This window comes from Pipra filicauda, unplaced genomic scaffold, assembly GCF_003945595.2.
Source record: "Pipra filicauda isolate LSUMZ 115617 unplaced genomic scaffold, ASM394559v2 scaffold21_size4447388_pilon, whole genome shotgun sequence".
Classification (NCBI taxonomy): domain Eukaryota; kingdom Metazoa; phylum Chordata; class Aves; order Passeriformes; family Pipridae; genus Pipra; species Pipra filicauda.
Window position 1 is genome coordinate 4,140,021 of NW_024104332.1, and position 67,204 is coordinate 4,207,224.

The 67,204-nt window shown below is 44.3% G+C and overlaps 3 protein-coding genes and 1 long non-coding RNA gene across 4 annotated transcripts; all 4 read right to left on the bottom strand.

The window, feature by feature from the left end:
* Positions 1-21,526: 21,526 nt before the first annotated feature.
* On the bottom strand, positions 21,527-25,823 carry LOC114004199 (maestro heat-like repeat-containing protein family member 6). Its single transcript, XM_027751930.2, has 12 exons — positions 25,746-25,823; positions 25,365-25,512; positions 24,932-25,119; positions 24,707-24,844; positions 24,313-24,427; positions 23,751-23,888; positions 23,365-23,541; positions 23,081-23,236; positions 22,821-22,922; positions 22,469-22,571; positions 22,146-22,202; positions 21,527-21,836 (listed from the first exon to the last, which is right to left on the bottom strand). Exons 2-12 carry the CDS (start codon positions 25,497-25,499, stop codon positions 21,637-21,639), a joined length of 1,509 nt encoding a protein of 502 aa, XP_027607731.2. The 5' UTR covers positions 25,500-25,512; positions 25,746-25,823; the 3' UTR covers positions 21,527-21,636.
* A 9-nt stretch (positions 25,824-25,832) lies between these two features.
* Positions 25,833-26,400, bottom strand: LOC120323256. The gene is made up of 3 exons (XR_005563561.1): positions 26,338-26,400; positions 26,079-26,228; positions 25,833-25,894 (listed from the first exon to the last, which is right to left on the bottom strand). It is a non-coding gene; the product is annotated as an uncharacterized LOC120323256 (long non-coding RNA).
* A 99-nt stretch (positions 26,401-26,499) lies between these two features.
* Positions 26,500-28,535, bottom strand: LOC120323253 (skin secretory protein xP2-like). The gene is made up of 4 exons (XM_039381393.1): positions 27,698-28,535; positions 27,393-27,457; positions 27,066-27,278; positions 26,500-26,790 (listed from the first exon to the last, which is right to left on the bottom strand). Exons 1-4 carry the CDS (start codon positions 27,816-27,818, stop codon positions 26,527-26,529), a joined length of 663 nt encoding a protein of 220 aa, XP_039237327.1. The 5' UTR covers positions 27,819-28,535; the 3' UTR covers positions 26,500-26,526.
* Positions 28,536-30,703: 2,168 nt separating this feature from the next.
* Positions 30,704-36,166, bottom strand: LOC113997900 (maestro heat-like repeat-containing protein family member 6). The gene is made up of 15 exons (XM_027740099.2): positions 35,823-36,166; positions 35,515-35,579; positions 35,256-35,405; positions 34,923-35,071; positions 34,542-34,689; positions 34,109-34,296; positions 33,884-34,021; positions 33,490-33,604; positions 32,928-33,065; positions 32,542-32,718; positions 32,258-32,413; positions 31,998-32,099; positions 31,646-31,748; positions 31,323-31,379; positions 30,704-31,013 (listed from the first exon to the last, which is right to left on the bottom strand). The coding sequence occupies exons 1-15, from the start codon at positions 35,962-35,964 to the stop codon at positions 30,814-30,816; spliced, it is 2,028 nt and encodes a 675-aa protein (XP_027595900.2). The 5' UTR covers positions 35,965-36,166; the 3' UTR covers positions 30,704-30,813.
* Between the last annotated feature and the right edge of the window lie 31,038 nt (positions 36,167-67,204).

Sequence of the window (67,204 nt, forward strand, 5' to 3'; positions counted from 1 at the left end):
CCTCTAGATTTCTGATATCCTCTAGAAGATTTTGTAATTTTTTACCACGTGGTCCAGTCCTAACATTTAAGTAGAAATTCCACAAAAACTGTAGAATCTTTCAGAAAAGCTCTAAATGGTTATTTCAAAAAAAGATAAAAAGGTTTTAGCAATTTCCGTTACCACACTAGTTCATATCTATCAATCTACTTTTTCTTTCTGGAAAATCTATGCGGATATGGTTTGAAAGTGCAGATTCCAATTCTGCACCAAATAAACTCTGTGAAGGCAAACATCACAAAACTTTGGTTAACGTGCAGGTGTTGGATTTTGATTTCTTGGGGGTTTTGTTTGGGTTTTTTGTTTTGTTTTTAAGGCAAGCAAAGTACTTAAGCAGTGAAGCTAGTTTAATTCCTTCTCAGGAACACAAGAAGTCAACACCTCTACTTGGCAGTTACTTCATTTTGTTCTTTTCTTTAACACGTTGTACATTCAGAATTCCAGGTCAGGGACAGCATATTCAAGGATTACCCCCTCAAGCTTTTTGTGAAGGCTACAATTCACCTACCGTGAAACTCCAGTTACTGCAGGAAGTTTCTCCCTTCTAACTGCTTGGAGAAGAACTCCTGCAGAGCCTGGCACACCTTTTCAACTCTACCTAATCCCACCTGGTTTGTGAACTAACCTCTTAACAACCTGGATGATTCACAGCAGCCATTAAGATTTCTTTTTGCTAACAAGTGAGCACCCATTTCTTGGCTACTGCACAAAATAATCACAGAAGTGTAATCAGCTGCAGATGTAAAGACAGCTTTTTAATTAACATTGTGCTGTAAAGGGTTGCTGTACCTTTGTAAAGCTTTCTTTTCTTAGCATTGTTAGTTATTTTTAGGAAGACACACCATTCAAGCACAGGTTTGCTAAGAAATTACCCTATTAGAAAAAAAATTCTCAAGTAACCTCTAGTGTTTAAAAAAAGGGTAAATCTTAAAAGGGGGGATTTAGCACAGAAAGCCTCATTTAATAGTGGAATTTATGAAATTCAGTGCTGGCTGTGATAATGAAATGCAACTTTTTAGTTTTAATATAATGTTCAGATCTTTATTTTTAAGAACTTTTGAGAGCTGTTTTTGTTTAACAGTGCTCCAGATCAGTGACTCTTCTCTTTCATCCACCATCTGGAAATGAAAGGCAGAAGAATGAAGTAGGTACCGTAAATACAGAAAGGCATCAGTGCCCTTGGATTCATCTCAGTGAAGTTATAGAGCAACAATTTGTTAAATGTGTTAAAGTATTTAATTTTAACTGGAAAAGGGGGGGGGGGGAAAGCACCAAATTAATTTTAACCATGTAAGACAGGCAACCCTTTACAGAAATTCAGTTCTAGCCATTCCAAAAGTTGGCAGTATCAGGCATTAGTAACTCGGCCTCTATAAAAGCATTTCTATTGCACACTCTGATGGAGTCTTAAAAATTTTAAGAATAAGATAAGAATCACATGACATGTCTGCTACTTACTGCATACAATTTCTCCTTCAGAATAAAAACTCCCTCAGATTTGGTCTTTTGTCAAAATAGTTCTTTCTTGCCAAGTTGATCAAACCTGCTGATAAAAATAAAATTTAGCAGTTACAACATTACATTTTAAAAATTACACATTTTGTTTTCAAACAACTGAGGTTTGTAATGAGTGTTGCATGGACATGTTTATGCACAGAGGAAGACTTTGAGAGTTTGGATGGAGAGACTTGCTCCATTTATACCCCACAATAAACCCATCATTGTAATAGCAGCAGTCACACTGTGTTCAAAACCAGAGCAAAATTAAAATTAACATCTCTCATATCATGAACTCTTTCAGAGGAGGGGGAAAAAAAAGTATTCAAACAACAGGATTTTGTTTCTGTCTAAATGTCTTTAAGATCTACCCTTAGGCATCATACATGAATCTTAGGATAAATACCTTTAATAACCGGGATTTAAGCATCCTATGATTCTAAATCTCAGCTAATTACCTTGTTTATTTTCCTGCCAAAGTATGGAAGCTATGATAAATTACAAAAATCAGAAAATTACAAATAAAATTACAAATTTTCATAAATTATGAAATACAAAATTACTCAGTTTTACTTTTTACAAGAAATCATGTTCTTTGTTAGAGTAACTTAAAAGGTATTGTAAGTTGAGATACATTTTGTAGAAGCTCTGAACAGAACCTTGATACCAGATGGGCTGGACAAAGCTGACTTCTAGAAGCATGTTACTGAAATCCACTACCTCCCCAAAATGTAGGGAGCCAATCCTGAAAGCCACGGCTTCCTAGTTGCAGAAATCTGTGAGGGAGGGACCCACAGCCCCCAAGGTAAGAACATTCCCTGTGGGGAGAAAGCTCTTCGTTCCAGTTCTCAGTGGCTCAGCTTTGGTTACTCTCATTATCTGTGCTGCTGTAATACAGAGAAAGAAACATTATTTGATGTAACTGGTTTTCAATTAAGGGTTATTATGGGTGACACTGTATGAAAACCGACTCTCAATCTTAGGTCTACTGTATTCCTGGTAGTTTTCTGTACCTTTAAGAGTCTGTTGTCCTGGCTGCATGCTTTACTCAGACTGTCCCTTTTTGCAAACACTCTCTTCCCACTGTGTAACACAGAGGTTTTGTCATCTCATAGTTCCACGTATCAACGTGGCCAAATCTCTTTTCCAAAATAAAATCTGTGCAAACTGGTAAATTAAATCAGGCCGAGCATGGCAGCAAGTGTGGAGTGCCAGACAAAGGTCACACTGCACAGAGCCAAGGGACACGAAGAGATGCCCGCTCAGTTTGCTCCTGCTCAGGGCCTGACCTTGCCCAGCAGAAACCAAAGCAGGGAAAAAGAAGTTAACTGCCACATGAAGAACACAGCAAGAGGCACAGATTTAGTCAGCTAGCTTAATTTATGCTGAATAGAATTCCCTCGTTCTTAGAGCCGAAGTGCAGGAAAAAACATTGTTCTGCAACCAAAGCGAATGGAAAAACGTTAAGAAAGCCAGGATAGGACAAGACTAGTGAGTCACTACAGAGCTATCCAAAGGGATACAGAGGTCGTCCACTCGCTAGAACGTGGGCTGAAACAGTCACTGATTTATATTCCAAGAATCCCAATAAGAGGCACTCTCGGGGGAGCACAAGACAAGAGACTTTGCCATGATTGCAGCCATGAAGATGAGCACAGAAATCCCAGCAAACAGGAGCAGCTGCAGTAGTAAGTCAGTGCTGTACTCAGGGAGCCCTGAGAATGCAAGACTTCACAATGGCAAAGCAACCAGGAGAGTTTGGGAGCACTTAATGTGTTTATTGATTGACTTACTCATATGCATTCTTGCCAAAGGAAAGATCAAGGTTTAGTGTTTGGGACTTGAATTTTATGACTGAGTGTTTAGGGACAGCTTTGGACATCCCTCTCTTTGGACAGCCTCAGGATAGTGGCTATTCTTTGCTAGTAAGGAATGTAGGTAGGGTTACATTTAGAGCTGCACTCAGAATTTACCTTCCCCCCTCATTCCACAGGAGTGGTGACTTCCAATTACTGTTTCCAGACTAGTGAAAAAGAGAGAGAAATAGCCCTACTTGACAAAATGAAAAATGTAGAAGACAAAATTTGATGATATAATAAACCAGCCTTTCTGCTTGGGGTTATGGATCAGCCTTAACTAGGTTAAATGTAAGAATTTACAATTTTATTTTATATATTATTAATTTTTAATCAATTTTTTTAAATCTACCTCTAAGGCTCTAAATTATTTAACTTCATTACAAAATATATTAAACGCAATTAAACTAAAACACAAAACCTTAGCTACTTAGTCTGTCTGCCAGAGGAATGTTTTCTTTACCAGTACCCCTAGAAGTTACCAGGTTCAAACTGTTCCTAAGTCCTGCAGAATCCCTTGTCTTTAAGCCCTTGCAAGATGACTTTGTGTGCAGCTCTACTATCTATATGCGTCGCACATGGAACTACGCACTGAAGAAACTCTGACATAAACTGGGTAGAACTAGTAGAAATTACCTTACGTGACATATAAAATCAAATGTATAAAACCCCACAGTTTTATATGAGGACTTGAGAAAAGCAGTGGAAATATAGGACCTCAAGCATTTTTGATTTCTGAGCAATCTAAGGCTGAAGACGAAACCTTACAATCTTTGAACTGTACAGAAGTACAGATCAAAAGTGATTAGTCTGTAGAAGTCACCTCCTGATAGCTGATTTTGTCACACCCCTGTCTGCCCCAAATTTGCCACAGACATGCTTTTCATGCTTAAAACTCAATTTTGTGCAATACATGGGTTATTTATCTGTTTTATTTTACCTTACGTAGAATGAAAAAGAACCATTATTCACTTTCACTTACTTGTTTGAAATCTTCTGCTCTCAGCAGCATTTTTCTGGCGTTGCTAAAGGGAGGGCTGGGCCACAGCAGCCATGCTAAAGGTCACTCAGATTTGCCTGAGAAGCTTCTTGGTGCCTGCATTGCTTCACATACATGCTCCCTCTGTTTGCCTCAGATGCCTGTGTAATCACTGATTATTGTTTGATGAAGGTTCTTATTCAGACACAAGAAAAATAAAATTAAACCGAAGTTATGACCAGGGTCTCTAACCAGTCATGACTAAAATCTCATGTTTAACCATGAAAGCAAAAACATCTTTCCTTTGTATGATAACACATCACCACCAGTAACATTTTTCATGGTGTTTGTATTTTAAATGGGGAAAGCAATCACAAAACTGTAAAAAATCACTGTGCCAGATGTTGATGTAGTGAAAGAGGAATCCCAGAGATATTAGACTTGAAGCCACAGTTCATCTAGGAAGCCAACCTGGAAAACATGACTAGTGCTGTGGGTAATGCTGGAGTTCAAACATCTGTATTTTCTTCCAGAAAAGAAAAAACCCACACCCTGGAATATTTTAGAGCTACATATATCAATGCATGCTCTGAAAATGCTGTGAGCTTTTACATCGTATTTTCTGTCTGCCTTTTAAAGTAACCTCACTTTGAGTGTATATATGACCCTTCATTTTTGTCTAGAGAAGATGACTAATAGGATTTTAGTTAGAAATGTGCAGTTTTGAAAATATTAGCCTGTGTTTTGCATCAACTGTCCACACCAAGATGGGAAATATTAATCATGGTAGCAGTTTGCCACACACAGATTAATTTAACAGATGTAAGATTTAAATAAAACTCTGAGCTCATGATGAAACATTTGGAGTAAATCCAGGAAAAGGAAAATGAAGCACAGAACTTATTGAAGGAGGCAATGTGAGAAAGAAGTGTCCTAAACATCCTTCTTATTCTTGTCTTCTTAGGAGGACAACATGCTGGGCAACCTTGGGAAAGGAGAAGAATTGTCTACTCCCTGAGGGAAAAATGGGGAAGGAGAGAATTATCAGCCCTTACCTTTGGAAAGCTTAGTCATTATTTGCACACAAGAAGACAGAGTGCAGCTCAATGCCTAAAAAGGGACATTCTTCTGTCTGACTTCCACTGGTGATTAGATTTATGATCTGAAACACAAGTACTTCACTTGCATGAAAGTCAAAAGGATATTCTTTTCTAACCTGATGCAAAAACCTATAGAAACAGCTAGAAAGTTCTTGAACTCCAATAGGGTTTGGATCAGTGTCACTGAATAGAGGAAGATAAATTGTGCACTGTACTTTTTTTCCTGGATGAAACACAAAAAACTCACTCAGATGAGAAGTCTTCGGTTTTTTCTGTAAATCAGGACAAAAATCCTTAAAGAAAAAGAATCCCTTTCAGTGATCAAAGTATTGCCTCATCTCTCAAAGCAGTGCTAAAATACCACTTCCATAATGTCAGTTGGTCTTACTACCACCAAGCAGGAAAATTTGAGTAGATGGAGTTTTTAATTTGCGGTCTTACTACACAGCTAGAAATACACTAACAGGTTGTAATTCTTCAAGAATAATATGCTATCATATATGCTGTGGCTACTTTTTGGCTTCTACATATTTCTAAAATAGACCAGTATTTCCATTTTTTAACCAAGTTATTACAGCTTTAACATCACTGCTGTCAGAATATACTTAAACAATTGAGGGCCTAATTTTATTTTATGGAAGGTCTCAGAGGTATCAGGCAAAGATTATGCCATAACAGCATTATGGTGAGAACAAGAAATAGTAAGACAGAGTGCAGGTGACAGGTGGGACTGCAAATCACAGACAGAACTACAAAGTAATAAGCACATAGGATGATTAAGCAATATAAAGTCGGAATTTCTCTCCTGCTTAAATACTGTTGGGTATTTGAAGGTACTTCTGGGTTGACAGGAGTTATAAAGATGGCAAGCAGGTAGTGTTTTGGCTTTGGGGCAGGGGTGGGGGGTCTTTCATTATTTTTAATATCCACTATCATGTTTTTTCAGGGTAATATGAGGAAAGACTCAGAGATAACAGTGAAATACATTTCTTGCTAAAATCACTTTCTTATTTCTATTACCAATCTAACTTAGGAGAATAACAGGAAGTTTCCTGTTTCCTTCTATGTTCCCTTAAAATGTAATCTATTTGGACTCTGTGGTCTAGATATGTTTTCATACTTTTATATTTTCTCTTATTCTTTCCCAGTAATTTGTTCTAATACAAACATTAGTTCAGCATTCTTTTCAATTACAGCAGTGTTCCAATTCTCACACTGTTGGCATTCTCTCTTACCAGAGATATTTTTTTTCAGTACTACTAAGCCAAAAGTTACTGTTTTGCTTTTCTTCACCTTCTTCCTCCTCTGAGGACCTATGCAACTTTAGTTTATGGATGTACTTTCACACCAGGGATCAATGAATACAACAGCAGTTTAAGGGAATACAGATAATGTGGGGGGGGAGGGCAAGAGAGAAATAGTACTGACAGTGTGTTAAATAGTCTTTTAAATATGTGCTTCACACCCTCCCCTAAACTACAGCCACTTCACCTACGAAATAGATGTCATTTAGGAAGAATGACAAGTTGAAGGTGTATGTTCGGATTTTCTTACCTTTGTACAATTTTCCTCTCAATAACACTTTAAGGATAAGAGCAAAACACTAAATAATGTTTCAAAGTTTTACCCATGAAGTTGTCATATGCTTGGAGATGAACACAAGGTAATACTTCAGTTTTGGGAGCAATTACAGCAGCTCTCAAGTGGTTTCTGTTTTGTTCAATTACTGTTGTAGTTGAGCTGTGGAATATGTAACTACAAAAGGATCTTCCCTGCTGCAAAAGGCCCGTGAGCATAAAATTAAAGTAACTAAAAGTAATTGTCCCTGTTATGGAAACAGTTATGGATAGCATGGTTAGTATCTTCTAAGTTAGTGTATACACATAATACTCATACCAAGATTTCAGAAATTAGGAAGCAGATTATATCCAGACCCACCTATAATAAATCTCAGAAGTAAGAGCAGGTTTGGATCTAGAAACCAGCATTCAGTGCTACTTCAAGTGGCAGCTGGGTTAAGGAATATATCTTTTTTTTTTTTTTTGACAGAACTAGAAACAAGGAAGAGGTTTTCCAAGTATTTAGCTTTCTGTCCCTTGATATTTTAAGATTTTAGACTATCATGTTTGGAATTACGTTCTCTTTAATGTGTGCTGCAAGCCTTTCCCACTAGAAGCAGAATCAGAGTAAGGACCTCCAAAGTCCAGATCTTTCCCAGAATTCAAAACTAATGGAAAAAATAAAGAAGGCCTTTTTTAAAAGTGTGTATATATAACAATAGATCTAAAGCAATTAATTCCATTCCAAAGAAAGATCTTAGGTTTATAATGCACAGTCCTATAAAAAACATCAGTTGTTTCATAAGGGTAAAGATAATAAATAAATAGAAAGTGTTAGGGAAAATTAGAAAACATACCATTTTTCTGCCAAGTGATAGAATCTGAACAGCATTATTAGAGGTGTAGTACCCATCTGGGAAACAAATAGAGACATTTGTCTCTAGACAAAAAGAAAGTTCAAAGAAAGGACCATGACAAAAATCTGAAAAACAAAAAAGAATGATACTGAAGTATAGGGAGATGGGAATTAATTGTCTGTCTTTAATACAGAAGGTACATTCTTCAGGGGCATAGAGATACCTTTACTCCCAAAAGATTGTCACACTGTGGAAGTCATTGCTGCAGGATGCCAGAGGTCAAAACTCACATGATTTCAAAATGCAATTTTTTGAGCTGTAGTAGGAAGTATCAATTTTATAGCAGCAATAGTAGAAAAATTCATCAATTTATTGATCTATTAAACAATGATATATTACCTCTGATCACATTAAATTTTAAGTATTTAAATTATATATATGACCCAAAGTACCGCTACTGTATTCTCCTCAACGATCAGAGATTAACAGGAACCTCTAGAAGGCAATTCGAGTCACAGATAGGTTTTACTTAGGTTAACTAAAAATACTCCAAAACTGCTTGTAACTCCCCTTGAAACTGAGGGTCTCAGTCAAGAAACAGCATCCCTGACCCTAACCTCTGACTCTCCTGTTGTGTGGGAAGGCCATCCCTTTACCAGCAGTACTGGCCAAACATGCTGGTCTCAGGTTTCACATCACTGTGGCCATTAAAAGTAAAGGCAGCCAGCATTAGCTTCCATTACACAGAATAACATTTCCCTGGCAAGACTGTGCCAAAAACTCCTTCAGCCCATAGATCACAACAAGCCAAGAATTCTCTACAATCCTCCGGAAGGTGAAACACAGAATCTGACTCAGAAATCAGTCTCTGCCACTCACCTCAAAGCATATCCCTTCCTACTTCATCTAAACTCCTTTTTCCCATACACACACAGTTGATACAATTTATCAAAACACTTCTAAAGCGAGTATCTTATTTTAAAAAATCTTGTAATCCGAAAGCTGTTTTCATCTATAACTCCATTGCAGGTGATGCCTCACAAGTATATTGTCATCATCTTGGGCTGCTGAGGCAGTTGCTCAGCCTGTGGTGCAGAGGGGGACATTCAGATGTGCCCTGCCAGGGTTGTTTGTGCAGACCAACACTGACATCTGGTGCCAGTAGAGCCCTTTTACACTGAGACAAACGTCCCACTTCACAACTTGCTCAAGAGTTGCTTGTTTGACGCTGAGATAAATCAGCATCTCCTATCCAGCATCAAACCACACCAAGAATCTGACTACAGAGAAAAGAAAGGAAACAGTAAAAATGCCAAGGATATACTTGTAGCCGGGAGAAGAAAGTGAAAGTATATTCACAGTATTTTTTCTGCAATGCATTTTTTCCAAGATGGTGCTGTTGGTCTTATCTCAAAATAATTTTACCTGCTACTTAAATAGGGAGTGCCCCGTTTTTGTGAGAACAGTATTAGCATAATCTTTGCCAGGATGAGCAGAGAAAGCACAAGAGTTGTTTGCATTCTGAATGCAAGGGCTTGGATTGTGGCTGGCATGAGCTTACCTTGCTTGAACTACTACAACCACTCCGTGTCCCATTTTGTGGACTGGGGAATCATTCTGTGCCAGGACTTTTTGGCTACTTTCCCAGAGCAAACTGTCCCTAGGCAATGGGACATTCAGCTTATTTGGGGGACAATCTTCATATGCATGGGTGATGTACATTTTCTTGCAGGCTGCAGCCTGTCACTACCAAGGGTATCAAAGACAGGCTGAACAACCAGAGAGAATGATCCCCATGGAAATCCAATAACTTTTTCCAAGGCTATGAAGAACCAATTACAACAGAGTACAGTGAATGCCTTAACTACTAAGGAACTAAACTTTTACACTGCACTTGGTTCTGCTACCAGCTGCTTGCTCGAATATGTCCGTGCGAGATGCACAGACCTGCCCCAGTTACAAGCCAACCTCACTGTTCTCTCATGCAAGCAGCCAACAGAGAACTATTTCCAATGTGTAGCTGTTCTGTGCAGCAAAATGCTTTGCAGCATGTTCTTATCCCCACAAAGCTCTCTGCAGCCAGAAAAGTGTTGTAATAATGTTATTTGCAAGAACAGACTTGGGAAAAAATGGCTTTTTATCATTGTACCGTTGTGCCAGTGCAGACAGTATCCTGACTTACCAGATGTTTCTTATTGCTTTTTTTTCTAAACTTCACTGTGGTATTTCTAGAATTGAAGGTTTCAAACAAAGAGGTTTCTGTTACCTTAAGGAATCCAATTTAACACTGCCTCAAAAATCTGTGATTATATGAGTAAAGCTTGATTGGGATAAACATACCAAGACTCCATCCAGGGCAAAAAATTGGATAACTCTTGTAACTCCACCTCCTTGAAAAACATGGAAACAATAATAAGCTCTGCAAGTTCCATGAATGGAAAAGCATTCATTTTGTGAAGGTTTGAGGTTTTGGGAGGGAGAGTTGTGCCTATGGTTTTTGTCGGGTTTTCTTTTTTTTCTTTTTTTTTTTTTTTATTTTATAACTGAGACAGTGAAAAATACTGAGACTCCAGAACCATGTAGGGGACTATGTTTTGTAGGGAAAAACACAGAAAATATTGAGGATTTTGAATGCATGTGCAGGGAAGGGGGTGCAACAGCATGACAACTAATAAAATGAAGTACCATTTTCCTGCTCAGTGCAAAGTGTTACAGATTATTTTTAACTTCAACTTAACTAAGAAGGCAAGACTTTTTCTAAGTACCACAGCTACTACAGCACATGAATGACTGAAGTTTTTGATTTTCCTGCTTGCAAGAGATGCCAGGACATTTTAGTTCTCTAACCCCTAACAAGCAGCAGCTTCTGTTATAAGGAAATATGAGCAAATATAGAAGGTACACAATTTATAGCTCCTTATTTTACTGCCTACTTTTGCAATTCAGTGTGTGGCCACTACAAGAATGGCACTTGAATTATGGATGGTCTCTAAACCCTACCTTAGGAGTGTGCATTACTTTTGAAAAATAACTGTAAATGTGGAAAAAAAAGTTAAACTCTCTTTCTCTGAATAATAGATAGGACAGAGGGAATTCACTGGGGGAAGGGAATTAAAGCAATTGAAACACAGGAGTAGACAGTTAGGCAAGAAGCTATGGGAAATTAAGAAGTCCCCACAGCTACTGTAAAAGCTCACCATGCAGTTTATAATTTAAAATAATGTTACACTGCAGTGAAGACTCTATCCTCTATGCTTCATTTTCTGTCCCACTTCTGAATTTTCATCATCAGACTAACTGCTTGTTAAACCAGGATGAATTATTTGCTTTATTTGCTGACCCTCACTACAAACAGGCAGACAGCTAGTTGGGGTGGCTGCTTTACTGCTTGGCTAACTCCAAAATTGTTGCAGTTGCATGCCCAGTGCCAAAAAAACTCCTCTTCCTGTAGTATGCCTTTTACTAACGGCTGATAGCCTTCTGTATCTTTACATCTGCTACTAAGTATAACCAAAGACAAAACAACATGGGCAACCAGGTTCCTGGTGATACAGCGTAGGGGCAGAGTGAAACAAAGCCTCCCTAAGGTTTCAAAACTTGACATTATCGCATGACAACGAATAATAACGTGTTGAACTACAAATTCACATTTGTTTTTATGTTCTTGCAATATTACATATATTTTTTTTCCTCTGCCAGTACATGTGGAAATTCAGGATTTTAGATTTGGGCACAGTCTCTCCGAAGTAAATAGTACCATGTCTGACTATAACAGTTCACCACAGTTATTCCTGTCTCCTTTAGGTTCTCACATTGACTTCTTTTTCTCCTTTTCCCACCCTTTCCATAGTTAGGACAATGGGGATTCCTGGTATACCCTTAAAAACCCAGGTCCCTGGAAAACAGCCGTAAGGAATAGGAAGGGGGTTACCTGCATTGTCCCACAGGCATTTCCAAAACATGCTCAGTTTTGGGGCCTGTCAGGTCCTAATACTCAACTGTTTTGAGACTTCAAATTAATCAACTAGAAAAAAAAAATGCGGTCTCTACAACAAGAACTAAGAATTTAATGAAGACTTAATTGATCCCTGTGTGCAACTTTAGCAAATATCTGTGTCTTTGAAGAATTTCTACTCACGGAAGCTGTTCAAGCTTGCTTCTGCTCCAAGTCCTTCTCATCCCAGTAACCATAACACACACTCAACTAGCAGAATAAATACTAGTTCCTTCAACGTATATCTCCTTAAGTCTGCCACAATACAAGAGCCTGCTTTCTTACCAGCAGCAGTTTTCGCTTCTGTGTGACCTTTCCTATCCAGCGTAGCTTGGGACACCAAGGGTCCTTCTCAATGCCAGAGTGAGAGGTTTGCCCTTCCCAGTTGTCAATGGCATGAAGGTCTTGCCAAGGCAAGGTCTGAGTTTCCACTGTCAACCAGAACTCTTCACAGGCACTGGGAAAGCAAGGCAGGTGTTGCTGCTCACTCTGCAGTCTCTACAGTGGGACAGCTGACTCCTGAATAAGAAGTTATTAAACAAGATACACAAGTAGCATAAAAAAAATTATAGGAACCATAACAATCATAGTGAGACCAACTTCAGACTACTGTGCTTATTTTTCAAGCAGTTTTACCAATTTCAGTTAAACCCAGTCTCAGTATAAACAAGGACACTGTTAGTTTTCCACTGCTTTTGTTGGGATATGATTTTAACCTGAGATCTAACACTTGGGTATCAACTGTTCCACACATTAAAATGCGTGTGAAACCATTCTACACACTCTGTGTGAAAACACACATAGTACCTTCTCAGCATTCTGGATGGGGTTTAGAGCAAGACAGCTCCAGCTGTACATAGAGAAAGTTAGCCAGCTCCCAGACCCCAAGGAGTGCTCGGAGCGTGCTTTTAAACCAGCTTTGTATGCGTTTGCAGAAGCCTCTAGATGGCTTATGAGTCTACCTGGAGTTTGTGCTCTGGGCACCCAGGAGTCTTGGCCAAGTGTGGAGACCTGAAACACCATATGATACCACGGGGATCATAAAGAACAGCCAAACACTGCCTCTGGAAGCTGACTGTATGTAGGCAAATCATTCTTGTACTTCTACTACCTGTATGACCTGCCTTGCTCAGCATTATTTATAAGTTAAGTTCTCGAAATTTGTTTTTAGAGCTCTGCTGCTCCTTACTTAGCCATCACGTAACAGCAACTATATTTGGCTACTTACTCAAAACAAATCCTAAAACTGCAGATATGTGCCTCCAAAACCTTCTTTCAACAGATCCATGCACTTCCTGATGCACATGAATTCAAGGGTAATTTGTCACAAGTGTGTGTAAATCTACCAGAGTGCCAGGTAAAACCAGGAGTGTGATGCCCTTGCAAGTTTCTCACCTTGAAGTCAAAGGCACAGTGTGCTCAACAATCTAACCTTTTATTTTTTTTAACAGCATCTTTATATTTGCAATAAAAGGTAGGGGAGGAATATTTTTTTTTTTCTACTTAAGTTCAAATTAAAAAAAAAAAATCCTTACAGCTTCTTCAAGTACTGTGGCAAGTGTAATAGTGTGAAGACTTTTCTTTTTACTTTCCATGAAAATAGGTGGGCTGATGATGGCCTTGTACACGTCACTACATCACTGATAGCAAGGAAAAAATCATCTGCTGTACAGGAGATGTACTCAGTAGTAAGCTGCACAGTTGGGATGAAAGTCTGGAGTGTATCCATGTCTGGAAAGCTTTATTGTATCCATTTGAACCTAGTGACAAGCACAGAATACCTAAGGTTGTCCTAGGTTTCACTTCCTAGATGGACAGAGAAAGTATTTCTTTCCTTCCCCCTTTACAGCTGCCCTTTCTGAAAACAGATTTCTAACATGCTTCCAGAAACAAGAAATGTAAGACTAGATTTTCTGCCACTACAATTCACGCATTCCTCCTGTTTACTCCCTGACAGTTGACACAGAAGCCTGAAAAAAAGTGCCCAAATTTCATGTGGTATCTGTTGCAGAATACAAAATTTAATAAACAATGGATTTTTTTCCCTTATTTGAACCATGTGTGTTCTACTCTGTAATCTACCACAGATGGTATTTTTCTTGTTACATAGATGTAGCATCCACTACTTTTAAGGAATTCTATGTGTGTGTTTTATGAGGGAACAATATAATACCATGAATTCAAGCAAACATCTTCAAAACCAGCTTGAAGGATAGTTTATAAATTATAGGGAAGCACAGAGCACAAGGCACTGATGTATACACAGAAGGGCCATTAAGGACAACAGAAATTTGACTTCTGCAAGAGAAGGAAGGACAAGTTCAGTTACTGATTCTTTTTGAGCATACTCAACATTTCTAAGTGTTCAGAGAAACAGTTCCATTTCTATTTCTGAATTAATTACCAGGCCATTGATTTTTTTAGCGCTTTCAAAAAACTAAAATAAAAATCAAGGATACCCTTTAACATCTGTAAAAATACTGCAATTAATGGATGCTTGGAAGAGTGGGTCAGAACAGAATAGCTGAACACAGATAAAAGACATTTTGTTTGGCCACGATATAATTTTTTATTAGATACATATTCAAGGTCTTTCATTCAAATCCTGTAAAGAGTTTGAAAGAGTCTTTAGACAAAAAAATTCATCAACTGGGTATTAGGAGATCAATGTAGTTCCTCTGATGTAGGATAAATGAATTAAGGGTGTAGAGATATTTCAGAGGTACTACTTAGAAACATATTGTTGTTAAAAATGGTTTTGATTTACAAATAAAAAAGGAAAGATTTTTGAGAATTGGATTATATTTCTGTGGCCATCAGATATTGGAAAGCAACAAGAAGAGAAAACTCTGCCTTATTACAATGGTAGTTACTATTGATGTGTCTTTTGAGGGAATTTTTAAGGTATTGTGTCTTTCTGTAAGGGGTCTCAAATCCAACATGCAACACAAGCACATGTACATTTTGATAGCTTTTGACAGCCAGGGACTTTTTGTTTTTTCATACTAGAGAATTTCATCTCCTCTTCAAAATTTCCATTTAATCTACTAGCTGAGTAGAAAAATCAACAATACATATATTAGTTTCATAAAATATTATTTATTAGTTTCATAAAATATTATTTATTAGTTTCATAAAATATTATTCATTGGGTTTGGGTATTGTTACGAAGTTTTCATTTTCTAAAATCTAATATTAACAACTCAACTAAGCCAAAAAGATCCACAAGTGCCTGGTACACTAAGGTACAGCTATTACAGCATTCATCTCATATCGAGAATGATGATTTCACACACTTACTCAACTTACAGTTCAGAAAATTCTTCTTCATATGATTCATATGTCTTCATAGTTCTCTTTGGCCATGCCACAGAGCTAAGTCCTGTTAATTACTGACTTTCTTGGACTAGACATCTCAAAACTGAACTACTAGATTTCAAAACTTCACATCTTCTCCAGAGATTATTTCTTAGGGCAATTAATATTTCAATAATATGAATAATTCATCTGTCTGAAATTGCCAACTTAATAGAAACAAGTAATAATTTCCAATAGCAGAAACCTAGGCTTTGCCAGTAGGTTTTGTCATGGAAAATTCTATCATGACAGTGCTGTGTTGTTTCACTGTCAAAAAGGACCGTAAGCATAACCAGATGGAAAGATGTACTAAAAACCCTTTTTCTTTCTCAGAAAGAATTTATTGTGGTGGCAGCTTAGCATTCAGTTCCCCAGCAGTTCTGGTGGTAAATCTATTTTCGTAAGGAAATGGTCCAGCAATACATTTCTGTAAAATGCCAGCACAAGGCATCGGTGCAACTCCAAGCACCATTGCACATACATCATAAGCAAGGCCAGAACAGCTGTTTTAACACCAAGCATGCAATAAAACTACCCAGAAAATCCTCAAACTGAGAATTAAAGTCATAACACAGCAGAGGGAGACAGCAGAGAAGGTGATACATGAAGAAAAACAAGCAAAGCATAGGCTACTGCTGGCATTGTGAAGATAAGCTTTTAGGACAGGCATAAGCCCATGAAAATGCTTTCCATTGATCCAGAAAGGAACTTTTATAAATGCTTGAAATCAATGGTAAGTAAAGGTCTTGCTGAGTTACAAAGTAGTGATATATATATATAGTATGTAGCTGCTATGCTGTATAGTATTTGCTATATACTTGATCAATGCAGTTCCAGGGAGTATCAATGAAATTCAAGGGTTAGTTTCAGGGTATTTTTGTTTGACTGACAAGAGTTTTAGATGGATCCCGGATTTCTTTCTGTGGCCTCAAAACCAGCTGGGCATAATCTCTGGAATATCTACTATTGTTTGTCCTGCTTTATTTTCCTCCAGTAGTTTCATACCCCCAACTAAGGGGGAAAAACCTCCAACTTTCCATTCCCTTGCAAAAAAGCACTTCCAAATTTTGTCTTACTGTACTTAAATCTATCCAAATGCTTTGTGAAGCAACCCTGAAACAAGGAGAGACTGTGCCTCAGCACTAAGTTACTGTTACTTGCAGTAAGGCAAAACAAGTCTAGTTAGAAAATAAATCCTCCACAGAGTCAAGAGACTGGATAATAGAATAGAAAGAAAAATTGCCCTACAACAGACCATTAAAGAGGTTCAAAAGCTTGTTTCATTCTACTGTCTTGGAAAGCCACTGGCATGTATCCAAACAAGCTTTGCTTGTATGTATATGAAGTTGATAAAGGTTAAACCTACGTTGTAGGGAACACTTAAAATGATGAAAGCTTGGAAACTTCATATATAGGGTCCATCAGGTTCTAAAAATCTTTATTACATGAACACACTTAACTAATTGTATGATTGGAAAAAAAAAAAAACAACAATAAAAACAGAATAGTAAGGAAAAAAATAAAGCTAGAGACTATAGTACACAGCCCTGTTCTTTAACAACAAGTAAAAACCCACTATTGTGAATGGAATACAAAATGTGTCATGGACCAAATAATCCTACCCTTCACAAGAATGCAGGTTATGACTTAAAATACACAGCTCTCAAATCTGACTTGAAAGAGATCTTTGAAGGTTGGTTCTGAAGGAACAAATAGCTCCATTACTAAATTAATCTAGTTTTCATATGTCTCATCTTTTACAAACCTCTGACAAAGTTTGGATTCACATTTGTATGGAGAGTTTTGCTGGAACCAGAACTGGGATTACAAAAGCAGAAGTAAGTTTTAGCTGTAATATCACATCTTTTGCCACTGAACACACTGTGGATGGAAAGAGCTGTAATAAATAGCACAGAATGTTCCAAGGACTGTTAGAGATGAAAAATGTTGGGCTTTGGTTTTTTTTATCCTGCTTGGACTAAGATTTGTAAGCACAGACAAAAAAGTGAGCAAGTCGCAGCTGATTCAGACAGAAGTAGCTTTCAGCTCCAAACTGAAATGCAGTGGGGTTTTGCTGAACGCTTTAGTCACCTTTATTCTGAAGCAGAGGCAACTTCCTTTCTCTAGCTGCTGCAACAAGAACAGATCACAGCATGACAGATTGCATATGGAGCTACAATGCAGTTTGATAATTTTCACTTTAAGTAATTTAAATCTTAAGACTGAACAAAAAAAATATTCAAAAATTTCCCAAAAAAGAGTTTAGAGAACTTCATACTGAGGAAGAGGGGGAAACATCATTAGTTGTCCTATATCAGCATTTTCAGGCATGCAGGGGGCCAAGTCCTCCATACTTGGAGGCTATTTCCAGCTCTAGGACTCTCACTCCCATTTTCATTACCTGATACCACCATCTGACATGCCACAGATTTCCCAGCTCTCTTCAAAGTGGTTTAAAAAATGAATTCACCAGCGCTTGTCTCAAAGATTTGGTCAGGTTTGACAATAAATAGTACCTCATGTTGCAATAACAGTGATTTAAAAAAATATATATGCATCTAAATTACATACATATGTAAATAAAAACTCCATTAACGGGGTAAAACTTGGATTATGTATTGGTGCCTCTGCTTTGCAGTAGTGTTTCTAAAGCAGGAACTGTAACTAGAAGATTAGAGGAGTTATGGAAAAACTGAGTTTTCAGTAGAAAAAAAGATCCACTGGCTTATTTTAGAAATTATTTAACTGGCAGTTGCTACACTTGGCCTTTTATCTGTTCCACAGCATAAACTCCAACAGTCTAACAAACTCCTTCTTTCTTTCACTGCTGGCCAGTTCAAAGTGTGCATTTTCCAGTGACTATGTAATTCAGTTTTGGCCTGATCTCATAGCTGCCACTCCAGCAGACCCATTAAAAATAAAAATCATACATATCTAGAACTTAAACTGCTGCCCAAAGCAGAACTATGTGATTGCAGAAGCAAGCTACACCACCTTATAAATGGGATCTGGTGTACAGCATCTCTTTTACAGAGAAATGCTGTGGAGTCTTAACAACTAGAAATACACACAGTTTAAGAGCATTTAAACTCCAGAAAAACAACACTGAGGATCAGTACAAGAATATCAGATTCTCCACACACCATTTCTGATTGCAGCTGAAGCCAGAAAAATATAATAAATTGATGCAACTGTAATACTCAGCAAAAGCACTGTTCTACTGGTGTTCTCGCATGCAATTCTATTGGACTTCTCTGGAACAAACCATTTTCTTTTCCCTTTTCTTTTTCTTTCTTTTCTCTTTTTTTTTCTTTTCTTTTCTCTTTTCTTTCCTTTTCTTTTTTTTTCAGAAATTTCAGGGTTTGATGTCTGTGGCAGTTTATGGACTTGGACTTGGAATACTGCTAATTCTAACTGAAATTTTGATGTTATTATATTGGGATCTAGTTTTACCATCTCAAAGTGGTTTCTGGTTTTCTGATTCTGGTTCCTGTTTTTGGAGCCTTTTGGGTATTGAAGTATTTAACTATTTACTGGGCATAATCGTTCTTGTAATCATTGCCTTACTTTGTTGCAGTTGGAAGTTAGCTTTCCCTGTATGTGTCTGGTGCTGTGTGCAAGATGGGTGCTCATCAAAAGAGCCCATTAGGGTGCATACTGGCACATTAGAAGGAATTAAGAAGTCCCTCAGGCAGTAATTTGAATAAGAAAAGCTTGGTAAAGTATTGTAATCAGTGGTGGCCTTTGTATAGGTTAGGCAGAAGGGAGAAGTGGCCTGAGAATGGATCTCTGGACTATGAGACATGTTACACTTAATGTTATTTCTAAGGAGGGAAGGAAAATTTTTATTTTGAGGCCCAACCAGATAATAGGAACATTTGGGAGATATTCCTGTCTTATCCTTGGAGATTGGAGGAACATCTCCAAGATATGACACCTTGGAGAGCATGTAACAAAAGATGGAGTCCTACTCCCACAGAAGCTCGTGGGAAACCTCCCAGTGACTCCCGAGAGGTCAAGGATCCCACCTCAAGTCCAGCACAACCTCTAGAGAACACATCTGGCCAGATGGAAAGAGGAGAACTGTGATAAGGAATTTTACAGGCTCAGTTAGGGAGCCACTGAGACCAAGACTGCCCGAAGCACAGGAAACAGCAGAGAGGGGGAAGGAACAATAAACAGATGGCACCACATGTACATGTTTAACCTTAGATTCAAATTTCTTTCTCTGTTTTTCACTACCTTTTATATGAGCAAGAAGGCAGTGCTGTTTTCTCCTCTACCTCTAAATTTCATGCGGTCTCTAGGCACCTAGCACAGAACTTAGATTCTACTAAATGAGTAAATTTACCTCTTACAGGCAGCAAAATTATTAAGCGGGGGAGACTGACCTCCAGAAATACCAGCATATCTAGTCCAATCAATTTAACAGCACACCACAGGACCTCTTTCTGCTGGTTGTATTGTATCCTGCATACTGGCAAATGATGCTTTTCCAAGTAATAGCCTTCTTGGGCAGCAGTCATGCAGTAGGAGGGGTGACTTAAAACCCAAAGTTTTGGACTCAGAAAGAGGTCTTCCTACACAGAGTTACTTGAAGACTGTTTGTGTATCATAGATGCAGCCAGAAAACCCTAAATAATTCGTAGTTTCTTACCCCAGTAGTATTTCTAAAAGATTTTTACTTCCTTTAACCTTCATGCTTGAAACCTTTTGGTTTTTTAGTGTTTGCTGGTGGAGCTCACACCACCCCTTGCCACTGCAGCGTATGAGGTGGAGTGGTCGGCTCTATGGCAGCAAATTTGGACAGTGAGCCCCAATACATTTGGTCCCTTGGAAGCCACTGCCTCCCCTCACCCGTGTTTTCGCCCAAATCATGACTTGTGGAGCTGAAGCAACAACTCTAAGGCACGACTGAACCAGCGGGGCAGGGCAGCGCCAAAATCAGCAGCTCTGGCAAGTCCTTACCCAAGGAGACCTGTCACCGCCCCCAGTCCTGGCAGGGCCGGTGCCCCTCTCCTGCCCAAAGAGCTGTGCCCCCGGGGGACGACTCCCGAGGAGGCCCAGGCGTTGTGGCTGCTGCTGCTCCTGTGCACAGCCTGCTGCTCTTGTCTGTGGCTTGGGCAGCAGCGACCGCGCAGCCCTGCCCGAGGAGCCCCGCGCCCTCCCCGTGCTGGCAGCACCTCCGCGGGCCCAGAGCTCTGGCTCAGCGGGCTCTGGGACACAGCCCCGTGGGCTGGGCAGCCGCGGGGGCCCGGGCTGGCCCACGGCCCTGCCCCTGCCCCTGCCCCTGGCCGGCAGCTGCCGCAGTCTGGCCTAGGAGAGGGACTGCGACAGCAAGTGGGTTCGAGCGAAGTAGAGGATGGAAACGCACCCTGTCACGCAGTGGAGCTATCACCGTGCTATCACAACTTTATTGAAGCAGGGCTTGGACTTCTATAGGGGAGGGGGAGGAAGGTGCTGGAAAAAAGGGCGGAGCATGGGACTGACATGGGAAACAGCCAACCAGGGAAGGAAGGAGGGAACATGGAATCAGCGGGAGCCAACGGGGAGAGTATCTGCAATGCAGCAGATGGGAACCAACAGGAAAAATGGGATATCCGTGAGAGGAAAATACATTGAAATTGGAAAAACTTGGAATAAAACTGTCTGAACAAGTTCTTTGGTAAACCCCGGTAACAATAAAGCAGTCTTTTTCTGTACTAGTCTTCTCTCGGTAACAGTGTCACATAGTATCGATCCCAGGCAGGTGCTTAGCCATTTGTGCTTCTTCCTGCACCTGCCTCAGCTCCTGTTGCCCTATTTGCAACAGTTCTTTTTCTCGGCAGGTGCCTTCCTCAGGCAGCACCCAGCGGTCGTGCCCCGCCAGGGACCCCTTGCCCTCCTTGTCCCCAGCCAGGCCAGCCTGGCCCCCTTGGCGCTGTCCCCACCCTCCCGCCCAGGCCTCCAGCCCTTCTGCTGCAGGCACGGCAGACGCCCCGGGCAAGCGCCACAGCAGCCGGCCAACACCTGGGCAGGACACAGATGGCACTTCCTGCCTGGGACAGGGCTTCTGGCCATCTCCAAGGACCTTTGGCTCAGGGATCCCCACAGCTCCAGCCTTTGCCCAGCTGCTCTGCTGCAAGCTTGGAGGCTTCAGCACAGCACCACCAAAGGCCAAGGGGACTTAGGGCTCTTTCTCTTCTCACTGCACACCTGGGCAAGCGTTGCTGAGCACAAGGACCCTTTTTCCCCTCTTCCCCAATGCCCTGTGCAAACTGGGCACCAAAAAACACTCCTGAGCCTCTGTGTGTGGCAAGAGGAATTTTATATTCCTGTGCTGGACTAGAGGGAAGTGCTTCCACAGCGGGGGTCTTCCTCGCAGGCTCACGTGGCCCCAGCAGACACCGCTTCCCACATCAAGCCTCCCCAGAGCTCAGGCAGCACAGCCACAAACTGCCCCGCAGAGCAGGACAGCTCTTGCAGACCCCGCACAGCCAGTCTGGCGGCTGCTGCGGCTGGGGGGATGCAGCTCTCTGAGCAGCTTCGAGCACTTTGCAGCTCTGAAGCGCCAGGCTTGAGATGGCGGGGCTGGTGTCGTTCCTCAGACCCTGAAGAGCTGCAACAGGGAGGAACAGAGCCAAGGTCAGAGCCTGGATCTGTGGCGACCCAAGAAGCTCCTCCTGCCAGGACCATCCCACCCAGTTCTTGCCATGGCCAGCAGGGAGCAGGGCCCAACGGGATCAGCCGGAAGGCGCTGGCCACCAATACCCCCCGTGCCCCTGAAATCTCTCTCCGCTCTGCCCAAGCTGTCTCTCGTCCGTGCAGGGAGCAGAGCCCTCCACAGCCGGGACAGGATTGCAGCTCCCTGCCCAGGCTCCGTGCTCCTCCCGCCAGCCCCCGCTGACACCGCGCTGCCCTCACTCACTCTCGATGATGTCCTGCAGCTCTTCAGGCTGTCCCCGCACGTACCTCCCGGCCATCCCTGGGAACACAGATCCTGTCAGGGCCCCGGCGGCACAGCTCCCCCCCGGTGGCGCTGCCGGCCCGGCCACGCACCCTCCTGCCCTGGCAGAGCTGAGCCCGGGGCCGTCCCGCCTCGGGACGCCCCAGGGCTGGGCTGGCACAGGGCGGCAGCCACCAGGGCACTCGGGGCTCCCCAGCACATCCCTGGGCCGCATCCTGCTGCCGCTGCAGCAGCCGGGGCTGGGGCCCAGCTGCAGCGGGGCGGGGAGGGACCTTGTGGCTCACCCATGAACCTGAGGGCCGCCTCTCGCAGGGGCTCCTGTGGGCTCTCCAGGTATGGCAAAGCCTGGCGCAGGTACTCGGCCACTCGACTCCGCTCCTTTTCCAGCTGCAGAGAGAGGCAGGGCAGGAGGGAAGGGTTGGTTGGGGCTCTGCCCCTTGGCCGGGAGCTGCCTGCGCCCAGCACTGGCCTCCCCTGCCCGCACGCCCCAGGCAAGGCAGCAGTGTGTGGGGTGCAGGCTGCTGTCCCGCAGGCGGCTGCAGCAGTGGGCAGGGGCACAGTGCCAGCCCCACACTCTGAGCGTCGGGGACTGGGGGCTGCTCCAGCCTGGGGCTGGGGCTTCATGGCCGTCCTTACCAGGCACTTGCTGAACTTCCACAGCTCCTTCCTCTTCACTACCTTCTTCAGGTCCTTTCTCTTCAGGAAGCCGGCCACACAAAGCAGCGCTTCCCCAGAGGCCTGCAGAGCAACAAGCACTGGGAGATGGCACCACGGTCCAGGGCAAAGGACCCGTGTCCCTGGAGCAAGGCCAGCAGGAGGCTGGAGCCCATCAGGTGCCAGGGCAGGAGGCAGCCCAGCCCCCTGCCACGGGGACACCAGAGCCCACAAGTGCTCACCTCTGCCACTCTCTGGTTCTCATCGTGGCAGTGGAAGAAGAGTGGAAGCAGGCTCTGGCGCACGTGTGGCTTCAGGGCCTTTTTTCCCTCTTTCTCCCCTGTCACCATCACCCCACGGAAGAGGAGGATGGAGGACAGCTGCACACTGCTGTCAGCCTGGTGGAAATAAAAAGACCTCAGCACTGGCTTCTCCAGGCCCACCTGGGCACAGGCCTGAAAATCCACAAGGCACAAAGTTTCCTGCCAGCACCCGTTGCCTGTGGCTGCGGGGCACAGAGCCTTACGTTGTCGAAGAGCGGCTGCAGCGCCTCAGCCAGCTGCAGGGCGGTGGGGCTGGAGAGCTGGATGTCTTTATCGGAGAACAGAAAGCCGAGGACGCTGACAGTCCTCCGGACCAGCTCTCCATCTGCGTCCCACAGGAGCTGCACGAGGCTTTCAGTCAGGCTGCCCATTCTTTTGGCCTGTGAGGAACACAAGGCTGTGCTGGGAAGCCACGAAGGGCTGCAGCGCCAACCCCGCTCCGGCGGGGCAGCCCCACGTGCTGCCGCGGGGCCCAGAGCCCAAAGGCCTGTCCCGAGGGACTCGGGCAGCTGAGCGGGGAGGCAGCAGAGCTGGCAGCAGCTGTGCTCCCCAGCCCCAGCATTGCAGCGGCCAACCGCCCCTTCCTCACCGTCACGGCATCCTGGCTGAGCACCACCAGGCCCCTCAGCACTTGGCGGCGCATCTCTGGGCACTCGCTCCACAGGTGCCTTGAAAGGATCTGCAGGACGCTTTCGCCGCACTCCCTCACGTCCAGGTAGACCAGGGCCTGAAAGGCACGGAGCGGTGACGGGCTGCCCGGCCGGCAGCAGCCCGCACCCGCACAGGGCTGGGCCCAGGCAGCAGCACAGGGCGCGGCACCGTCCCGGGCAGCCCTGCCCAAAAGCAGCAGTGGCTCTGCAGAGCCCCTGGGCTCCCCGCCCTGCGCAGGCCACTCGCCCGCTCCTCTGTGCCACCCAGCCCTGGCATTCCTTGGCCTTGAGGAGCCATGAGGGAAGCGCGAGTGCTGGCAGCAGAAGGACCCAAAACACAGCTGGGGACAAGTGTCACCCCAGCAGCAAGGGGCCAAGGGCACACAGTGGAGCCCCCCCTCTGCCCCAGCTCCCTTCACTGGGCTTCCCCCGCAGATGCGGCTGCACAAGGCCAGAGAGGTGGAGGCAGCTCGGCCAGGCAGCGCTCGCCATCAGGCTCACCTCCACAAGGAACGCCATGGCAGGGAGCTCCCAGGGACACATCTCCTCGCTGAGCAGCTCCAGGAGGCAGCACACAATGCTGCAACACCAGGGGGTGCAGACAGAGCCCATCTCCCTGGCAGGAGGGAAACAAGAACTGTCATGCCTGAGCTGGCTGGGCAAACCTCTGCCGGGACTCACTCCCAGAGGCCTGGTCTTTCCCCAGCACCCCGGCAGGGGACCAGGGCACTCTGGCAGGCGGCTCCTCCTGTGCACCCGCCTCTCCCAGCCTTTGCCACTCTGCTCGGCCATCCCTGGGTGACAAGGCCCTCCGGCCCATGACCACGGGCACTGCGTGGGGTGTCCTGTGCAGAGGGCAGAAATGACAGGGGCAGCGGGGACAAGGGGGTCTCACCTGGCCAGCAGACCCACTGCGTAGTGGTGGGTGTCGGCGTTGAGGAGCGTGTCCCAGCCACACTTGCGCTCCAGTGCCACCACCACGCTCTCGCAGCGCAGACGGTGCAGCAGGGCTTTGAGGGTCAGCACTGCAAACCTGCGTGCAGAGCAAAGCCCAGGTCATGCTGGGAGCCCTGACCAGCCCCGAAGGTGTGGCAGGGACAGGAGGAGGGGGATGGAGCACCTGTTGGGCTTGGTGGGAAGGCTGCCTTGCTTCCGGCACTCCCTCCACAGGGTGTCAACCTCCTCCGGCATCTGCACTGTGCTGAAGAACACTTGGAAGAGCAGATGCACAAAGAGGTTGGGGAAACACTCCCTCACTGCCCGTGTGCAGCAGAGCAGATGGAGGATCTTCCAGAGTGCCACGGTTGCCTGCAAAAAGGAAACCAGCCGGAGACAGCGCTCAGTGCCCGGACATCCATGGGGCAGGGCCCGAGCGTGGCAGGGAGAGGCCAGGGGAGACACAGCAGGAGCAGCCGGCCTGGTGCCCCTGAACCTGCCCCAAAGCCAGCTTGCCAGCCCAGTGCCTGAGGCAGGGAGATGCAGTGCTGGGGGAGGATGAAGAGCTGCCGGGGAGGTGACGTGGCGCTGAGCAAAGGCCGGTTCCAGAAACTCACAGCCAGGGCAAAGACTTCCGTTTCATCCCCATCAGAGGTGCGCATGCTGCAGGCTGGCCAGCTTCCCAGGACGAGGGCAAGGATCGTCAGCACCGACTCTGCAGTAGTTCTCAAGGAGATGATTGCTCTCCACATGCTCACAGCAGCTCTGGGGGGTCAAAGCTCTGTGTCAGCGGGCTCTCAGCCACAGTGCCACGGCCTGGGCACTTCCCGCTCCCAGCTGACAGAGCCACAGCACCCTCAGGAGCAAGGAGGGCACATGGGAGCAGGATCCGTGGCTGGCATGCCAGAGGCTCCGGGAACTCTTGGCCTGACAGACACCTGGGACGGGCTCTACAGGATGATGGGCTGGTGAGCCCTGGAGGCAGAGGGGCCCCATACCTGTCACAGCATGGGGCAGAGCGCAGCAGAGTCACCACCACATCCACGGGGTGTGCCTCGACCAGAGCCAGAAGAGTCCTGTCTAGGCTGCGCTCAGCACACACATTGGCCGTGAGCCACCGGTGGATGTACCTGACGAAGGCTGGCACCTGCAGGGGGCACGGGGCAGACTTGGAGAGCTGCCAGAGCCAGCAACTTGCCCGGCTTCCCCCGACAAGCGCTTCCCTTCCCACCACTCTGGACTGGCCTCAAAGGCTGAGGGGGCCCAGCGGAGCCGGCGTGAGGGCCCGCACAATCCCTGCAGGGCTGGAGCCCTGGCCACAGGCCGCTTACTTTCTCGGCACTGGAGACACCATTCTCCACAAGCAAATCCAGCAGGGCAGCGCTGGTCTCGGCATTGCAGAGGTCAGAGTTTGCCATGCCCCCAGCACCCATGGCGATGGTCTCTTCCCTCCAAATGCACCTGGTGAATTGGCAAACCATCTGCAGGAGAAAGGCAGGAAGAGAGGGATGTGCCCTGGAGAGCTCCGACAGCGGTGCCAGGCTGAGCAGGGACAGCAGGCCCAGCCCAGGAGGCCGTGGCTGCAGGTACCTGTGCTGCCCTGCGGAAGCGGCCCCGGGCGCGGTCCTGCTCCTGTGTCCGGTCCCGGCCTGGCTCTGGCAAAGAGCGAGCGCGGTCAGAGCTGAGGGGCTGCGGGACAGGCCGCAGAACACGGCCCAGCCCTGCGCTCCACAGGCAGGGCCAGCCCCGGGATGGCCAGTGCATGGAGCTGCCGGGGGATCAGCCCCGGGCCCTCCTTCCCCCTCCCTTTCCTTGGCCCTGTCCACAAGGGATGGGATGGCAAGAGGCCCATCTGGCTGCAGCCACCAGCCCTGGGGCCCAGCTCTGCCACTCACCCTCCTGCAGGGGCTGGGGCTGCTCCGCCTCCTCCGGCTGCTGGGATGGGGCAGCTCCAGGGCCTTCCTCCTCCCCCTCCTTCAGCCAGGCCAGCTTGGGCACCCTGGGGGGTCTCTGCTCTGTGTCTCTCTCTGGCTTCATGGCTTCCTGCGGGAGAGATGGCACGGAAAAGCTCTGGCTCACCAAGTCCTGCACAAGTGCCTTGAAGGCACCTGTAACACAGCAGGTTTGGGAACGCTCCGGCTCATCAAGTCCCAAAGTCTGGCCTGGAGGGGCCTTGGGGGAGTTGGAGAGCTGCCAGAGGGAGCAATATCCCCCAGAAGCGCTTCCCTTCCCACCACACTCTGCTGGCCTCAAAGGCTGAGGGGGCCCAGCAGACCTGGCTTGAGGGGCCACACAATCCCTACCCACAGGCTGCTTACTTCCACAGAGACAACTCTCTCCCCAGCAATGTCCAGACCAGGAGCACTGGGCAGGCACTGAACGGCTGGGATGTCAGTGCCTGCCTCGCCCTCGGACGTTGCGCCGTCAGCCTTGGCCGTGAGCTCACTGGGCGTGGGGTCAGGCTGTGCCATGACCTCGCTTGGTGCGATCCTGGTCTTTGGACGCCGAATGCCCAGGAATTTCCGAACGGCCTACAGGAAAACAAAGGGCAGGGAAGAGCGGGATGTGCCCTGGAGAGCTCCGACAGCGGTGCCAGGCTGAGCAGTGGCAGCAGGCCCAGCCCAGGAGGCCGTGGCTGCAGGTACCTGTGCTGCCCTGCGGAAGTGGCCACGGGCACGGTCCTGTTCTTCTGTCCGGTCCCGGCCTGGATCTGGCAAAGAGCGAGCGCGGTCAGAGCTGAGGGGCTGCGGGACAGGCCGCAGAACACGGCCCAGCCCTGCGCTCTACAGGCAGGGCCAGCCCCGGGATGGCCAGTGCATGGAGCTGCCGGGGGATCAGCCCCGGGCCCTCCTTCCCCCTCCCTTTTCCTGGCCACGTCCACAGGGGATGAGATGGCAAGAGGCCCATCTGGTTGCAGCCACCAGCTCTGGGGCCCAGCTCTGCCACTCACCCTCCTGCAGGGGCTGGGGCTGCTCCACCTCCTCAGGCTGCTGTGCAGGGGCAGTCCCAGGGCCTTCCTTCTTCTTCTTCCTCCTGAGAAACCTGCACAGGCTGAAGCGTCTCTCCGCCATCCTACAGTCGGGCCTCAAGGGCAGCCGCCGCAGGGATTGGAGACGCCAGGGAAAAGCTCCGGGGCACGAAGCCCCAGACAATGGCCTCGAGGGCACCTGCCGCAGGGCCTGGAGACTCCTCGCCGAAGCTCCGGGTCACCAAGTCCCGCGGTCTGGCCTCGAGGGCACCTGAAAGATAGAAAAGCCTACGCAACACGAGTCCTGCAGTGCGGCCTCAAGGGCAGCTGCCGCAGGGATTGGAGACACCTCGCAAAAGCTCCGTGTCACCAAGTCCCGCGGTCTGGCCTCGAGGGCACTCGCAGCACAAAAACGCCACCAAAACGCTCCGGATCAGAAAAGAACGAGTTGGCTGCACGGGGGCTCCGCACAGCACCGCTCTGTCCCGTCTGTCCCGTCGCACGCTCCGAGGAGCACTGAGGCGTGGTCACCTCACCACCACTACTAAGTCATCACGTGTCACAAAGGGCCCTGTGACGCCCTGCCCCGTGCCATCCCACCGTGTCACAAAGGGCCCTGGGACACACTGCCACGTGCCCTGGGGCCTCCCCTAGCCCGGCCAACCTGCCCCAGGCGGGAAGGAGTCCATTCTCCAAAGCATCCAAGACAGCTGGACACGAACTTTAGGCACAGCTGAAAAACTAAGCAAACCCTCCCCTGCTGTGCCTGCCCACGGCAGCAGAAGGAGACCCCTCGGCTGCCGAGGCAGTCGCAGCGGGAAGGCCACGGGGCCTCCACACGAGCTGGCACGGGCTCCTCGGGAGAAGTGCCGGCTGGTGGCCCTCCCAAACACACAGAAGGAATGTGAGGGCAAGGTGTCTTAGTTTAAAACGATTACAACGTAGAAATCAAGAAACTTCCGGTGGAAGTGTGGAAAAGGAAAAGAAACAGCTTTTTATTAACCAAATCTGAATAAACAACAAATGGTGCAATCAAAACCTTTCAGAAGAAACAAAGCAAAGTCCCAGCTCCCCAGGTGGAGGGAGAAACCCGCAGCAACCTGGGGAGTGGGGTGGGAAGGCGGGACTGTCCCGGCACTTCAACAGCTGCTCGCAGCCACCTGTGCTCGCAGCCAGCACTGGAAAAAATAAAAAAAGTCCTTTTTCCCACAGGCCGTCTGAAGGCAGAATACCTCGCTCTGAGATGGCTTGCTCTCTTTCTTGTAGTCGTTCTCCACGAGGTGTCCCGTGGGGAAAAAAAACTTCCTCTCAGGCAAAGAAAAAGCAGGCAGCCAAAACCGGACTCCCCGCTCTGTCCGGTGCACACCAAAACCAAAGAAACCCCCCAAACGACAGACTCCCGGCCGTGCCTGTGGCAACCGTGCTTCCCCGGGAGACCTCCCCCTCTCCCCGCTCCCGCGCTGCCCAGCGCCTGCGGCTCCGCTCTGCCCCCACCCCATCCCCGACTCCCCCCATCCCAGAAGAAACAGACTGGGGGGGCGAGGACGAGGTACCCTAGGGAAAAAATTCCCACATCTCCTTTCAAACCTATGACACAAGGGCACCAATGCTGCTCCCACCCCATTGGCCAGGGCTGCGCCAAAATCAGCAGCTCTGGCAAGTCCTTACCCAAGGAGACCTGTCACCGCCCCCAGTCCTGGCAGGGCCGGTGCCCCTCTCCTGCCCAAAGAGCTGTGCCCCCGGGGGACGACTCCCGAGGAGGCCCAGGCGTTGTGGCTGCTGCTGCTCCTGTGCACAGCCTGCTGCTCTTGTCTGTGGCTTGGGCAGCAGCGACCGCGCAGCCCTGCCCGAGGAGCCCCGCGCCCTCCCCGTGCTGGCAGCACCTCCGCGGGCCCAGAGCTCTGGCCCAGCGGGCTCTGGGACACAGCCCCGTGGGCTGGGCAGCCGCGGGGGCCCGGGCTGGCCCACGGCCCTGCCCCTGCCCCTGCCCCTGGCCGGCAGCTGCCGCAGTCTGGCCTAGGAGAGGGACTGCGACAGCAAGTGGGTTCGAGCGAAGTAGAGGATGGAAACACACCCTGTCACGCAGTGGAGCTATCACCGTGCTATCACAACTTTATTGAAGCAGGGCTTGGACTTCTATAGGGGAGGGGGAGGAAGGTGCTGGAAAAAAGGGCGGAGCATGGGACTGACATGGGAAACAGCCAACCAGGGAAGGAAGGAGGGAACATGGAATCAGCGGGAGCCAACGGGGAGAGTATCTGCAATGCAGCAGATGGGAACCAACAGGAAAAATGGGATATCCGTGAGAGGAAAATACATTGAAATTGGAAAAACTTGGAATAAAACTGTCTGAACAAGTTCTTTGGTAAACCCCGGTAACAATAAAGCAGTCTTTTTCTGTACTAGTCTTCTCTCGGTCACAGTGTCACATAGTATCGATCCCAGGCAGGTGCTTAGCCATTTGTGCTTCTTCCTGCACCTGCCTCAGCTCCTGTTGCCCTATTTGCAACAGTTCTTTTTCTCGGCAGGTGCCTTCCTCAGGCAGCACCCAGCGGTCGTGCCCCGCCAGGGACCCCTTGCCCTCCTTGTCCCCAGCCAGGCCAGCCTGGCCCCCTTGGCGCTGTCCCCACCCTCCCGCCCAGGCCTCCAGCCCTTCTGCCGCAGGCACGGCAGACGCCCCGGGCAAGCGCCACAGCAGCCGGCCAACACCTGGGCAGGACACAGATGGCACTTCCTGCCTGGGACAGGGCTTCTGGCCATCTCCAAGGACCTTTGGCTCAGGGATCCCCACAGCTCCAGCCTTTGCCCAGCTGCTCTGCTGCAAGCTTGGAGGCTTCAGCACAGCACCACCAAAGGCCAAGGGGACTTAGGGCTCTTTCTCTTCTCACTGCACACCTGGGCAAGCGTTGCTGAGCACAAGGACCCTTTTTCCCCTCTTCCCCAATGCCCTGTGCAAACTGGGCACCAAAAAACACTCCTGAGCCTCTGTGTGTGGCAAGAGGAATTTTATATTCCTATGCTGGACTAGAGGGAAGTGCTTCCACAGCGGGGGTCTTCCTCACAGGCTCACGTGGCCCCAGCAGACACCGCTTCCCACATCAAGCCTCCCCAGAGCTCAGGCAGCACAGCCACAAACTGCCCCGCAGAGCAGGACAGCTCTTGCAGGCCCCGCACAGCCAGTCTGGCGGCTGCTGCAGCTGGGGGGATGCAGCTCTCTGAGCAGCTTCGAGCACACGGCAGCTCTGAAGCGCCAGGCTTGAGATGGCGGGGCTGGTGTCGTTCCTCAGACCCTGAAGAGCTGCAACAGGGAGGAACAGAGCCAAGGTCAGAGCCTGGATCTGTGGCGACCCAAGAAGCTCCTCCTGCCAGGACCATCCCACCCAGTTCTTGCCATGGCCAGCAGGGAGCAGGGCCCAACGGGATCAGCCGGAAGGCGCTGGCCACCAATACCCCCCGTGCCCCTGAAATCTCTCTCCGCTCTGCCCAAGCTGTCTCTCATCCGTGCAGGGAGCAGAGCCCTCCACAGCCGGGACAGGATTGCAGCTCCCTGCCCAGGCTCCGTGCTCCTCCCGCCAGCCTCCGCTGACACCGCGCTGCCCTCACTCACTCTCGATGATGTCCTGCAGCTCTTCAGGCTGTCCCCGCATGTACCTCCCGGCCATCCCTGGGAACACAGATCCTGTCAGGGCCCCGGTGGCACAGCTCCCCCCCGGCGGCGCTGCCGGCCCGGCCACGCACCCTCCTGCCCTGGCAGAGCTGAGCCCGGGGCCGTCCCGCCTCGGGACGCCCCAGGGCTGGGCTGGCACAGGGCGGCAGCCACCAGGGCACTCGGGGCTCCCCAGCACATCCCTGGGCCGCATCCTGCTGCCGCTGCAGCAGCCGGGGCTGGGGCCCAGCTGCAGCGGGGTGGGGAGGGACCTTGTGGCTCACCCATGAACCTGAGGGCCGCCTCTCGCAGGGGCTCCTGTGGGCTCTCCAGGTATGGCAAAGCCTGGCGCAGGTACTCGGCCACTCGACTCCGCTCCTTTTCCAGCTGCAGAGAGAGGCAGGGCAGGAGGGAAGGGTTGGTTGGGGCTCTGCCCCTTGGCCGGGAGCTGCCTGCGCCCAGCACTGGCCTCCCCTGCCCGCACGCCCCAGGTAAGGCAGCAGCGTGTGGGGTGCAGGCCGCTGTCCCGCAGGCGGCTGCAGCAGTGGGCAGGGGCACAGTGCCAGCCCCACACTCTGAGCGTCGGGGACTGGGGGCTGCTCCAGCCTGGGGCTGGGGCTTCATGGCCGTCCTTACCAGGCACTCGCTGAACTTCCACAGCTCCTTCCTCTTCACTATCTTCTGCAGGTCCTTTCTCTTCAGGAAGCCGGCCACACAAAGCAGCGCTTCCCCAGAGGCCTGCAGAGCAACAAGCACTGGGAGATGGCACCACGGCCCAGGGCAAAGGACCCGTGTCCCTGGAGCAAGGCCAGCAGGAGGCTGGAGCCCATCAGGTGCCAGGGCAGGAGGCAGCCCAGCCCCCTGCCACGGGGACACCAGAGCCCACAAATGCTCACCTCTGCCACTCTCTGGTTCTCATCGTGGCAGTGGAAGAAGAGTGGAAGCAGGCTCTGGCGCACGTGTGGCTTCAGGGCCTTTTTTCCCTCTTTCTCCCCTGTCACCATCACCCCACGGAAGAGGAGGATGGAGGACAGCTGCACACTGCTGTCAGCCTGGTGGAAATAAAAAGACCTCAGCACTGGCTTCTCCAGGCCCACCTGGGCACAGGCCTGAAAATCCACAAGGCACAAAGTTTCCTGCCAGCACCCGTTGCCTGTGGCTGCGGGGCACAGAGCCTTACGTTGTCGAAGAGCGGCTGCAGCGCCTCAGCCAGCTGCAGGGCGGTGGGGCTGGAGAGCTGGATGTCTTTATCGGAGAACAGAAAGCCGAGGATGCTGACAGTCCTCCGGACCAGCTCTCCATCTGCGTCCCACAGGAGCTGCACGAGGCTTTCAGTCAGGCTGCCCATTCTTTTGGCCTGTGAGGAACACAAGGCTGTGCTGGGAAGCCATGAAGGGCTGCAGCGCCAACCCCACTCCGGCGGGGCAGCCCCACGTGCTGCCGCGGGGCCCAGAGCCCAAAGGCCTGTCCCGAGGGACTCGGGCAGCTGAGCGGGGAGGCAGCAGAGCTGGCAGCAGCTGTGCTCCCCAGCCCCAGCATTGCAGCGGCCAACCGCCCCTTCCTCACCGTCACGGCATCCTGGCTGAGCACCACCAGGCCCCTCAGCACTTGGCGGCGCATCTCTGGGCACTCGCTCCACAGGTGCCTTGAAAGGATCTGCAGGACGCTTTCGCCGCACTCCCTCACGTCCAGGTAGACCAGGGCCTGAAAGGCACGGAGCGGTGACGGGCTGCCCGGCCGGCAGCAGCCCGCACCCGCACAGGGCTGGGCCCAGGCAGCAGCACAGGGCGCGGCACCGTCCCGGGCAGCCCTGCCCAAAAGCAGCAGTGGCTCTGCAGAGCCCCTGGGCTCCCCGCCCTGCGCAGGCCACTCGCCCGCTCCTCTGTGCCACCCAGCCCTGGCATTCCTTGGCCTTGAGGAGCCATGAGGGAAGCGCGAGTGCTGGCAGCAGAAGGACCCAAAACACAGCTGGGGACAAGTGTCACCCCAGCAGCAAGGGGCCAAGGGCACACAGTGGAGCCCCCCCTCTGCCCCAGCTCCCTTCACTGGGCTTCCCTCGCAGATGCGGCTGCACAAGGCCAGAGAGGTGGAGGCAGCTCGGCCAGGCAGCGCTCGCCATCAGGCTCACCTCCACAAGGAACGCCATGGCAGGGAGCTCCCAGGGACACATCTCCTCGCTGAGCAGCTCCAGGAGGCAGCACACAATGCTGCAACACCAGGGGGTGCAGACAGAGCCCATCTCCCTGGCAGGAGGGAAACAAGAACTGTCATGCCTGAGCTGGCTGGGCAAACCTCTGCCGGGACTCACTCCCAGAGGCCTGGTCTTTCCCCAGCACCCCGGCAGGGGACCAGGGCACTCTGGCAGGCGGCTCCTCCTGTGCACCCGCCTCTCCCAGCCTTTGCCACTCTGCTCGGCCATCCCTGGGTGACAAGGCCCTCCGGCCCATGACCACGGGCACTGCGTGGGGTGTCCCGTGCAGAGGGCAGAAATGACAGGGGCAGCGGGGACAAGGGGGTCTCACCTGGCCAGCAGACCCACTGCGTAGTGGTGGGTGTCGGCGTTGAGGAGCGTGTCCCAGCCACACTTGCGCTCCAGTGCCACCACCACGCTCTCGCAGCGCAGACGGTGCAGCAGGGCTTTGAGGGTCAGCACTGCAAACCTGCGTGCAGAGCAAAGCCCAGGTCATGCTGGGAGCCCTGGCCAGCCCCGAAGGTGTGGCAGGGACAGGAGGAGGGGGATGGAGCACCTGTTGGGCTTGGTGGGAAGGCTGCGTTGCTTCCGGCACTCCCTCCACAGGGTGTCAACCTCCTCCGGCATCTGCACTGTGCTGAAGAACACTTGGAAGAGCAGATGCACAAAGAGGTTGGGGAAACACTCCCTCACTGCCCGTGTGCAGCAGAGCAGATGGAGGATCTTCCAGAGTGCCACGGTTGCCTGCAAAAAGGAAACCAGCCGGAGACAGCTCTCAGTGCCCAGACATCCATGGGGCAGGGCCCGAGCGTGGCAGGGAGAGGCCAGGGGAGACACAGCAGGAGCAGCCGGCCTGGTGCCCCTGAACCTGCCCCTAAGCCAGCTTGCCAGCCCAGTGCCTGAGGCAGGGAGATGCAGCGCTGGGGGAGGATGAAGAGCTGCCGGGGAGGTGACGTGGCGCTGAGCAAAGGCCGGTTCCAGAAACTCACAGCCAGGGCAAAGACTTCCGTTTCATCCCCATCAGAGGTGCGCATGCTGCAGGCTGGCCAGCTTCCCAGGACGAGGGCAAGGATCGTCAGCACCGACTCTGCAGTAGTTCTCAAGGAGATGATTGCTCTCCACATGCTCACAGCAGCTCTGGGGGGTCAAAGCTCTGTGTCAGCGGGCTCTCAGCCACAGTGCCATGGCCTGGGCACTTCCCGCTCCCAGCTGACAGAGCCACAGCACCCTGAGGAGCAAGGAGGGCACATGGGAGCAGGATCCGTGGCTGGCATGCCAGAGGCTCCGGGAACTCTTGGCCTGACAGACACCTGGGACGGGCTCTACAGGATGATGGGCTGGTGAGCCCTGGAGGCAGAGGGGCCCCATACCTGTCACAGCATGGGGCAGAGCGCAGCAGAGTCACCACCACATCCACGGGGTGTGCCTCGACCAGAGCCAGAAGAGTCCTGTCTAGTCTGCGCTCAGCACACACATTGGCCGTGAGCCACCGGTGGATGTACCTGACGAAGGCTGGCACCTGCAGGGGGCACGGGGCAGACTTGGAGAGCTGCCAGAGCCAGCAACTTGCCCGGCTTCCCCCGACAAGCGCTTCCCTTCCCACCACTCTGGACTGGCCTCAAAGGCTGAGGGGGCCCAGCGGAGCCGGCGTGAGGGCCCGCACAATCCCTGCAGGGCTGGAGCCCTGGCCACAGGCCGCTTACTTTCTCGGCACTGGAGACACCATTCTCCACAAGCAAATCCAGCAGGGCAGCGCTGGTCTCGGCATTGCAGAGGTCAGAGTTTGCCATGCCCCCAGCGCCCATGGCGATGGTCTCTTCCCTCCAAATGCACCTGGTGAATTGGCAAACCATCTGCAGGAGAAAGGCAGGAAGAGAGGGATGTGCCCTGGAGAGCTCCGACAGCGGTGCCAGGCTGAGCAGGGACAGCAGGCCCAGCCCAGGAGGCCGTGGCTGCAGGTACCTGTGCTGCCCTGCGGAAGCGGCCCCGGGCGCGGTCCTGCTCCTGTGTCCGGTCCCGGCCTGGATCTGGCAAAGAGCGAGCGCGGTCAGAGCTGAGGGGCTGCGGGACAGGCCGCAGAACACGGCCCAGCCCTGCGCTCCACAGGCAGGGCCAGCCCCGGCATGCCCCGGCATGCATGGAGCTGCCGGGGGATCAACCCCGAGCCCTCCTTCCCCCTCCCTTTCCTTGGCCCTGTCCACAAGGGATGGGATGGCAAGAGGCCCATCTGGCTGCAGCCACCAGCCCTGGGGCCCAGCTCTGCCACTCACCCTCCTGCAGGGGCTGGGGCTGCTCCGCCTCCTCAGGCTGCTGGGATGGGGCAGCTCCAGGGCCTTCCTCCTCCCCCTCCTTCAGCCAGGCCAGCTTGGGCACCCTGGGGGGTCTCTGCTCTGTGTCTCTCTCTGGCTTCATGGCTTCCTGCAGGAGAGATGGCACGGAAAAGCTCTGGCTCACCAAGTCCTGCACAAGTGCCTTGAAGGCACCTGCAACACAGCAGGTTTGGGAACGCTCCGGCTCATCAAGTCCCAAAGTCTGGCCTGGAGGGGCCAGGGGGGAGTTGGAGAGTTGCCAGAGGGAGCAATTTTCCCAGTTGCCCCCGAGAAGTGCTTCCCTTCCCACCACACTCTGCTGGCCTCAAAGGCTGAGGGGGCCCAGCAGACCTGGCTTGAGGGGCCACACAGTCCCTACCCACAGGCAGCAGGTGCTCTCTGTCCTGGCATCTGAGCGGACCAGCTCAGCCCATCTGCCCTGCGAGGCTTTCTGAGGTGACCAGGGCAGCACAAAATTTGTGGGATATTTATACTGCATGGAGAAGCTCCTTTCCGCTGAGCCCACCTTAGCCCAGCTGAGCCAAGCTCAGCCTAGCTGCTTTGCAAGCTCCAATCAGCTGATCATTGGGTGGAGCTGAGGTCTACTGTGTGAGATTTAAACTGCAGGGAGAAAGTGCTCCCAGCTCAGCCCAACTGCCTTTCAAGGTCTTCTCAGTTCATCAGGGGATGGTGTTCGGGTCGGTTTTGGGTGATATAAACTGGTCCAGGGAGTGCAAGCCACCACAAGTCTTGCAAACAGGGGTGTGGCTCTTCAGTGAGGGCATGGCAGGGCAGTTTGGACAGCAGGTTGCCCTGGCAGGGTGAGGAGGAAGGGCACAGCCACTCTCCCAGCTCTCTTTGGTGATCTGTGAGGTAGGTCTGTGGTTCTCTGTTTTTGTGGAGTTGGGCTGATAATTTCCGCACAGGGCTCCAAAATCTGAATGACATCAGTTCCACATTGGAAAGAAAGCTCTTACCCTACATCTCTCATGTGCAGTTGGTGGGCCACTCTTGGTACTCCAGGGGCAGCAAGAGCTTTCTGTTCCGATGCCTTTGGTCTGGGAGGAATCTTCGTATGGAATTTTGGGAGTTGGGCTGGCAGTTGTAGGGCAGGGCTGGAAAAAGCAAACAACAGCCCTTATCCCCAGCAAAAAAAGCCTGGTAGCTTTGGTTTTCTGGTGCAGTTGGTGGGCCCCCCTATGCACTCCATGGTCAGAAAGAGTTTTCTGGTGTGGAACCTTTTGTCTGGGAGAAGTCTTCGTCCATATGGAATTTTGGGTGTGGGACTGGCAGTTGCAGGGCAGGGCTGAAAAAAGCAAACAGCCTTTCTCCAGGGTTCCTTTGGGAAATGCTGTGTTTAACTGCTGAGAAGAGGGTTTGTTTCGTGTGGTCTTACGTATGGTTTCTGTTTGCTAGTTTCTTTTTCTTAGCTTAAGTTAGAAATGGGGGCAGCTCCAAGTTTGGAAGTCTCTTTTCCAGGTTAACGCAGTCCTGCGGAAAGAGCAGGGCCCGAAAGTGAACAATTTACCAACACCATGAACAAGTTTTTACTAAATGTGTAGGAAAACCAGCAATTTACTTTCTTGATTGAGTCTTTATTTGTTGTCTTTGCCACTACCTTACAGATGTTCCCCAGAAGAGCAGCACTGCTCGTTGCTCAACAAGTGCCATTGGAGGAGGTCTGGAAAAGCCAGTGGAAACTGTAGGAACTGCACGTGCTGTGCTCGTTTTCAGGTCAGGTTTGCATGGAAATGGGGCTTTCTGAAATACTGGAAATGCTGGGGGCAACTTACAGTGCCTTTGTTAGCTGTGTTCAGCGACTCAACTGATTAGAATTGTAGCTAATCAAATTTTTAAATAATTTGGAGATCTAGTGTCTGCTGCACCCTGATAGGGGAGAGAATAGAGCTGTGTGTGGTTGGGAATAAGTTATTAATGAAATGATTACAGAAACAGTGTTTTAGTTCTGCTTTGTACCTCATGAAAGCTGTTAGCTTCTGTAAGGCAGGAGGAGGAGGAAAGGGATGTTTTCATTAGTGGCTGCCAGCATCACAAAGGACTCCTTGGGTATTGCAAATCAGAACATCTGTATTGCAGCAGAGATAAGGGGTGGTAAAGGTCAAACAAGTCTGCTCTGTGCTTTTCTAGATATTGCACTATGTTATGAATAAATTAGGGTAGCAGCATCTGTTTGCCATATATGTAAACTGCTAAATAAATTCCTTGAAGATAAGAAAAAAGTGCTTCTGCTTTGGGTGTAAAAACACCTTTTTTTCTAGGTGTCGATACCATAAATAAAAAAAAGTGAACAATAACTCACACAAACATTTTAACAGTTTTAAGTAGGCATCTGGGAGCACTTTTGGTATATAAGCTTACTTCTGTGTCCATAAACACAATGCTAAAACAGCCTGACCTCAGTCTGGGTTAGTGGGAAATGATGGTATAACTGAAATTTTCGTTCATTCTATCAGGTACAACATAAGAGAGAGTTTTATCCCTTACCTAGTCCTGATGGACTACTTGTGAATGGTAAGAGCATTTAACAGAACTGTGAGTTGGATATGGTTAATCATTAGAATAGAACTAAGCATTTATTATTTTCATTTATTCATAGAATATTGATAAGACAATGTGTTTAAGGCTTGGGATTTATCTTTCCTGTGGCACTAGTAGTTCCCAGGGCAGGCCATGAAACTCCTTTTCCCTGTGAAAGTCACTGCTTCAAAAACTTTCTCTTGTTCTTTATGGTTACTGAAGATCAAATGATTGGATAATGATAGATTATCTCGGCAGAATTCTGATAAATTCTGCTGGACAGGGTTTTCAAAGGATAAGTGTTCCATAGTGGTTGTTACTCTGTCTTTTCCTATACTTTTTCACACTATAAAAATATATACAAACTGATAAACCTTAACTTAATAACTTCCAACCAACCCTGACTATATGGACTGATCTTTTCCTTTGTTCTCCCTCTATGGAATCTCAATCAGTTGTGACTCCTGAGCTTTGCAAATTCAGGTGTTATGGCTTGGCCAGACTGATCAAAACATGGATTTATGGGGAAAAAAAAATATGTTTTTTTAATTGCTGTTGTCAGGCTACATTTTTTGTACATTTCTCAGATTTGGCTTTCTTTTTAGGCCAGTGACCTTTTCAAGGCTTTTCAGAGAAAGGGTCCATGAGCACTGGAAACAATTACTTATTCACCAACAGCATTAGCAGCAATTTTATTCAAGAGAAATATCTGTGTTACGGCTGGAGAGCAGAATTTTGTGTGTGTTTTAAGGTTATTGCCATGATAATTAACAAGACTGCTTCAATTTTATCCTTTCTTGTACTTCTATACTGTAATGCTTTGCCACTAAAAGGAATGACTGTGGTCAGTAAATTTGTTTCAACCTGAGATTAGCACATTAGATAGAAGTAAAATCCTTCCACACTGTAACTGAATGAATAAATTCAATTTTTAAATTTGGCAAAATAGTTCTGCATTGAGCAATATCTATTTTGTTCTGTAATCACTTAGTAGAATGTTTGACTTTGCAGAGGATTCATTGTCAAGTAGCCTATCCTGGAAATGTGACCTCTTTTTCTTGCAGTCACTTTGGTGTTCCCTTAGCGAAATAATGAAATTTCAGCCCTAAAATATCTTGTCTTTATGTGTGTCCCTTTAATACATGCCACGAATATCATCATGAGCCAATGTGAACTTTGAAAAAATGGCACATCATTTATATCTCTTACTTGATATGTATACACATGTATACATATGTATACTTTAATGTATACACAGTGGTTGTGGCATGTTTTGAGAGCCATTTGCTCTCTATCTCTGATAGAGATTTCTTGATTGAGCAGCTGATATCTACATACAGAATATATATGTGTTGGTAGGGCAGCAGGAGGGTTGATGAGAGGAATATGACTCATGTTTTTTATTGCTGATAATAGGTGTGTGGGGGCTCTTTAGTCAAGGGATATGCAGAAAAGGTAGATGAGAGTTGCCTGATATTTCTGAAAGCAATAAGGAAAAAGAAAACCCTCCAGGGTAGTTATTGTGCTAGAGGGAAAAGGAAGCTGAGAAAAGCATGTTTCCTGCTCATTTTCAGCTGCAGTTGTATTTAAAACACAGGTATTTTTTTGTTTTTTCACTAGTTTGTTTCTAAAGATTTTCATAGTGGCAGATGAGGACTTGAAAGGTTGAGAATTAGGTGTCTTCTATATGGAGACACGAGATTAAAACTGGTTTCTCAGTACCAATGTGTAGTTGGTCCTAAGATGTTTTGAAACCCCCTGTTGACAGAGCTGTGATCTGGTTTTTTGACAATACAAGCTAGGCAAGATCTTAACCCAAGATTCTGATCTATACACAGCATACAGAAGGACACCTTACCTCCGTTTTTGCCAATAGTCAGCAGCTTCAGGGGACATTGAAAAAGAAAGCAGTGAATGGAATGTCCTGTCTGAGCTGTCAGCAGTGAGAATTTGACAGATGAGATCACTGGTTCTTTTATAACGTGAAAAACAACAAGAATTTAGATAAAGCTTCCACTTCAGTGCTGACGGCCCAAATCTGGTTGTGGTTACTGTTATGTTTCCATTCAGCTTCTCAGATGAATGACTGCACGTGTGCCATATGTTTTCTTTTTCCACTCTAAATATATAAGAAAGCACAAAAATGTAGGATGCTGTCAGAGACAAATAGGATACACAGAATGGGCCAAATGAGGAGTTTTGGCATTTGACCACTTAGGGTGTGTTTGGAATGTAGCTGTCAGTTCAGAGCTGGCTTACTGTTAAACTGTAAAACATGGTATTGGGCCACGTTTCCAACCTGTCATATAGAAGAGTTTGGGTTGGAGGAGACCTCAAAGATCACCTTGTTCCCACTCCCCTGCCAGGGGCAGGGACACCTTGCACTGGACCAGGCTGCTCAAAGCCCCATCCAACTTGGCTTTGAACACTTCCAGGGATGGGGCATTCACAGCTTCTCTGGGCAACCTGTGCCAGTGCCCCACCACCCTCAGAGGGAAGAATGTCCTCCTAATATCTAGTTTAAACTTACCCTCTTTCAGCTCAAGGCTGTTGCCTCTTTTCCTGTCATTACATGTTCTTGTAAAAAGTCCCTTCCCATCTTTCCTGGAGGCTCCCTGTAAGTTCTGGCAGGCTGCTCTAGGGTCTCCACAGAGCCTTCTCTTCTCCAGGCTGAACAACCCCAGCTCTCTCAGCCTGTCCTCATACAGGAGGTGCTCCTGCCCCCTGATCACCTTCCTGACTTAAAATTTCACAGCATCAAAAGAGCCAGACTGATTTATGCCAAAGTGGGTCACGCATTTATACAACTGGATTGCATGGATGGCCAAATTTTCCTTTCTGTTTATACTGGTTGGTAAAATATGACATTTATATATATACACAAAATTGCGGGGGTGAGATAGTGCCATTCTGAAAAATTCAGGCTCATACAAGAAGCCAAGTGAAGTGACACCACAGTAAATATTGCCCAGAAGTCAAGGAGTTTACCTTTCAAACTTATGTTGAAGTTTGAAAGTTTCAGCTCTCCAGAAATTATACATATAGTGTCTTTTACCCTATATAAGTAGGGTATGACCAGACCACCCATCAGGTCATTTATTGACTAGTTTACTAAACCTCCAAGCTGAGGAAACCTTGATATATATCTGATGTAAAACAAAACTGTCAAGTTCACCTGGAACTTCAGCAGAGCTTCAAATTTACTTCATTTTGGGATAGTTTTGTTTCAGTTTTTACGATTTTAGGGACATATTGAACTGCCATCTGAATACAAATATATCATTACAGATGATATCTGCATTTGGATGCATTGCTGTCTGCCTATGGAATGATGGATCCATGTCACAGTATCCATCAGCACTATACCTGTACTAAGTTTTGAAGTGCTTTCCCAACGACTTGAATTAATCAAAATGTTGCTAAGTAATGCTCCCCTATCTAATCTAATGACTCATTCATGTTACCTTAAACACTCACCATGTAATCAAACTGCTTAATAGAGGTGTAATTAAGTATAATTTTATACATTAACCACAATGTATCGATTTGTGCTGTCTACCCTACCTTTTGTTGGGGGAGCTCAGAACTATTTTTATTCCAAGGAACATTTTGCAGCTCCTTAAGCTGCCTAAGTCAGTTTTAGGCTTACTTCTAGGTTTAGAGAAGTTTGTAAAAAATCAGGACGTAGTTGGCGAACTTCTCTCATTTTTCTCAAGAATTGGTTTTCTCTACTACTACCAATTTGTAATTGTGTTTTTGCTACTCAAATATGTGACACTGGGTTCAGGAAGACATTAGGAAGCAAACCTGAATACTAATGAAACCATTTAATCCAAAAAGATCTCTGAGGAGAGGTAGACAAACATAGCTGAAGGTTTGCCAAAGGAAATAACCGAGTTGTTCATCCCAGGAAGGTTTGCAACGTTTTGCAGTGAGAGGGTCACGACAAATTTAATATTTGTTTATATTTTCATTTGAGATCTAGATCTGAAGTTAATGTCTTTGCATGTTTAGAGCAAGAGTCTGCCTCTTCTCTGAAGCAGCAGCACAGTCTCTATGGATTTTTTTATTCCCTTTTAAACCCATCTGTGTATGCTGCCTTACTGCATCTTAATCACATTGCGTTGTATTTAAACTTCCAAATTAGCAACAAGGAAGAGGTTAATGTCTGGAAGATGGTGGGGGTAAAAAGCAACTGTGGATTGCAGAACATGCTAAGTGAAAAGGTGGTGTACACCTTTGCAAAGAACTCCAGCATAACTGGTCTTCCTTTGTATGTGGATTCTACTTCCTATGCAATCTACATTTCTTTGTTTTCTGAAACTACCTTAACTTTGCACTTAAAGCAAAGCTAGACTAAATAAATATCATTTTTCATACTGTTTTTATCAACTTTTCTATTTTTTTTTTCTAGGAACTTAACATATCAGTCATTTAATTTGTTTTTTCTTGCTCTTTCATTGTTGGCTGAGGGGTGAATGTAGCTTTCTGTGTTTCTTGCCTTGGGTTTTATGGTGCACTGAGGGAAAGCACAGCTGTGATTTGCAGTTTATGGTGCAAGAGGAGAGAGAGGCAATTTGATGTTCTGCATGCCTTGACTTTTAAAATGGATGGAGATAGATTCAGGGACTAAGCAATCCCTTTCCCTTCATGTTTTATGTCATTCAGTTGTTTGACATTATGTGCATAAACCTTCGCTCACAAACTTTTTAAGCGTTTAATTATTTATACAAATTTTTGCTGATATAATACTTTACTGTGCGTTGTTTTTGTTAAAAAATGTAGAAATAATAAATTTGTTTATTTTCTCACTGTAACTCATTTTCTTAAGTTGCATCATTTTGCAAAGCTGAATAGTTTGGAAATTGTTAAGTTTTAGCCTTACAGGAAATGGCTCGAGCCATGACTTTTACCATAAAGCATGTTCATGACTGCAAACACTTTAGTTTCTCTGTAAATAGCCACCAATGTGGAATTATTGTGTATTTTCTGAAACCAGAAAGGACGGATTCATCTGGTGTTGATTTTCACGTTACCACAAGTTAATTATGCCTGGTAAAGATTTTCTTCTTTTCCATTTTATGTTGGTGGAGAAGCTACCTAGTTCTGCTTCATCCCAGCAAACCGGGCTGATGCCCAGACAACTATTATTAGTAGCTGCATTGCCACAATTTATCCCAAACAGCAAAATTTATGATTATCAGGATGAACGGTGCAACCCGAAAGGGCAATTCTTGGGGAAACATGTTCACGTTTCCTCTCCTTTGTAGTTATGCCATGTTCATGACACCTACATTTTCATCGTTCCTGTTGTTTTTATTGGGTATTTCCATCAATTAGAAAATAGCCTTATATTTTTCAATTTCAGTCTTGGTTATAAGACACAACCATATGAGGAAAATCTATTTTAATAAGTACCGGAGAAAAACACAAATTGAAGCACTTCAGTTGTGATTCAGTTCCATTTTCCTGAAGTAAATCTGCACAAATAGGAGGACTACGTGTCTCATACCCACCTACTTTGTGATTGCTGCTTTTTTAAGGAACAGTTGTATTTCAGCACCACCTATAGGTATTTAAAGGAAATCTATTTAGATCTGTGACACCGTTCACAGATGAATTCTGTGTTTATGGAAAATGAGACTATTTGTGACAATTAATATGGCTGCTGTCACAAACATTTTGAATCTTCAATCTTGGTTCAAAAATGTAATAATATGCTACATAAGATGTATAGAATATGATACATTATAACATCACATGTTAATTTGTGTTATTGAAGAAATATTTAGTATGAAACTGCACGATCAGAGAGCAGGACAGAAACCATGATGAGCTGCAGTTTTCACAAGTGGTTTAAGTTTTTCCCAGTTTTGGGTAACTAAGAGGGCTGAGAGGCAAACAGAAGGCTTTTAATGGTATAAAATTTCCTCTTTGTTCATATGTGGATATTCTGTACTTTAGGATGTACTTTAGTAGTTTTTACTAATTAAAAAACACAGAATCTGTCTTCACCCTTAAACTTACATAGATGTGGTTGAAATTTTTAAGCACCTAGTACATTTTGGATCCACTGTCTCCTTAATATGGAATTATTCATATTTTGGCATTGGGAAGGAGCAATACAATTACTGGCTTTTTTTTAAGGAGCAAGGTGTGAGAATTCAGGTCACGTAGGTCTCCCAGAGAAAATATCTCAAAAATAACAAATGCATGAGATGTTTGAATACAAAATGTCCTAGTCTGTCAGTGCCCACTGAATTTCATTTTAATATTTCATGCAGTACCTCGAATTTGCATGTAGTTTAAACAAGGGGTTTCGTTTAAGTTTATGGGTTTTCCTTGGGTTTTTTTTTTTTTTTTTTTTTTTTTTTTTTTAAATTAAGTTAGAACATCTCAGATAAGCTGTACTAAACATATGCCAAAACCTGAAGCCTTAAAATACATTACTAGGTCTAAGGTAAAAGCTGTTCAACTGGATTAAATGTATTTTCCTGGAAGTAAGCATACCTGACTGGGGGGGAAAGTGACAAAAATTTGAGATTTGCTTAAGTGATTTTTTAGAAGTTAATCTGTTCTGCAGATTAAATATTGCTGCAGAAATTCAGTAATATTATATAGGCTACACAGGCTGGCTCTTCAGAATTGCTGACCCTTGCACTGGATTTATACAAAAGGAAGAAAACATTTTAGGGGCTCTTCTGGAACTGCCCAGGTTTTCCATGCTAATAAAAGCACTAGTGGATTTATGTTCATCCAGCAGTCATTGCTGCACCACAGCTGTTTAAATACACCCTAAATATGCGAGATAGACACTGTATGCCAAATATAGCCCTGCAATTCCTCCTGCATTCAGAAATGCTGTCCTACAGCCCATTTAAGACAGCTCCCTGTCTCTACATAAATAAGTAATGCCACACAGAGCAGGGTGGAAAGACAGAGTCAATCCCTGTGTGGACACAAGGCCAGAGAGAGTGGGGGTTTTCCTCTTTATTTTGTCAACAGTGGAAAAAAATAGGGCAGATGCCCTATTCTGCCTTCATGGAGAGAATACTCATGGCATGAGCTGTAGCTTTATCTCCTGTTTTACAGAGGAAAAGCTTCTTGCTGTGCCTGAACAGTTTCTCTGTGTACCTGGCTAATGTAGGTTATATAGTGGAGGCCTGTGCATTCAGGTTTATTGATAAGTGAAGCAGGAGTGGCCTTTGGCTGTACTTTGGGCTTTCTAGCCTGTATTTCTGAATGTGAAATTATTATTGACCAAATTTTTCTACATATAATGAATATGGGCTGAGCCATCTCCTCCTTGTGAACCCTTAACTTCTTCTGGGAGTTCACTGTCTGTGTGACCACAAGCAAAGAATCAAGCCAATTCCTTTTTTTTCTTTTGCTGTTCTGGACAGATGTTATTAGTAGCATAGGTCACCCCTACCATCCAGAAAAACAAGAAAACAAAACAAAACAAAAAAAAACACTACAAAATCAGACCCAACTCTGAAAACCAGCTCTGAACAATTACTGACCTGTGCATGGCACTTCTTATCAAAGTGTTTTGAAAATAAGGTCACTACTTTTATAAGATAATGGCATACATGTGTTTATCACTGTGTTGAAAACACACACACAAGGCACACCCAATCCCAAAGACCTTAAAAAAACTCCAATGAGATGGGCCAGTGTTATTAAGCAGTACAACACTAGGAATGTGTTTGGGGAAAGTAGGAAAAGAGGTTCCTAACACACTCAGAACTGGAGAGTCCTGCTCTTTTCATCTGAACTTTAGCAGCTCAACTATTTCAACTAAAAAACTTCCTTGTAATTTGTATTTAGGCCTCACTAGAGAATCTACAATACGAAGCTATGGTTTAATAATTCTCCCTTCTACATAGCAAGACCAAACTTCATTGTAAGGAAAATAGAGCAGGGACTGGATGAAGGGACAGGAAAGCAGTGGAGATATTAATTCCTTTGTAATGTAACCTCCTTTCACTGCTGAAAAATACGTCTGGGTAGATTTAACTTGGCTCTGGCTCAGACTGTGAAGCTTATGTCTCCTAATATTGTTCCAAAAAAAAAAAAAAAGGTTTTTATTTCCCTTCCAGCATGGCATATTATTTCCATGCTCCAGAAGCGTGCTTCTGCTCCCACTTCCCCATGAACAATCAAATAGGTCTTATACTGTCTCACTTCAAAAAATAACAAAGTATAGCTGTATGACCACATGATTAAAGAAATATTTTACTTACTTATTTATTTATTTAATAGTCTGTAATCTTTCCACATATTGTGCAATTCCTTGTATCTTCAGTGTGTGTCCTGACAAGATTTTATTATATAGGCTGTAAAAACATCTCTAGTTTCCATCAAAAATAATGCATCTCAAGCAAGAAAGTGAAAAGACAAATTAATTTCCCTTCTCCTTTCAGACAACATTCAGATTTAAAACTGAATATAACAATGAGCTCCATCAAAGGAAATTAAGCATTTTCTGATTTTTTTGTTGTTTTGTTGTTCGCTTTTTTTTTCTTGGTTGGTTGATTTGTTTTTTTGGTTTTCTTCAGTTTGCTACTGAAAAAGCTTAAGGTGAAACAGTGTTCACCTCATGAAAATTGCTTTCTACACAGAAAAAGTCACGAGGCTTCCAAATACTAGTAACGTGTTTTTCATTTCACCCAGAAAAATCCAGGGCAGCAAGCTGTGTGATTTAAATGAGTGAGCCAGATAAACAAAAATAAGACCTTGAGGTTATAAGTGTGTAATTCAGGTGAAAGAAACACTGTATATCCTAAAGGAATCCAGTCAAACTCTCACATCCAAAAGAAACAAAAGCAGAGTCTTTGTATGAAGGTGGATGGGAATAAAGGAAGGATGAACAGAATTCTGGGTGATCAGAGTTGGACATAGACTGTATGTCATATGCTATTCTGTAACCTGGATATTTTTTTTACTTTGTGAAATTCCAACACACAAACACAAAAAAAAAGGCAATTGTTGGATCACTAGTAGATTCTAATTTTGGTCTATAGTAGAAGGGTAAAATTTAATTTTATTGGAATTGTAACTGACTTTCTGGGAAAAACACTGCAGGTTATTATTTGTTATTGCCACCTATTGCAAACAGGACCCAATTTGTTTCTCTATCCGAAATATAAGCAAAGAGATCATGTTTGCCTTTTATATTAGCAGATATAAATACCTGAAGAAACTTGACATCCTGTTTGTTTTCCTATTTTTATTTGTGCCAGGCAAATAACGGCTTTAAAATCACCTGTTTTCCAGCAGAGCAAGTTTCAGCATAAACAAAACTGCCTCCAGAATGACAAGAGACTTGGGTAGCTGTTAGACAGCAACATTTCTCTTATGAGCAGTTGAAACATTTTGTAATACTACAAAAAAAAGCAGTGGTGGCTTGTTTCCATGCTCCATAGTTCCGAGTTTTGTGGAAAAGCTTCTAAATTTGGGCACTTCCTTTATCTGTCTTAATATTTTATGGGTGATGGGGAAATCCTTGCTTCATGAGTCTGCCAGACTTTTCTAGGAAAGCAGCTTTGCTGGAGTGAAGAAAGCAACTGGAGTGTGCCTGCTTTCCATGGATGAACTCCACAAAGAGAGAAGGCAGCAAAGGAATTGGGAGGGATAGGAAAGGATACTTCTCAGTAGAATTGTTCAAGGGGATGGAGGTGGAGACAGGTGTCCTTTATGCCCAGTGGTTTCCTTTCTCCAGTGTCTTAATGTTTGAATTCTCCTTCAGCTGCATCAAGTAAAGGAAAAGGTAGAAATAAACAAAATTACACAACTCTTTTGTTGGAGTAAATCAGCAGAGAGCTTCTGTTAGTGCAAGTGGGTTTTTTCTGTCAGGTTTTTTGTATTATTAACAGGCACGTTCAGTTTTCGTGGTACAATTTCCAGGTCAGGTTTTCAGTTAAATTCCTGGTTGCTGATCTGCTCTGACCCACAGTGAGCTCTGCCCCGGCTGACCACTGTACCTACCCAAGGCCATGGATCTCTGAGTTCTCCAGGGAGAGACAGTCCAGTGAGACAAGCTGCAAAAATATCAGACATATTAATTACCAGAGGGTAGGAGATAGATAGGTTTTTCTCATAATTACCTTCAAGAATCAAGCTGTATTAATGAATGTTTTTAAATGGGCAACAGGTTATTTTTATGTATTTTGTTGACACTGCAAACATTTGCTGATTTTTAGTAACATCTATTGCTTCCACCTAAGAAAGTTAAGTTTCAATAGGTCACCTCTTCATTTTTGGGTTGAAGTGCTAGCTGTAATTGATTTGTTTTAACGTGTTCTGTGCTTTGAAGATACTTAGGTATGTTTTGGAACCTTTATTATATACTGAATTTTCTGGTTTTGATTGTAGTTGTGCTAAAATAAATCTGCTGGGAATTCTAAACTGTTCCTTAGAGCCCTTGAGAAATAATAGGTGATAAATATATTCATGTTTCAATTAAGGTTTAAAACAGTATCAGCCAATCCCATCAGCACCAAGGTTGCTTTGTGAATCCAAGGGCTTTGTGTGCAAATGAGGACTTGTAACACTGATGAGAAGTGTTCTAAAGACATTATTAAGGAAATGAGATGAAAAGACTCAATTATTTTATATTGCAATGATGAAAGAATGGCATGAAATTAATTTACAATGTTTGCACTGCATTTTTATTGAAGGCTTGTGCTGCCTTAAATACAATGCCCAGTTAACTTACTGTTAATCAGATGGGATAGAAGAGGGAAATCAATAAGATTAAAGAAGGAAAGGTTTCCCTGAAAGAAGAGATCAGAAAGATGAGTTCATTCAGTTTAGATGGAAGTAAAAAGGAGCACAGCAAAAGCATATTGAATGTGTGTGATTTAGAGGAAGTCACTAGAGGATTTCCATTTGCTGTTTCATGTCAGAGAAGGCTATAAAGACAACCTGAGAGATGAAAGGATGACAAACAAATTTTATTTCCAAGTAAAACAAGGTTATAAAAGTTACTAAGGTCATTTAGAGCAGATTTTTTTTTTGTCTCAAAAAACCAGGGAAGTGTATGAACCACAACGCATCAGGTGAAGGCAATAGCTATAGCTGCCACACTTTAGGCAGAAATAGCTGGGGAGAAGGCAGCAATTTTGGTTGTCTTGACCTACAGGTGTATCAGAAAAGGGAAGTCTGTAGCACAGCTGGCTTCAAACTGAGCAGAACCAGCACCAGGATCAGCTTAGGAATGTTCCAAACATTGCCTTGTTCATCAGGAGAAACTCAAGTCACACCAGAGTTGTTGGGATTGTGTTAAGAGTAAACATACAGAAAGTTCCCATGCAAATGCAGGATGTGGTGGCAGTGGCTGTCAGTGTGAGCTGCAGTGTAGGATATCGATGCTGTGACCCCCAGGGTGCCATTACCCATTTTTTGTGTCCCCATTCCATATTCACATCAACTCTGCTCCATTCCTGACGCCTATGGTTGTCTGTTCATCTCCCACACCCACCCAAAGGGGCCAGGACTTTCCTATCCTGCATTTTCCATGGCAATTCCCACTCTTTTCTATTCTTAGAAAGACTCTTTTTTTTAATTTTTTCTTCCCCTAGCTTTATACCAAGGCAGACAGGATGTAAAGGGACACTTTTTATTGAAAAGTGATTATTAACTCTTTAGAGACGCCCACGGGCATTCAGCTTCCATTTCAGTTGCTTAAGAGTCCTGTTCACTTTTTTGCAATTACACATCTCACCATCTTTCTGTCATGTACTCTAGGATACAGTTGCTTGTAACCCATGCCAATCTTTTGCCAAAATTTGGTCAAGAGATACTTGTCCTGCTAACTTCATCTGCTTTGATAGTTTTCACTCGTCACCTCTATAGTCATACCTGGATTTCTACATTTTCCAGTTCTAGCAGTAAATTCAGGCAGAGCGGGAGGCAAAAGGCCACCTGATTTTCACTAGTTTTTTTACAGCTCTCAATGACTTCTAAAACCTGTTCATCATCTAACGTTAGAAATGTAAATATATTAAAAAAAACCCCAACCAAATACTGAAGATGTCTCACATGATTTGAGTAATATCATCACATAGATACGTAATATCACAAAGATATCCTCTCTCCTATTATGGCGTTATGAAATAAATATGACACATATCAGAGAGCAAGAATTTTTTGATGCTGTAGACAAATGATCCTTTGAAATAATAAAATAATTAAGTGCCTAGCTGAAGGAAAACACTTAGAACTTTGGATAAGTTATAATTTTCTGGAGCTTAAGTACAAGCCCATAAGAAGGTTTGAAAGAAGGAAAGAATTTTGTGTTTTGTGTAAGCAACAACAGTTTACAGATTTTTATCTGATTACTGAAATGAGTTTTATATTTATTGATTTTTTCTTCTTTTTTGTTTTTTTTAAAAGTTTCAGAATTTTGTCCTGCTGTGGCAGGTGAAAGCCCAGACCTCTCATGTTGCTGCTGCTGTTACTTTTCTAAATCACAGAATGAAAAGGACAAAATGGAGAGCAGACTGGCAAATAGATTACTTATCTGAGACCATTTTCTCTTTTTAGGTGATTAGCCCTAATGGTAAGCTATTGGTACTTCTGGCATCTGTCTTCAGGTTCTGGCTTTCTGTGTAGGTTTGATTTTAGCACTCTATTGGTATATTAACCAGGAAATGTTGAGTTTTATTGAATTGGCATTTTGTGATTGAAAAATGTTTCGTAGTAAATCATCGCTATTTGTGCAACCTATCCCCATGTAAAGGATGTTTTACTTCCCAAATCCACATACAACATTTTAGGTGGTTGTTAATCTGTATATAGACATGATTTAATAGCCTTGCAGAGAGAGAAGTTTAAGTTACATAAAGATTCTAGTTTTTAATAAAGAACAATATTAATGATATTACAGTTCAGAGCAGCTGTACAAAGCTTTCATCTTGATGCACAAAGAATGAGCAATTTTATCTCTGATATTTCTTCTTCTAAATTCCTTTAAGGGCTTTATTTCCTTTTGCAGTAAGTCCTTTAACTGTATTTGCATTAGGACACACTGCAGGAACTGAAACCAAAGTAAGAATGTTTATAGAATATAGCATCTGCATCTTGTAATATTTCTAATTTTGTTTTATAATTTCGGATTTGTACAGGGAAATCTGTAATCACTGTGGGGTTTTAATCTTTACAGCCTCCCTTTTCTGTGGTTCTATGGAGTCTGCACCCAAAAGAAAGTTGCAGAAGACATAATCCACCTCTGTCTTCCCTTTCCTGGTTGTTTAATAACTCTCTAATGTCTCATTCCAGCCCAGGTAAAATACCTGACAATAAATTAGTGTGTCCTGTCTTGTGGGCAACTATCATCATCGGGGGGAAAATTCATTCTATCAAAGAGCAGCCATTCAGGGGACATTATTTAGCACTGTAGTGAATTGAATTAACCCAAAATCCCTAGCCCAAGCTGGGGGAGAGCTGACTTCTGAGGGATAGTGAAAATCCCTATAGCATGTATAGAAAATGCAGAAAAATGGCCTAGTTACAATATTATTTTGTGGTCGGCACACTTGTCTGGCTCTGTGCTGTATTTTTGGTAGAAATAATTTGAAAAATTATTAGGCTTTAGATAGCAGTAGTAGTGTCCCTCACATTACTCTTGGTAATGTTAATTAGTGGCTGGAGAGAAATGAAATAATTTCTAGTCTACTAACAATCAAAATCTTTTTGTCCTTGTGCTTGTATAATAGCTTGGGAAGAAATTTCTGATAGCTGACTTCATAACAAGGTTACCATTTTGGGAACCAAGAGCAGCATATTCTTCCTTTCTAGTCCTAAAAAGAATAAAACATGAGGGAGGAAATACCTTTTATACCATTTTTTTCCCCCAAACCTGAAATTTTTTTAATTACGACACTTGGTGTTGATATTGTTCACCCATTGATGTCATCCATCCATTTGCTTTAAATAACTTTTGGGCTTCTGCAGCATTTTTTTTTATTTGAATAGGATGCGTGTTTGGTGTTCTGAGTCTTTAACTTTCTCTGTTGGTTTGCTAATGTAGAAAAGGATTATTTGAAGCAAAAGCCCGAGTATGGTACAGCTGATAATGCAAGAGAAGAAAACATAGCACCAATTTAGCAGTCTCTCTATCACTTGTATTCCTTTTTCTTGTTTGTTTTTTTTTTTTGTTTTGGTTTGTTTTTTTTCACGTTGAAAATCTCTTTCTTTAGCTTTATTCTTTCAGTCTATGATAGTAGATTTTGCTCAATACGAGAACTTAGAGAGTTTTAAGAAAAGAAGTGCATTCATCTGCTTTAATATCCAACCTTTGGTGCTCTTGCTATGACTTGCTTACAGATAACATTCTGGGATTAGGACTCTTTCCTTCCTTTCAGGCTGTAAGTGGTAGATGAGGCACAAAACATGTTACAAGAAGTATTTGAATAAAATAGTCTTTCTACTAAATTGTCTGAGCAAAAGAATGAAAAGTAACTCGGCTTTTAATGAAATGAATTCTAAAGGTTTATTGTCAATTTTTTTTAAAAACTTAATTAATAGTAGGTACATATATATAAATAGCATGTAGTAAAGTAAATATAATTTAGATGGTATGTGGTATTCCTGTCGAAGCCCAGTAGCATTGAAATTGAGTTCAGAATTCAAGGGCATAATCTGCAACATTTTATCTATCACATAATTATGAATCATAGCTGGAGATTCACATAATATGGAGAGCATATATGTAATTACTTGTGTCTTTGCATGCTAGAAGGCAGAAGGTTTGTGTAAGTGTGCTCCTTAAAATGTGCTTGTAACATGTGATTTGCATTTTAACCATTGGCTGGGTTTCTTGAATTAATGGACTTCCTCCTTCAGTGAGATGCCATTTAAGACTGAGACTAAAGTTCAAGGAACTGATTACTGGTTTGCATTTTACTTCAATAGTCTCTTCAACACATACGCTTGCTATGAAAATATTGAAATGTAAAAGCCTATGAGGCCACAGGTAACTTCTAATGTAATTTAGGTAAATAAAATGCTAAAATTACTGGAAGTGACCAATAATGTGTGTGGGGAAAAAAAAAATTAAAAAGACACACTGTAAGAACTGAAACCAAAGTCAGAATGTTTATAGAATATAGTGTCTGCATCTTACAATATAGGAGTTTTATAATTTTGGATTTGTACAGGGACATCTGTAATCACTACGGAGTTTTAATCTTTATGGCCTTCCTTTTCTGTGGTTCTATGGAATCTGCACCCAAAAGAAAGTTGCAGAAGACATTAATCCACCTCTGTCTTAAAAAATTTGACCCCAGTTAGGTGATAGTTTATCGCCTTTCCAAGTATAAAGATATTTTATAAGTAATTCAGGTTTCACATTTTGTTCCAGGGTTAATTTCAAAATCCAGTGGTAGTGGAGGTAAACCCTGATGGTGTCAGCATGAGTTACATTTTGGTATGAAAATTTCATTCCAGACACAACCTGAAACAGGTTAAAACTCTGCAAGCTGGGACTTTTCAGCTGAACTCCATAAAACTATAAGGCAAGTTACCTACAGAGTTTATGCCATGGGTGTGAGCTGGAAGAAGTTATCTTTGTTTCTGGCACGCTTTTTTCATCCTGAAGAACCTTTGTTGCAGTTCCAGATACTCCTGGTTTAATTACAGGTTTGTTTTATCTGTAAGACTTATAAATTCTGCATTTGCTCAGACTTTCATGTGTGTTGATTTCAGTGACCTTTGGGTGGTTTAATGGAAAACTATTGACTCACAATTATCATGTCAAATGCAAAAAACCCCCAAAACTATTCCCAAAGAGAGTCCAGCTACTGTTGCCCAAGTGTTTTCTTACCCCAGTGACTTAAAATTTACTTTTAAACTGTAGTGAAATGATACTGTTGCTACTACATTATTTTGACCACTTATGCAGTGTTGGTGTTACTTGCTGTTGAGATATAGTTAAACCACGTAAACTTCAGTCTATTATCTATTCTGAAATCACTTTTGTAACAAGGATTGGGTTTCCACTGGCACCGATTCAAGCATCGGGCATTCTTAGGAGTATTACACATTTTATTAAAAACCACAGAAAGGATAAACTAACTGTTAACAGACCTTTTAAATCTCTGTATCTTTAGTGGTAACAAAGAAGAAGACAGAAAGGTTTCTTCTGTCTAGTCAGTGCTGTACCCAGTAGAAGGAGGAATTGTCAGAACTATAGAAGGAATTGTCCCTTTTAGGATAATGAAAAAGACCGATGCCAGATGACATGAGGAAACATCACTGGCAGAACTTCATGTTTTGTAATAAGTGATATTTAGATATAATAGATGTTCCTGCAGCTTTATATAATAGATATCATTTTTTTTCTGCAGATATCTGTAGGACAGTACAGATATTCTTATTGTGCTGTGCTTTGTATTTTTCTTTGGACAAAATTTTCAGCTGAAAATATCACTGTTTGATCTTTTGTCAGGAAAAAAACAGGTTTGGAAAGGTACTGAAGAGACAGTGGAGAAAGGAAAAAGCATAAAACCACTAAAAACTAATAGAGGAATTAGTAGCTGCTTGTGGTTTTTAATTTATTTTTTTATTTACTATTTTTAATTGATAAATGTGTATGTCTGACGCAGTTCAAATGTTGACTGAGGACACGGTGGCTACGGGGAATTAAATTATCTCTCCAGCACCAAAAACAGAAAAGGATGTTATTCTCCAGGAAGAATCTGACTGTTTTCCAGCTCAAACCAGAAGTGCTTCTTTTCCTCAAACCCTCCAATGCCTCGTTAAGAACAGATGTTGCTGTGGGTGGAGTAGGAAATATCCCAGTGGGGAGTCTCTGCAGGATGAGGCCCATGTTATAAACCTTGTAGCCCGAGACTGAGGAAGAGGAATGTTGAAGCCTTGGCCAGGAAGTTGTCTGTTCTGCTCCTGATTTAATGTCTTGACATGAATGAGGCTTGGAAAATGATGGTTGTGTCGTAGAACTCGTCATGGCTTTTGGCCTTTCAGGAGCCACTCTCTCTATCTGTGAGCTTTAACACTATTGCAGCAGGATTTGTCAGCATCTCTCCTTTTCTTAGATCATGGCAAGCAAGGCTGTTTCTCTAATCATTGTATGACAGTCACTGAGACTCGTTGTCTATAATGAAATAAATTAAAACATACTTCTCTCTGATCATAAAAGTGTGTAAGTTGGTTTTCAGCCAACAAAACTGCTACAACAGTGATTAGAAGAGTTTGCTCTCATTACTGGTGACAGGCAAGAACTAGAGAGACTTTGCTTCATAAATGTGATGTCCATTGAAGTTTATAGTATTCTCTACTTACATTATGTAAAAGATTCAAAAAAGAGCTAAGGAAAGTTATCTCTCACTTGGTTGCGTGTAAAGAATGTGACTCTTGACAACCCAGCCAGCAGTGTGAGCACAGTGTTCAAAACATGCTTTGTAAAAGTAACCAGTTGGGGAAAGTGGCCCTAGTTCTCTGCTCTGTGTTGTTGAAACAGAATTTGTGGATTTTGTAGAAACGAACAACCTACTATTCCAATGGCATAGAAAATTTCCTCAAGCTCTGCTGCAGTTTTCCAGGACCATATCACTTTGAGCCTCTTTTTTTACTTTCCTTGAGAGCTGTGGGGCTCAGAAGTTAATTCATTCCTTGGCCATATCAGGTTGGTCTTTCTCATTAACTTGCAGAAAGCAGTGCATGGGCTCACCCTCTGCCTTGCCTCAGACTGGCTCCATTTACATCACGTTTTCTCTGTGAATAAAATTGCTTAATAATGACTTCAATTTGCATATTCCATGCTGATTGAAAGCCTGTGACACAATTATTACCTTCAAATCCTGTTCATGCAAAGCAGGCCTGTTCTGTCCTTTCAGCATCAGATAATGCTGAGGGGTTAACTTCTTAATTCCCCAGAGGCCATACTTTATACTTACCCTCATGTCAATGTTATTTTCTTTCCTGTTTTCTCTTATAAAACTTTATATTCTATTACCAGATAGGATAATTTGTTCTATAGCTTGTTAAATAACTGTATCTCGCAGAAGTTAATCTTAATTAGCTCTGGTATTCAAAAGTCCTGAATTGATAGGTAGTTTCTAATCACCCTTGCATTAGCCCTGGAAGCATGGAACACTTCTACAGAGTTCATTTTGAAAATAAGCAACATCAAGAAATGAAAATGAATTCTAATTAAATGATACACTTAATGTATTCCTTCTTAACATATACTTCTGCATAACTTCTTTTTGGTTTTCAGTTACATTTTTTTTTCTGTGATTACCTGCAAAGATCTGTCTTTTCTGGAAGTTTACTCAGTGTAAAGCTTGATTTACCATCGAACAAAGAAGTTGTATGGCTGTAATTCAGACTTAAAAACCTGAACAAATAGACAGAAGAAAAACTAGTCAAAAATTACAGTGATTGGGCAGGAGGAGAGTGTGGATTTAGCAACTAAGAAGATTTATTCCTTGATCACATCTTTTTAGGTGACAGTGAGTTGGTAGTAATAAGAATTGAGGCATCCATTGACCTTTTTATTGTAGAAAATAGAGTGAAATCTTTTATCTGTTGCTTATCCTAAGCAAATAGTTTCTGTCATACAAAGTGTTTTGGGGTATTTTTGCTTTTAATTCTGCAGCAGCCATGGATAAAGCAGAGCACCTCACACAAAATTTAATAATAAAAAAAGATGCCTTCTTTCAGGTATTTATTTCCTCATCTCCTTTAGATCCAAAGCTGTCAGCAAGAAGAGTTACCAAAGTCATTCAGCTAAGATGTTTCTTTTTTTAATCAGAACAATAAAACCTCTTTGTCAACTACAAAACATGCAGGCAAATAGAGTGGATTGATCCTGCAAGACATAGAGGGGTTCATTTAGAATTTTCTTTCAGTTTTCTTGGATTTAAATGAGCCAAACACCGTCCTACAAAAGGAATTTGACTAAAAATATGCTGCAGACAAAACCTTTTCTGCTGTACAGTAGGATTCCCTACTGTTAAACTAATAAATGATTGTTTCTTCATTTGAAGCAATTTTAGTGATTGAACAAAATAGATAATAAAATACGTCAGAAGACCCAGTGGTTGTTCCATATGCAGATTTTGTGTGTGTTTGTGTACTTTTAAGAGTCACAAATTATAAATTGGGTTAGTTTTCTAGTCAGTTATGACATGTTGGGTATTTCCTGTGGCAGATTCCAAATACCAAATATTGTTTGTAGTCAGAAACATTTGTTCACATAGGAGACTACTCTGTGTAGAAAGCATTGTGTTACCATGACTTTAGTAATAACACAGAGACAAATTCAGGAATAAGGGAGATGAATTTTATGTCATTTTCTGGTGATAGTGACCAAGTGAGTAACCATTTTATTTCTAAAGACATAGTGAAGTTCCTCTAGAAAGCTTTTTAAAGCAATCAATATATTTTTGAGTGCTCCAGAATTCTAAGTAGAGCAAGTCTGTGAGTTATGCACTGCTGAGATACCAAAATATCATGTTCCTAATAGTGGCTAGAGGTTCTGCATACTTCAAACTTTGGGATTAACAGGAACCCTCCATATCTACAGAGAAGCTGTACCTCACTGGTTTCTATATGGTAATATATAATTTGATTAATATGTTCCATTCCAAGAAGGTATAGGATATGCAGATGAAAAATTGGAAAGCAATGAGCCAGTGTTACAAACCTGTGATGCACAATATACTGATATAACTGAATCCTCGGGAACACTTCCTCACCCTCTAGTGGTTAAACTGCTTTTCTGAGCAGTGCACTTCCAAAATCTGCCGGAATCACTTGCAGATTTACCAGAGGACGTTGGAGTATCTCCAACTGTGAGGTGGTAATTATTCAGCTTTCCATTTTGTTTAAACTCTGCTTATTTTGGAGGAAAAGAGATGTTCTCACAAGCAGCCACTGTAATACCAGAGTCCTGGTGTGGTTCTTCATGTTATGTTAACTTCACAAAAACATACTGAGTGGAGAAGTAGTTTTTTTCCCTACAACCATTGCTCAGTACCACACATCGAGAATATTTGATGTATTGCTTATAGGTGGAAAAAACAGTTGGGTGTTAATGTTTTGGGTTTTCTTTTGTTTGGGGTTTTGTTTTGGTTTTGGGTTTTTTTTGGAGGGGGGGAGTTGTTTGGGGAGTCTGGTGGGTTTTGAGTTTTTTGGGGGTTTTTTGGTGTTTTTGGGGGGGGGTTGGGTCTTTTGGGTTTTTTTGTTTGTTTTTCTTTTTTTTTCTTAGGTTTTTTTGGGGGTTTTTTGGGGGGTTTTTCTTGGGGTTTTGTGGGGGGGTTGGGTTTTTTTTGTTCCTTTGTTTTGTTTTGGGGGGTTTTTGTGTTTTTTTTTGGGATGTTTTTTTTTTTTTTGTTTTGTTTTGGGTTTTTTTGGGGTTTTTTTTTTTTTGGGGGTTTTTTTGGGGTTTTTTTGGTTTTTTTTTTTGTTTTTTTTGGGGGGGTTTTTTTTGGGGTTTGTGGGGGGGTTTGTGTTGTTTTTTTTTTTTGTTGGTTTTTTGTTTGTTTGTTTGGGGTTTTTTTGGGGGGGTTGTGGGTTTTTTTTGTTTGGGGGGTTTTGGGGGGTTTTGGGGGGTTTTTGAGGATTTGGGGGGGGGTGGGGATTTTCTGGGGGTTTTTGGGGGTTTTTTGGGTTGTTTGTTTGTTTGTTTGTTTTTTGTTTGTTTGGTTTTTTAATCCTTAAAGGTCAAGCATGTGAGCAGAAAATCATACAGTGATTAAACAAGTCACAAATCCCATTTTCATCCGTCAACGTATTCCACTGTTCAACCTTTGATGTGTATATTCTAACAGAGCAGGGTTTTCTTTCCTAATGGTAAAGCTGCACAGAGCAAACTCTGTTTTAAAGTTCATTTTGAAACAAAAAGTAAATTGGTTCTTTCCAGACAGGTTGCAGGCACTGGCTTAAAGCAGGAAGGTCCATCTGGGAGCTGGGAGGGAAGCTCCAGGCTCGGTGTACTCTGCACTCTCCTATTATTACAGAGCTGAATTCACTTTTTTGATTCCAAAGGCATAAAGAGTAGGTTGGCAACAGTGAAGGAAGAAATGTCATCTTCCCTCTTTGATAGTAGTGAAAGCTACCACCTAAATCACAAATGATTCTGAAAAAAATCAGAAATCAAATGAAATGTTGTGAAGCTTCATTCTTTTTACCGAAGAGCAGTAATAAATCACCAAGAAACTGTTTTCCATGATGGGTGTTTTAAGCACAAGAGCCTTAAAATATGTCACCTTATGCCCAGGCAAGGTATTGACAATAGATCACTTAATTGATTACTCAGTGCGCCCTCAGTTCCACAAGCAAGAAGAACTTGTAGCCTATTATTAGCCCAAATATCTGTGTGAATCATTTTTCTGCTGTCTCTTGTGAGCAAAGCATTGGTATTTGGGACTGAAATTTTCGTCAGAAAAGTGAGTATTCTCTTTAAAAATCAAAGGACCTTCTTTTAATGACATGAATGAGCTATGTTTAGCAAAAAGCACTTTAGTTGCAGAAAAAACATGCTGTTTACTGAGGGGAGAGCTAATTTAGCATGAATATTTTTTTCCCAAAAATACTTACAACACCTCCCTAGGCGTTCATCTTTAAATAAATATGTCTCTTGCTTAGGGCAATTATGATTTCTTTCTGTTCTTTTTTCACCCTTCTGTTTTCCAGCTGGCCTGTCCACCTGCTTACTGTTTGTATCCAAAAAGCACAGTTCAAAAAGCAGTAAGATCTTTCTGTTTTAAATGGAACAAAAACAGTCATAATGTCCGTGTTCTTCATCTGTTTCTAAAATGTTGACGTAGCCTCCAGAAAACCAAACCAAACCAACAAAACCAAAAAAACCAAACAAAACCCCAAATTTGCATCCTGATCAACGGCACTACTTCAACTAATGATCTTTGTGCTAAGAAAGAAATTTGTGTAGTAAACTCAAAGATGCCTATGTTGAAAACAGTTAATTATAATAGTATATGTTCTTCTGCATATGTTACCAATTATTTTTTTTCTTATGAGCAACTGATAAATCTGAATAACACTCAGCTTTGCTCTCTTGTTAAACTTGACCTCATCTTCTGCTCCCTGCATCACACTGACAGAAATTAAAAAAAATCTTGAATTCTAAAAATGCTTTTGCCTGCATGCACATCACTTTATATCTGTGGAACAAGTCCTGAAAAACTTCATTTTCTTCTTGCATTTCTCTGCATGAATGATTCTCGCCCTAATCTTGGTCTACAACCTATTCAAGCCTCTCTTTGTGAAAGCACCCATACTTCTATTTTTGTCAGTTCAGCAGTAAGGAAACAAAAGAGAGAACTTTGTCATTTGTCACACTTCTGATTAACTCATCAGTCATATTTTGTGGAGCTGACACAAGAAATGGCAGAGCAGTGCACTTACAATATTTCCATGTTTACATGCAAATAGAGATCACTTGGTTCCCCTCTGAAGGACACAAAAGGAGAGAAGTTATTTCTTTAAAGCATAACTGAAATATTTTTTCAATTCAGCCTGCAAAATTAACCTAAGGAGTTTCTGAGACTGATTTACCCTCCAAACTTGGCGTTCTCTGTCCTGACCAAGTAGGAAATACTCTACATGCTATTAAAGCTCGATCCTTCCAGTCCTTCATAGACTGCATATAGGTTCAAAGTAAGCTGCTTGTTCTATTTAAGCAATTATTTTTGTATAAGTGGTTTCAGGTTGTTTGTTTGTGTTTTTTTTTTTTTATGATTACAAAGTATTTGAAGGAAAAAGTATTTTTGTTAAATTTTATGTGGATTCCTAGGCAGGATGAAAACCCCTCTACAAGAGGTATGTTGTATCTATATATCAGCTATTTCTCCAATGAGCAACAAAATGTAAAAATAGCATTGGAGGGAAAAAAAATATCTGTCAGGGAGAATATTTATACATCATTAGTTGAATATGGTCCAACAGAGCATTCTGTAAGAAACCTGCCTGCATCTTATCCTTTATTATTGAGGGGAAACTGCTTCTGGGTTTGATTTATTGCAAGCAGCTTGTATTAAAAGCTTCTTTGAAATGTAAGTGTAAGCAATTGTAACTTGTTTGTACGAGGGTTAGTCTGTCAAAGAAATTTATATGTGTCTATTATAACAGTTATCCAGAGCATTAGAGCAGGGTGTGTGTCTCACAGTGTCTTAGCTCTGGGCAAATTGTGTTACCCTGTCATGGAAGGAAGCAAAAGATATCTCACCCCTGCTATCTCACATGCTGTAAAGAAATCAAATAAGCTGTCAGGCTTCTGTCAGAATCTAGAGCAGATTTGTATGGTGCTAGCAGAGGATCAAAGGAAAATATAGAGTAATTCTTAATCTGCTTTTACCAACAGCACATGAGCTTTATGAAAAATCCTCCTTCTCTGCTTGTTCTCTTATTAAAATAGGCTAATTCAATGAAGGTGAGAATATTGCAGTGAGAGATTCTCACCAGTTAAAAATTTGCCACTAAGCAAGCTAGGATTTTACTGAAATTGTTTGGATTTTCCCATAAAAGCCACACAGTTTTTCATACACTCTAAATACGACTTCTGTGAGTATTCTGAACAGTTGTGTTAAACTATGCTTTTCTAAGGATGTACTTAGTACCCACGAAGCACCTATAAATACTGGTTTTTTTCTAATGATTGAAGAAGGGCTGTTGTCAGCCTTCCATAGATCACGCTCTCAGCTCCCTATCTGACTTGTCCTCTGGTAGCAGTCTGAGTAAATCTTTCCCATGAACTATCATTAATTCATTTCTGTTAAAGAACTGTTGTGGGTACAGTTTAAATTGATTCATTCATCCAGTTCCTGACCAGACTGACATGTCTGCACTCACTGGATGAAACAAGAATGCAGCAGTAAGTACATTTTTCTGTGACAACCTGTTATGTACTTTTCTCCTTTTAAAAGTCCTTTCATATTCCAGTGTTATTATTTCTGTGTTTAGAATTGAACATACAGTTAAGCAATTTTGGCTGGTCAGTATTCCAGATGTTTGCTCTTCCCTTCGAAATGAGCAAGCTCAAATGCAAAACTCTTGTGAAAGGCATTATGTTCCATTTTCTGTCTCCTGAGACAGGCAGTCCTGCCAGGGATCTGTTTTGGGTTATTGTTGCTTTGTGTGTGTGCCATGAAACTGTTGCATGGAAGAGGTGTTTTGAATCCAGCATATTTGTTGGAGTAACTTTCCTACAAAGGAGCAAATGATGTTACCAGTGACTAATTTGATGTCTATCAGTCACCTGAGGGGGCTCTGATTTACTGAGTTTAAGAGGAGTCTCCCACCTGGAGAGTCTCACAGGACCTGTGGCACGTGCCTTCTTAGCATCATGTCATGAGTTTCAGTATTGTAGTGTAGAAAGTATTGCATGTTTGGCACAGTCTTCTCTTGATTGATTAGTTTTGAAACAGGATAGTGCTGGACTTCGAATGTGCTTTTTTTTTCTTTTTTTCACTTTTAATCCAGTACTTCTTGTTTTCTTGAAGTACAGACAAGTGTTTAGATTTCCTATGTGTGTCTAATCTGCTAATTATTTATTACTTACTCTCTACTAGCAGGAAAAAAAAAAGGTAGTAATAATACTGAAAGAATAAGATACTTTTTCTCACCGCTAGGCAGCAAAAGCTTTGCTGAAGATGGATTAGTGCTCTGTCATCTGAGAAACACAAATTGTTCCCAGTTTCTTGGAGAACAGGAACTTGGTAAAGAGCAGGCAATTGTTCTAAGAGTTATGAACACGGTGTAAATAATTGTCCTCTGCTCCCCAGTAAGCAAGTGCATAGCCATAACCCTCGCAGGAACAACTGCCTGGTTTGAGTTGTCTGATGACTTCTTATGGAAACACTTTTAGAGCTTGTTTTGCTTGGAGGTATTGTCTTAGATATTGGATAGCAACTGAAAAGAGCCAAAGTTTATGTGGTGTTTGTAGGGAAGGAAACAAAACACTGTTTTCAGATAAGACATCCCTTATTCTGTTTTGGTTAAAGGCACTGTACTTTCTGATTACTGCAATGGTACTACAGAAGTAGCTTACCTCTGGGCTTTTCAAAAAGGAAGTAATAGGAACTAATTCTTTAGGGTTTCAACTTCAAGGTATGCTCCAAGTAACCTGCTTGTTTACTCTTAAGATATTGATGAATTAAAAAAAATTATACGAGTTGTGGAAGCTCATAAGCAAAACGAAATGCACAGAAAAGCCGATTGACATATTGGAAAGGAAACAACTACCCAGATTAAAACAAAAAACGCACAAACAACTTTTGCCCTCTCTGTAATTCCTAGAGGAGCCTTTTCCTCTTCAAATCACCCCCCTGGGAGGCTGTGAGTTGGCGGGTGGATGAGGAAGCAGCCAGCCCTGGGAGGTGCAGATCTTTATCACGGCAGTGGTTGGTAAGGAGGGGGCAGGACAACGGGTTAGCAAAGGCACACAGTGCCTTCAGAAAGCTTTATAAAAGAGTTTAGCGAAATAAACACTTGAAAAGTACAAAGATCAGTGTTTACAAAGCCATAGTGCTGTCTACTCTCTTACATGGATCTGAATCATGGGTCATCTACCGCCACCACCTGCGTCTCCTAGAACGCTTCCATCAACGCTGCCTCCGCACAATTCTAAACATCCACTGGTCAGATTATGTGACCAATACATCTGTTCTAGAACAAGCAGCTGTCACAAGTATTGAGGCCATGTTGCTGAGAACACAGGACACATCTCAAGGATGAAGGACCACTGCCTCCCTAAGATCTTGCTTTATGGAGAACTTACCACCAGCTGCCGCAAGAGAGGAGCCCCAAAGAGGAGATACAAGGACTCCCTGAAACAACATCTCAGCCTTGGCCATATTGGTCATCATAACTGGTCTGCTCTGGCCTCCAATCGGGAGGCCTGGAGACACACCATCTATAACGCTGCTGCTTCCTTTGAGAAAGCGTGCAGGATCACTCTGGAGGAGAAAAGACAATGCAGAAAGAATTGTACCTCGCAGAATATACGTCCTAAGGAGTCTTTCTGCTGTGCCTTTTGCAACCAGACGTGCCTATCTCAAACTGGTCTTTTTAGCCACCGGTGTGCTTGTAACAAATGTGGGTAGAGCCCTCCCCAGGTCTTCGTTCGTGAAGCCCAGCCATGATGATGATGTTGGTAAGGCTTTGTTTGCTTTTTTAGCAGATTGAGAAGCAGGTTTCCTGTTATATGCTTGGATCACCTTCCCGTGCCTGGTGCACAGGTTGGGATCAGCAGGTGATGGGGCAGGGCTGCTGAGAGCCTCTCCCGGCTGGGGGGAGCAGGAGGCAGCAGGGATGGCCCTGCAGCAGCCGGGACCGGGGGCTGTCTCCAGGTCTGGCGTGTCTGCCGGGAATTGTGCCTTCCTGTTGGCCCAGGCTCCCCAGGACTGGCAGCAGATGGTGGTGTCCTCAGTTGCCATCTCACTCATACCCTTAAAATAGTTCTCTGCTAGCATATTGTGAAACTCCTGTTGCTGTTCCTTATGGCACGGTTTGTGCGTCTCCTGTACTTGATTTATTATTCAGCAGCCACACCACAGAGGAGGTTTCAACCTGTAAGAAGCTGGTATTTAAACAAAACAAACAAACAAACAAACAAAACCCCAAACCAAACAAAAAGCCAACAAAAAACAACAAAAAAACCAAAAAACCACACACACACACACGAAAATGACACAGAAGGTGGCCTGGCTTCTGCTTGGAGGAGCATCTATAACTAGTGTATCCCAGTCAAATTCACCACAGAGAAATAACTTTCACTTCTACTCATCCGTTATCAAGACAAAGGAAATCCAGGCATGCCCATACTTTCTGAGAAATCAGTAAAAAGTCCAATGAATGGGAAATTCTGCTTATAAAGTGCTTACCAACCTAAAGCCAGGTTCCAGTTAATTTCATTTTGTTTCATTTAAACAAGAGTTAGAAACAGTTAAATAATACCATCAATTATCTAATTGATAGTTCTTATGCTCATGTAATGCATTTTAAGGGACTCTGGGAAAAAAACTGTAAAAAGACTGACTTTGCAAGCTACTTACATTCTTATATAAATTATTTAGTTTTCAAAATTCTGAACACGCAGAGTGGTGTTTCTTACTCTGCTTGGCTTTGTCTCAGACTTGTTAAGGCGAACGGTGGGTATTTTATTTTTGCAAGAGTTAATCATTTGAATTTGTAGCTTACATGAAACTACCAAAAATTATGCTGGAATTTTTAAAGAAATAGTATGTCAGTGTATACATATTCATAAATATGTGTATCATATTTATATACATTTAAATTATGCCAATGTATACATATTCATAAATATGTGTATCATTCTGGCACTGGTGTATATATATGTATGTATATATGTATATAATTACAGAAGTATGTACATTGTGCATACATGAAAAGATATTCAGAAATAAAATTCTTATCAGAGCCCTAGAAACAAAAATCTAAGAAAGGTCACACTTTTAAATTAAAATATAAAGAGTTGTAAAACTTAAATGAAATACCTTCCCCTAATTTATGAAAGCATAAATTATCCTCAGGCCTGAATACTTCTAAATATTCAGCCTGTAATAAAACTCTCAGTGACTTCAATGTGAGCAGGAATGTAAACCTTTAATAATAATGAAGGAATAAAATACACACAAGTTCCTTGCTTGCTGTTTCCAGATAAAACACTGAAGCTCTCAGTGCTGCAACAGTGACATCCAGTGACTAAACCAGTTAGTTCTGGACTCGACCTGCGTTTGGAATGAGCGCTAAAGGACATGGATGGGAAGGGATCATCAGTGAAACGCTGGACTCGGTGAGAGGATAATCAGACACCACAGCAGAACGAAAAGCATGATAAATAACTAACCCAGGAAAATTATCTATTTCCAAAGTAGATGTTTACTGAACCAAGTAAGGAATATATTACTTTTGAAACACGTGCTTTGTCCAGTGAGGCAATTTGTTTGACGAGCCTGTGCACACCCCCTTTTCTATTTAACAAAACAAAATTCAGTAGGTGATACTTTTCTAGTATATTTCTCTTCAGATATGATCTACCTCGGATCTAAATTAAATGTCATAAAAAGCACAACAAAAATAATGCAACAGGTAGGAAACAGTAAGAAAACCATTTGTAGAAGTCGTATTAAAAGGAGATTTAAGCATCACTAGAGGGCAACAAAACATCACAGACATTTGTGGTGTTAAAGCCCGAGCAATGTCACACCCTCACTGAGAGAGAGAGGCCTTTGTGAAGAAAAGCTTAATGTAAGCTTTTGTGCTTTTTCAACTATGTGATGTAGTAAATCCTGCTTCAGGAATGATAGAGCTTAAAAAGTAATTGTATTTTATATATGTACACATAAAACTTAACATATAATTTTATGTTGCCTTCTCTCTGTTCTGGTACAGTAACAAGATTGGGCATTTGTGCATCATTTTAATTTCTGAGCACCAGGTGTTTAGCACTGTGTTGAAATATAACATATTCTGCTAAACCCCATCCACTACATAAAAATAAAGATGAACAGCATAGAAAAACTTGAATTTGAAGTTCGCTGTCTTTTCCTCCATCCCTCTCAGTCAACACGAGCACCAACCCAAAGGGATGACAAACATTCCAGAAGACAGTGACTCTGAAGACATCAGGTTAGTTATCAGCTCTTATCTTCCATTTTCCTGATGTCTTGCTGGCACTAGCAGTGCTCCCAGTGTAAAACCAGTGGTGGAAACACAGGCTGTGCAGCACTATGACAGATGATGGAGGGAGGAGGGTGGAGTATCTGACCTGAAGTCACTGGAGTGACTCAGAG

Bases quoted from the DNA above. Each gene is read 5' to 3' on its own strand.
- LOC114004199 (XM_027751930.2), bottom strand. From the start codon at position 25,499: ATGTGGAGAGCAATCATCTCCTTGAGAACTACTGCAGAGTCGGTGCTG. The intron at 23,237-23,364 runs GTAAGGCTCTGT...TATTTCCACCAG, and splicing joins TGCAGCCGCTCTTCGACAAC to GCTGACAGCAGTGTGCAGCT. The intron at 22,203-22,468 runs GTGAGCCACAAG...CTGTGTTCCCAG, and splicing joins GGCGGCCCTCAGGTTCATGG to GGATGGCCGGGAGGTACGTG.
- LOC120323253 (XM_039381393.1), bottom strand. From the start codon at position 27,818: ATGGCGGAGAGACGCTTCAGCCTGTGCAGGTTTCTCAGGAGGAAGAAG. The intron at 27,279-27,392 runs GTACCTGCAGCC...GTTTTCCTGTAG, and splicing joins ACTTCCGCAGGGCAGCACAG to GCCGTTCGGAAATTCCTGGG. The intron at 26,791-27,065 runs GTAAGCAGCCTG...TCTCTCCCGCAG, and splicing joins AGAGAGTTGTCTCTGTGGAA to GAAGCCATGAAGCCAGAGAG.
- LOC113997900 (XM_027740099.2), bottom strand. From the start codon at position 35,964: ATGAAGCCAGAGAGAGACACAGAGCAGAGACCCCCCAGGGTGCCCAAG. The intron at 35,072-35,255 runs GTAAGCGGCCTG...TGCCCCCTGCAG, and splicing joins GTGTCTCCAGTGCCGAGAAA to GTGCCAGCCTTCGTCAGGTA. The intron at 33,605-33,883 runs GTGAGACCCCCT...CCCTCCTGCCAG, and splicing joins GCAGTGGGTCTGCTGGCCAG to GGAGATGGGCTCTGTCTGCA.